The 71,593-nt window shown below is 41.6% G+C and overlaps 2 protein-coding genes and 1 long non-coding RNA gene across 3 annotated transcripts in view; 2 read left to right on the top strand and 1 right to left on the bottom strand.

Annotated features, from left to right (window-relative positions):
* Positions 1 to 39,844: 39,844 nt before the first annotated feature.
* On the top strand, positions 39,845 to 41,261 carry LOC108641556. The gene is made up of 3 exons (XR_001922083.1): positions 39,845 to 39,909; positions 40,407 to 40,456; positions 41,155 to 41,261. It is a non-coding gene; the product is annotated as an uncharacterized LOC108641556 (long non-coding RNA).
* Positions 41,262 to 65,683: 24,422 nt separating this feature from the next.
* RPL7L1 (ribosomal protein L7 like 1) lies at positions 65,684 to 69,473 on the top strand. Its single transcript, XM_018083902.2, has 6 exons — positions 65,684 to 65,813; positions 67,443 to 67,606; positions 67,733 to 67,870; positions 68,111 to 68,220; positions 68,395 to 68,607; positions 68,857 to 69,473. Exons 2-5 carry the CDS (start codon positions 67,536 to 67,538, stop codon positions 68,601 to 68,603), a joined length of 528 nt encoding a protein of 175 aa, XP_017939391.1. The 5' UTR covers positions 65,684 to 65,813; positions 67,443 to 67,535; the 3' UTR covers positions 68,604 to 68,607; positions 68,857 to 69,473.
* A 428-nt stretch (positions 69,474 to 69,901) lies between these two features.
* Positions 69,902 to 71,593, bottom strand: part of MAD2L1 (mitotic arrest deficient 2 like 1) — a 2,562-nt gene continuing 870 nt past the window's right edge. Inside the window, exons 4-5 of the mRNA XM_018083901.3 lie at positions 71,246 to 71,349; positions 69,902 to 70,705 (exon numbers count right to left, since the gene is read on the bottom strand). Coding sequence (XP_017939390.3) covers positions 70,533 to 70,705; positions 71,246 to 71,349 — 277 coding nt within the window. The 3' untranslated portion in view covers positions 69,902 to 70,532. The remainder of the gene's footprint in view (positions 70,706 to 71,245; positions 71,350 to 71,593) is intronic.

Raw genomic sequence — 71,593 nt, 5'->3', positions numbered from 1 at the left:
AAACTTATATTAAGTGTTCTAACTCAGTGTTTGTGTTTTGTGCCCGAGAAATATACTGACTGTATTGATAGCATGGTAACGTCCTGCAGCTCCTGCAGTCTGATGTGGGAGAGGGCTCAGGGAATATTTTTAACCTTCTATGGAAACTTAATTTTGTTTTCAAAATACCTGCAGCTCAGAATAGTCTGAGCCATTCTGAAGCAAAAAATTGAGGCCCTTCAAAGAAAGTTCACAGGAGTCCCACAGGGTAATCCTGTCTGGGAGAAAAAGATGGTAGTGCCCAGAGACAGGACTCCCTGGGAGGAATTCTATCCCTTTCCCTAACTTTCTAGTACTTTGGTAATGTAATTTTAAGGCAGAGATCTGGTGCACACCAAGGATACTCCTGTAGGGAGGTGGTTTCTTTCAACCAGAGAGCTGTCTTGGGTTAACTCCAGCTGTCTGCATAATCTCACTACTACCTAAGGCTTTATAGAATTGAATTTGATGGGTAAAGCAATGACTTTTCTTACTAATCTGGAAGCTCCTGCAATTTCGTACAATTTATGAAGTTGTGATCTCTTCCTGCAAGTCTGTATTTTTGGTAATCAAGCCAGAAGTTCTCACTTTGGGAAAAGTAAAGCAGATTTTAAATATGTGATTGAAAAGATAATTTGGTCTCGAGAAACCGAAATACTTAAATTTTTTTTTTTACTTTTTTATTCTCATTTCGTAATTTTGAACATTTCATGCTACAGTTCCCTCGTGTGTAAGTAAACTTTTATTAGTTAAGGATGGGCTGCAACTTCCAAATGCAATCTCCAACGAAAAAGGAAACTTAGTGAAGAACTGTTGGGGTTTTTTGAAGAATACATCTGAAAGGCTTGGATAAAAGATTTTAATTTCTTTCTAGAGTTTATCATCCCAATTATCAAAACAATTGGCCCTCCTGCCACAGAAGGCACAAGTCAGAAATTGCTTTGCTTGGCAGATCTTGTGTTTTTAATGAGCAGTGCTGTCACTGCGTGGCTTGGTTTTCCCCAGGAAAATCCCACATCTTTTGCAGAGCTGAAACAAAATGTTTTGTACTTATTAGCTGCCTTGAAAGAAATTAATCATAATGTTGGGAGAAAAAAGGTGGAATTGTGAAATACAGGTGTTTTATGGCAAGGAGTGGCTCCTTGTTTGATATTCCTGAGGTAAGGACAGGATAGGATGCAGTGATTCGTGCCCCTCAGAAACTTCACCAAGTAGGGAATGCAGGAGAAATATCCCAGGCTCAGGCTCAGGAATGGATGCAGGGATGCCTGGAGTCATCTTTGCTGTCCTCTTCACCATCTCATTCTAATCACTCATGGAAAACTAATTAAATTTAAGAAGTACAGTCACTCTTTATGCAGTGGGTCAAATTGTCCTCTTTACCCTGTACTGTATGTTTGGAGTGACTCAAAAGAGAAGCTTGTAGATGATGACATTTTGTCCTCTTTGGGAGTGGTGTTTCTCTCAGAACTTAAAGGAAGCAGCAAATCTGAATGATGGCAATGTGTAATTCCACCTTGGTAATTTTGCTTTAAAAGCTGTCACTCTTTTTCCTTACACCCCCAGGCTCAGCTTTTTCTAAAATAACATTTTTTCTGCTTGTGTCCCACTGTAGTTTACAGTAATGGTCTTGTCTCTGTCTCCAGTGCTCTCGTGGGAGTGCTTAGAAGTGTCCATCAGTCTGAATATCTCTGAGTGGATTCTATGGAGTATGAGCCAGACCAGCCCTGTGAACTTTGCTACCCCACAGGAAGTGCAGCAATGTCAGTGAGAGCCCAGTGTACATATGGGTTATCTGTGTGATCAAATGAAGTAGACAAATATCCTCTGGAATCAAGAGGATTTGTCCTGATGCCTGAAGAACCATATTCTCCACAAGTCTGTGAACTTAAATCTGATTTACATCGATAAGGAGAGGAGATTCAGGTCATTTTTTTTTATTTTTTTTTTGCTCAGAAATAACAGGTATAAAAAGGAAAACAACAAAGGGTCTTGACAATCATTTCTTGGCAATTCCCACTTCCCGTCAGAGGCAAACACAGATGCTTTTTGCAAAGTGACGCAGATGTCACCGCGCGTCCATGGCTTGGGAAGGCGCAGATGGACTCGTGTTTGGAGAAAAAACAACAGTTTGGAGAGGAAAAACAGCCTTTGATATTCTGTGGCTGTTCCTTTCTGATAGAGGCACCGCAGACACCGAGTAGCTCAGGCTCTCAGCTCTGAGAGCGGGCCTCCCAGCACGGTGATTCTCCCCTGGCACGAGCAAGGGTTTGGTTATGATTCCTTCTGACTTTCTGCCATTTTCGTCTAATTGGTTAATTTTACTGACATGATACGGAGTCAGAATTCCTTATTTCCATTTCTACTGACTGGCATTATTTTTGTTATAACTGTCTGTTAGTTATAACTAGTTACTAAGTTATTTCTAGACATAAATAAATAAAAAAAAACAGTTTCTGACCAAAGTAGTTCATAATTCAACATGAGCAATAATTTAAATTATTTAGTAATCTTTGTTTCAGGTTACTCCAGCTGCAAACCAGGTATAAAATATTTATTTTAATTTCCCAGGGCACTGCGAGCTTTCCTTCATTAACACTTACAGAAATGGTTACATATGAGAAATAAGAACTGCTGTATCATGTCAAAATATTACTGAGAAATATGTTGATTCACAATAAATATTCAGAATCCTGTATGGAGCAGTGCATTAAACTTGGGCTTGAAACATCAGCCTGCCAATGTGATCCAATTTGGCCAGAAGGTGCCCCATAAATACCTGGGGTCTGCTTTGTCTTAGGTTACATTTTGCTTGCCTTCTACACTACACTGATCTCTGCTTTCAAATTAGTATTTTTCCATGTATTTTCATTTGATATATGGAAGTGTGTCAGTGACTGGAAGTGGAGAAAGTTGCCAATTTGTCTTTTCTGAGAGATCATTGCGGGAATCAGTGTTAGTGTGATTTGGTTAAAAACCTGTCAGCCATAAAATACAATCAGCAAACTGTCAAACAAGGGTTTTTTCCTATTGCTGAAATAAGAAGGGTTGCACTGCCTGCTTTGCCATTCCCAGCAAGGACAATTAAAAGTCTGTCATCCACCTGTGGCTTGTACAGGAAAGAATTTTGTTTCCTTTACTAATTTAAGTGTAAAAGTGTATAAGGGGCATCAGAGAAAGAAGAAAGTGAGTTGATCTGTGTCAATTATAAACAGCAGGAGAAGAGAGGCTGTTATTTCATCCCCAGTGAGTAGATACTTCTGCATGTGATTTTTGAAAGACTCCTTCAGTCTTTTATCCAACCAGACTGAAGAAACTCATATCTGTATCTATGTCTGTATCTGTATCTCAGAAGTTTTCACACACTACCAAAAAGTACTAATTCCTTTTACCACTGCAAGAAGGAAGCTGTTACTTTGGAACTTGTCTTCTATGAAAAGGGAAAAAAGCTATAATTCTTTCCAGGAACTTGACCAGAAAAAGTTTTCAGAGAAAATTTTCTTTTTGGGAGCAAACACCCACCATAAAGCTCCACGTGGCACAGACTTGCAGGACTCGTTTCTGTCAGCCAGTCCTTTGTGAAGCTGCTGAGCTCAGGCTCCAGCTGTGGGGTTAATGCCCCCCCCCGTGCATTAGTTCAAGTTTCTCATCAAGACTTGCCCATCCTCCAGCAGAGGTTACTGATCTCTAAAGTTTGGTGATGAAACTGTTCATGAAATTCATGCTTAACTCCATTTATTCAGAGGGGGGAAAAAAGCAGCAAATCAAGCTACTCTTAATAATACTTGAAGTAACCTGGCTTATCTTGAAATATCTGTTATAAGGGCTTGCCTACCTGTGAATTATGCCAATATATATAAAGAGATGGCAATCTATAAGTATGATCATGACAGAAACCTTTTCATCCAGTTGATTTTCAGCCAAAAGTAGACCAGTGGCTTATCCCTATGTCTTATTTTCCAAGGCCTTCTGGTACTGTTTGTTTGGGAAGTATGGCCTTCTTGAAACCAAAGATAGCCGTAAAAAAAAACCCCGAACAATTTAATTCGCATTATAATTTGCAATTTAATTTAAGGCTGAGAAGGCATTCTGAGAAGCATGGCAGTAACACAACAGAGGGAGAGTGAGACAAATAAGCTTGCACTAATGTCAGCACTAATAAGGATCCTGTTTTCAGCAGCTGAGGTGGTGTGGTCAGGACTAGCTCAATTATGTCAGTGCTGTACTACAGCTGGTGGTGCAGATAAAACCAGACAAACATGGCAGTGTCTGTGCTGGGAGGCCTCCTCTGATGGCAGCAAAATATTGGAGGCTCTTCCACACGTGCTCATGGGGAATTTTCACAAATGCTTCTTTCCAACTTGCAAGGAGACACAAAGCTTTCTTTTAGTGACTCAGGAGAGAGTTTTAAACAATGGCACACAAGCACCTGAGTCTCACTTCAGAGCCTGCTACAGTTTTTTTTACAGTGATAATTTAGGAGTTGTCAATTCTGCCGTGTAATTTGCTGGATTGGAAGTCAACAGAGCTGTAACATTTCAGCTCTTGGAGCTTGTTTCTCCCCTTCCCTCTAGTCTGTTAGCAGCTAACAATCCAAATCTCCAAGGCAGCCTCATATTACAGATATTGCACAGTTCTAAGTACAGGGGAAACAGTCACTCAGGTTCTCAAGTGCTGTTGTAAGACATAAATAATATGAAATGTTACCTTGAGAGGTCATTTTCATTTTTGTGGTGAGAACGGAGATGCAGGTGTAGAACTCATCTGTGTGGGTGAAGACTCTGGGGGCTTTAGAAATGCTTTAAAGCTGTAACTTCATCTGTGAGCTTGCAGGCATTTCAAATAAAATGCTTTATTCTTTGAGGGGGCTTGTGCATGGACATAATTGGCCAAGTATGTACAAAACCTAACTACAGAACTTGCCTCTGTACATATTTAGGGAAACAGAGAGATTGTTTCCATAAATTATAGTAGACCATACAAATTATATAGCAAATCACAAACACTGTTAAAATGCTGTCTGAAAAGTTCAACCAAGCACTAGATACAAATTGACTTTGAATTCCAAGATTCCAAATAAACGTATTTTCGCCTCTCTAGATTTATATGAGCTGTTGTAGTTTTCCACTGATTTCCTCTTAGTTCTGGGAGGTGTGTTTATATTTCATTCATTTGGCCCTACTTGAGCATCCTTTTCTGCACTAGTCCCTAAGTTTGATTTTCCAGTCAAGTACTCTTCTGGGGACACGCAGCACATCAATCCCTCGGGGGCTAAATTTGGAAAGCGCAGCATCAACTGTTATCATTAACTGCCTTTAGAGTACATTGGAGTAGTGAGATAAATGATGGATTTCCCAAAGCTTCCCAAAGAACCATTTCCCACTTCAGACCAGGGCACATGCTCTGCTATCTGTTTAATCAAGTAACAGAAGGAACAGTCGTAGTCAAAAGCCAGAAGAGGAACAATTATCTAGTCAGATAACTTGAACATCTCTAAAAATTGACTCCACGGCGCTGTAAAGGATAATTTAATTTTCCTCCAGACATTAAAAATATTAATAAGGAGTCACTATAAATTATGAACAGTACAAAGTGTTCAAACCAACTCAGCTGTAAATTTCTTTTGGCCAAATTCCAGAGGTCTACTTTAGCCTTGCAGAGAAGATTTTTGGCCTGATACCGTGCTGCCTTTGCAGTTCCTTTGTTTCAGCACCAGCAAAGAGATGCAGAAGGCTGGACCAGCCATTCTTCTTCTGCAGAGGCTGAAAAGATCAAGAAGGACTCCTGATATTATCTTGAAAAAAGCAGACTACTGGCTAAGGTCAGGAGTAATGGGGAGGCGAATCATTTCATAATTAAGTTTAGAGAAAAATGATATAATTCTGAAGCGATAGCAGAGAGAGCACAAATAGCAAATTGTTCTAATGAAAGCTTTTGTAGGCAAAGCCTTTCATTATAGCTGTGCAAAATGTGCAAAAGGGCAAAGTAACAAGTGTAAATACATTTTGTTTTTTAATTAAGCAGTGCCCAGTGCCACTCGAGCTCCATTTGTTCAAGTAGGAATATGGTGATCCAAAGGCAGATGGTGTTTGCCGTTATTGGGTGACAGATGTCCCCTCATCCTTGAGATGATGCAGTTCAGTGTAATGCATTTAGAGCTGAGTTATGCAAAATATTGAGCCCCCTCAGCTCCCACTAATGGCTGGGGCAGCTGGAGGGGCTCAGGCCCTGCCAGGAGGTGATGCACGGCTCTGAGGAGGCAGTTTCTTTTTGCAACATCAAGTAGCATTTTTGAATTTATCAATATGGAGTCTGAGATGTGGCTGGCAAGTCTATAAAAGTCAGAGTCGGATTTAAGGAGCCACCGTAGGAGTATAAGGGGAATATCCTGTTAATGGGAATTTCGTTAAAACTCTTTAGGAGGAATTTCTCCATGGCCATCGCTTATCAGTTTAAAGCCAGTGAGGAAACAGCCTCTTTCTTAATTCAGGACTGATTGTATAGTCCAAAGTACAATCACCCATTCTTAACTTCTGGAGGTTGCTGCAGACTTTAGGTAGATATGGTTACAAAGCAATAATTTAGGAAAACATGCCCTGTGGATTAATTCATCCTTGCCTTAAAAGTTCCTGGATTCCTGCTGAACCTCAGCTTTGACCTTCCCTGAACAGAACCAGGAGACAGTGACTTCAGAGTTGATACATTTCCTGGGTAACAGGGTATGTGACCAAGTTTCTATTAGCACATATTAAAACAAATTTTCAGCAGTCGATTCCAGTAATATTTCATTTTATATTTTGGTGCTACAAATATGAGGATTCCTTTGTATAAAACTGTAGATTTTATTTCACAGGACGGTTCTCTGCATTTTGAACTGCAGATTTTTCTTCGTAGCCAATGAAATACCGTCATTTGAAAAAAAAAAATAATCTCCAAGGAATTTCTGGCTTTAAAAAAATGGGTATCTTATACTAACTCCCTCTGAATTCTCCTCTTTTTTAAACAATGCTGTATTTTTATGTAAGCAACATGCATGCCAGACTCTTGCATGAAAAATATGATTTGTGTAGTGCACTTGGTTTATTCCTCAACATAACAACATAAGTTGAAAAAACACAGCGGTTTGTAGGAATTAAGTTGTGACATGAAGCAGACTACTCGTGTCGAGAGGAGGAGACAATTTGCATTAAAAGCAGGGCGACACATGGTTCATGCAAATCTGCTGTGAGCTGTGTTAAAATGTGAAAGAGACTCCGTGCACCCATGTGACGAAGTGCAGGGCATCGTCACCCCAGGCTCACACTGGCAGGAGTTGTGTTTCACTGCAGAGGAACCCAAACACTACATCTAGGCAGGGCACAAACCCCCTTGCTTACGGAAATCCTGGATTTAAAATGCCTGCTCACCTCCTGTGACCCGGGAAAGGTCTAGGGCAGCAACTCGCTGGCAACACAGTTTCTTTCCCACTGTCTCCAAAGGGAGGAACTCGGTTGCTGCAGGACTTCAGCAGGCACTGGGAGGGGTTCCAGCATCGTGCTGAACAAAACATATTGTCTGCCTGAAATTGCTGCACGGTTTCAGGAGGAGCAGGCTGGCATCAGTCAGGTTCAGTCCACTTCAGGCAGTTTGCCCAAAATAATAGATGGTGGTTAAAAATGATATTCGGGTTCCAGATACCCATCCAAGTGCATTCCACTTGGCAGCTTGACAGAGCAGTCTTTTTTACAGTTTTATGCCATTAAAATCAGAGGTCACATAAAGTGTAACTATCCAAACATGAGACTTAATTATTGCTGCCCTGTGTCTGTAAAGGGCTTTGTTCCTTGTCAAGATGCCTGGACACTTTAGCATAAATTCTGTAACTCTGCTCCCCTACCATCCCTCTCTTCCTCCATCCCAACCCACACACAAAGTGGCATTTAAATGAGACTCTTCACACTGTGTCATAAATATTAATGACATGAAACTCAGAGCTTGGCATTTTTCATTACTGGCCCTCTTCACCACTGTTTCACACCTGGACTGCAGCCAGCCCCTATGCAATGGGCTGACATTATTTTTTCAAGCAGTGCTATTATCGAAGTGAAACAAAATACTGACACAATTTTGCACAAATTAAAATTGTTGGCAAGCCCTCTTTCCACATGGTGTGCTTGGGATGTCATTTGGCATGGCTCCTTGAACAGTGCCCGTGTTGGCTTGGCATAGTTTGTCTTATAATTGCAATTTATGCCTTTCACCTAATCCCTGTAATAACTACAAGTTAGCAGGGTGGACATTTGATGTAACACCTGGGCTGGTTTTGAAAAAATTAATGCATTTTTCCCTCCACTCCAGCTTCTCTAGTCATCCCCACAGAAATATTAATGCCTTGTTGGCATTTCTTAGTTCCTGTGGTTACTTGCATCATTTCTGTCCTTTCAGTTCGAGCTGTACCAGTTGTTTGAGATTGTAAATTAAACAACAAACAATGTTTTGGAGATATTTGTGTCAGTGTTCAAGATTTAGTTTTCTGTTTTCTCTCTGCCTGGATGATATACATACAGCTCAGTCTCTCTATCCAAGACAATGAGCCTTCTGAACAAGCTGCCAGGTACTGACACCCTTTTTTAAACAGCAAGTCTGTGTTTGGCTCTTCTTGACCTTCACTGTGTATCTGGGTAAGGACCACAATGTTCACATCTCATAGGCTTGAGCCTTCTAGTTTCATCTCTGAGAAGCTGATGTTTCATTAAAACAATTGGGTCAATTAGAACAATAATAGTTTGTGTTTTGCCTTCTTCAGAAACTGAAAGTAGAAGGTAGAGAAGCAGAAACATCCTCTGGGCTCACTGAAATAAAATGCATTTCACAGTGTGGTGTCAGGCCCTTCAGTGCTTTGAATTAACCAGGATCAAGAGCAAGCAGAAACTGTGGGATCATAGGGCTGGGAGGAATATGAAGTCACCTAACACAAGGCAAAAGCAACAACCTTTGGGTCCTTCCTGACAGGCCCTTGTCAACCTGCCTTGAAATCTTCACTAGGGATGCAAAAAATCTCAGTTAAACTCTTCTGCTGTTCATGGCCCTTTCATTATAAAATGTTTCTGATGATGTAACCTGAATCTTGCTTAAATCCTGTTACTTCTGTAGACATAAAATAGCCTTCTACATGTCTGAAAGACTGTTATCAAGCTTTCCCTCAGTCTTTTCGGCTAAATATCCCACTTTTCCAATATTGTACCATAATTAATATTTTATAGATCATTTATCATTTTTATTGCTGTCTTTGGGGCTGTCTTTGACGAGTTCACAGATTTCTTGAAGTGTGGTCCCTGAGCTAGACACAGTAATCCAGTTAAAGCCTTATCAGTGCTGGGTAGAGCAAAAGAGTTTTCCAAAAACTTGCATGTTATCCACATACCAGAATGACACAATGTCATGGAATCCTATTCTTGACCTCCAAAGTATTTGCAGTGTAACAGATTTCATTTGTTTCTAAATCTTAATGAGCCTATTCTGTGATCTGCTATTTGGATCAGTAGTGAAAATACTGAATAGCACAGGACAGACCCCAGTGGAACATCCATTTGATACATCCTGCCATTTGGATGAGGAACGTAACTATTCAGCTTTGCACTGACATTTGAGATCCTTTTTCCCTAACTGTCACATGAGACAGTATTAGAGATATAACACTGATGAATTCTAAAGATCTAAGATTCATAGTTTTACTTTCCTCTTTTTTTCCTCGGGAATACAATTGTGAAAAATTTGGCTTGATGTGCAAGCTGAGGAACCTTTGAAAGCACACATTAAAACTGACATATTTTGTATTGCTTTGTTTCTCCTTCAACATACAGAATTAAAATATCGATAAATACTCTTTTGATCTGAATGTTCTTGATGTGCCTGCTGCAAACCTGCACGTTTTAAAAGTCTGCATAATTTAATTGGTGTGTGTCAGATACAACATAAGTTGCCTCCACTGTACAAAGAGAAACTCATGTCATATTTCAAATTCAGATAAGCATTCGAGTTTTAGAAACTTTGGGCATTTGGGGACTGCATTTCATCTACTCTGAAGTCTCCAGCCATTCAGGAAACTGAAAAGGCTGTTTCATTGCTGACACCATTAGTGTTTTCTGTACAACAGTAGGTGAAGTGTGAAGTGTAAAACTCAGAGTGTTCTGTAGTTTGAAGGCAGAACCATTACTGCACTCAGTTGTTTTCCAAGCAGAGGGAGTGGAGAATTGCCTGGCTGAAATAAGAAATGCAAGGAAAAACCTGTGGTGTCCATTTTTAGGATATTATGGAATAAAAGTGAAACGAAGTTTGACTTCTAAGGAAATTGCCACTTTAGGGTGACAAAATATTCCATTATAAAGGGATCACAGCACCCTTCATTTCCATGGTGCTTATTTTCCTGAAACCCTAGACCCTTTCTAAGTGTTAACTAGTTCATGTTATATTGCTCCCTGCAGGGAAAATAGTAGTTTCAGACCTTTTTCAACAGATGTTGAAACTTTGCCTCTGGAGGATTAAGTTGCTTACCCCAATTCAAAGTAGGAATGGGGATTTGAGCTCCAGGTTGTGTCCTGTATGAATATCAGGTTTAATCCTACAAGTTGGCAAGCACTTAGGAGGGCCAAGAAGGGAAGGAGTCCCAGACTTTGTACAAACAGTCCTTGTCTTTCTGTCCTACAGAGAAATCTTGAAGTGATATTGGGTGATTTGAACAGCACCTGTTTAAATCTGGGCAGAACTTGATCCTCTTCTTCACAACATGTTTTCCCGGTGTTCCCCCAGGAAAATCCTTTTGCAAATGTATAGATTAAAAGTACTGTTCACACACAGACCTGTGACCCTAAAGCCACTGCTCTGGGGTCCACACAGCCCTGGGTTTAGAGGAAGGCGTGTGTGTGTCGGGAGTCAGGCCTTGGTGTCGTGCCAGAGTTACTTCCACAAGTAAAGATGAGATCTTCTTGTGTGGCTGGATAAAACACATATCCTGCCCTACAGCTGAGGGCATGTGCAAAGTCTTAGTCTCAAATCAAAGCTGTTTCTAAATAAGTGGATAAGTGTTGGCCAATTGTTTATTCCTTCTTTTACTGCTGGTGTGGTTTGCAGGAGACCGGATGGTCAGAGCAACGCAACAGCATTACAGGAAAATGTCCACCCTTTTTCCAGCAAATGCTTGCACTCATTTTTTATTTGCTTATTGTGACAGTATGCTTGCAGAAAGTGAATGTTGGGCTTGAAGCTGAGATTAATTTGACGATGAGATAGAGTTTATTTGAAGCAAATTCAGTCCGGAAGGCTATCCGGTCAGGAAGGGGAAACAATATCAAGGAACTGAGTTGAGCAAACAGCTCAGATACTGAATTGTGAATTTTAAGCACTCAGGAAAATTTTATATGGGTTGACATTGGTTATCTTGTTGAAAGAAATAGTAAACTTTCTGAATTAAAAAAGCTGGGTGGTACATTGCCCAGTAAATCCTCAATATGAAGTTCAGCTGACTGCACTGCCTCTCTGGTCCCACTCATGCTTATTAGTGCTATACTTCACAGAGTATTCCACTAAAAACAATTGTTTTTATAAAAAAGACTGCCTGGCTAAGTAAAGAATAAAGAACATGGTTTGACACTACTTTCATTCTAGCTCTAACCGTAGAAATGTCCTATTTTTTCATTTTTTTTTGTAAAGGAAACTCAAATAAACAGTCTGCAGGTTGCATATTCCCTTGCTCTGTCTTGCAGAAACCGTTAGGGGCTGACTTTTCCACAAAAAGGAATGCAGAATGCTGTCTGCTTGTAAGTTTGTGATTCATGCCTCCTGTCAAGGCTACCAAACCAGTAAAAACACTGGAATGTAAAAAAAATAAGCATGATTATGTATTTCAGGAAAACAATTTTCTCAAGAATGTTTCTGGAACAAATCTTCGGTGTTTAGCTATTTCTAGTTGATATTTCAGTGATGGAATGCCTACTGGCACCAATTTGTACTATGGAATTGTCCCACAGGACAATACTTTCCTTTAATGTGTGTTTAAGGTGTCTTTTTTCGGATTCTTGTAGCAGCAAATCCTTTAGCAGCTCATTACTTAATGGAAACTAAACAAAGCTTCTTCCAGGAAAAAAAAAAAAAAAGTTGATCTCTATCACCCCACAGTGAACCTCTCTTAAATACATAACACATGCTTTTGGAAAATATCTTCAGTTTAATCTGGACACTGTAAACTCCAAAGACAAGAGTATGTCCTCATTCATCCATCTTACACGACTCAAAAGTCCAGACTTTCTGGGCAAAAGAAAAGGAAATGCAGAAGATACTTCTCGTGTATACAAATCTACTTGTATGATAGGACTAGATTTTTGTCTCTCCTTCCCATTAAAAATAACCACCTACACAACTGAGAACTCAAGGGTAGGCTCTTACAAATAGGGCTTCTAAGGGCCCTGATGGATGCTTTGCTATCTTTGGGTGTTTTTCTATTTCTTATGGGAAGTCATTCTGGTTTTTTCTTGTTCAGAAATCTCCATGCTGGCTGCTCCCTCCCTACATGGTGACCTTATTGCTATGTCTGGTTCTGCCAGACTTGCTCTTCCACAGCTTTTCCATTCCACTGGAGCTGGACTGGAACACCAGCACTGATTGTGCCAGAAGTAGTACAGAGTGTAATTCAGATGCAAAAGTCTCTAGCAGCTGATAAGTTATTCACAGGTTTGGAAAAATATATAAAAACACTCCTGAGCTTTGACCATGAGTATCATGTACTTCATGTACAACCTCAATTCATCTGGAGCAGCACTGGGTCAGGAGGAAAGATGTGTATCAGGTTTTACAGCTGCTGTCATTTGCAGAGATGCAGTGCCCTGTTTTAATGGATCCATGCTGGAGAATCCATCCCACACTGCCTTTGGCTTATGTTTTTGCAGGAAAATGTTTCTGCCTGGAGTTGAGCAACCGTAAAACATAACACCCTGGCTCTCATGGCTAAAAGAAAATGGCAAGCTATTATTTTGCAGATGTATTTTGGAAACATGCTTTCAAAATATTTGTCCTTTCAAAGCATTCAATTGCGAGTCTTTTCTGTCTAGTCATTGCTGTTCTGACTTTACACTGTAGGAAGGTGTTTTGCTCCAGTTGTCCTCACTTGTGTCTGTGAGCTGTTCCCACTGGAGAAGTCTCAGCATGTGGAAAAGAAAGTATTCCTGAAATCAGTGAGCTCTATTTTAAACTGCCAAAGCAAGTTGCTCCTTTTTCTCCTCCAGCTTAACCCATAATTCCTGAAAGTATACAGTTCCCAGATGTAAATGTAGAAAACCTAAAATTAAAACCAGATCACTTGCCTTTTCTTTGGAGGATTGTGAACTTGCATACTTTGTGTTTATAGTACAGCTGCTATGAAAATGCAGAATAGAGAGCAAGATACTGCTCAGGCCTTATGCCACATTTATGTTTGGGCCTTTTTTTTCTTTAAAGCAATCACTTGTGATTTATAACAATATGATAATAAAATAGGACACAATATTGTCTTGTCTAAGGAACTGTGCTCTGAAATAGGTGAGTGAAGCAAGTTCACAGATTGATAATGCACAAGAAGTTTGCTATCCAAAGTTCTGTACTGGTTCTTGGGTTACATTCAGATAACTGAAGAACCATTTTCTCGGCACCTCAAGCATCTGCTTGTTTTTTTAGAAGAGACATTTTTCTTTTTTTTTAAGCATTACCACCATATAAACCTGGTTTTCTCTAGAGCTTGTGTAAATATTGGATGCTGGTTTTGATTACACTTCTTTCACTGGTGTAACATTGATAGGTTTTGACTTCATCAAATTTAAATATAACATGAAATTCGTGCTGTGATTATTTGTAACTCATGAGATGTGCAGAAAATAAATTAGTCCTCATTTTGGTTATATGGAATTACAAGGTTTCATGAACATAGGAAAGTCATGGGGACATGAATAGGAAGACAAGCACTCAGCACACAAAGTCATAAAACACCCCCCCCCCCAAAACTCAGAGGATCTGATCCCTTTTCCATAATTTGTCTGCAACATCATTCATGAAGGTCTTATTGCTGCCTATGCCATGTTATCATTGGAAAAATCCTATGGGTAAAGAGCCAGGAATAAACTGTTTTAGTTGAGTAGCTCTACTTTATAATTAAAGCATAGCTGTTTTCTTTTGAATTCCTATTCCTTCCTTGTTTTCTCCCCTGGTTTTCTCACCCCTCACGTTGCTCCTTTGGCCCTCTTGCCCCTTTACTACACCCAAACAAACCTCTCGGTGTAAGGTCTCAGCACCATTGCGAGATCACTCCCACTGCCTTCTTTTTTAAAGGAAAACTTTTTCCCTGGGGCATATTTTCACTAAACAGCAAAGACAGCCCTCGCAGAATAGCTGGAAATTCCAAATAAAAAAGAATACTATGGGGAAAATGGTGGCTTGTCTGGCAATGTCAAGGTTGTAGCCATCCGCTAAGAGTATGAGCACTGAGAGTCCAGTTTGCATATTTAATCTGCCAGAACATAACTTAATAGTAACTTCTTGCTTTTTTCATAGCTTTCAGTAATAGAAGGTGTTGAAAACTATGCTAAATTGGGTTCATTTCACATAGATTTCCTGCCTGGTCCTGTCCACCGACATGACCTGGATTCACTATTTCATACTCACTCTTATGGCCTTGGGCACAGATTTAATGCCACAGTCATGTGGACTAATGAGGCATGAAGACATGGGAAAATACCATGAAAAATTAACCAAATAGTCGATTCTGTTTTATAAATTTTTTAGCTGTTTGCATTCTATTCTATTTCTTGGCAGAAATCTTCCATAATCGGGATCATTCCATAATTTCTGATAGAGGATTATTACGTTGGGGTTATAGATTTTTCAGTATTATGGTGAATTATTTAGGATTTGTTATAAAAGGCACTTTGAATGATGGTCAGGCACAGGAGGCAGCCCCAACAGAATAACAACTGTTCAAAGCATCCCAAGGGAAAGGCATTTTTCATGAATATTTCAATATTTTTTCTAGACCTCTATGACAATAGTACATTTTAATAAAGTAAGGGCATAGACTGGTTTTTTGCTATCCCAAACAGCTTTTTTTAATTGTGAGGCTGCTTTGTTGAATGCTCCCTGATAGCTGGTGATGAGGGACAAACTGGCAGGAATGTGAGCTTAGAAGATCCCTTATCAAATCTAGGGCTAATTAGTTAGTTGGTGGCCTAAAATATTAGCTTGTGGCCTAAAATATAAAGAAAAGTAACACAGCACACGAAGACACTACGATAGATTAATAAATCAAGAAAGAAATAATTATTACTTTCCTGTTAAGGGTGAATGCCTTTTGTTTTTGCCACCTCCATCCTTCCACAGTGGATATTTTTCAGAACCCTCTGAAGATGGGTACAGAAGCAATGCCATTCAGGCACCATTAAAGGAAAGGCAGAAGCTGTAAGGCTGATTAGAGCTTTTAGCTAAATGATCCCATTACCCAACAGGCATCACATTGGAAAAAAGGTCAGACTAATCCAAGGGAAATAATGTGAGGGGAACACTGTAGGTGTTCAGTGCTGTGGGGGTGAGGATGCACACCCATCCTTGTGTCCTCTGGCTCTCTGAAGGACTTTCCAGCGTGTGCCATAACACATTGCTGTGCCTGCACAAGCTGCACAAGCTGCACAGACCCCAGTGACCCCTCTCTCTTCCATCGCACTTCCCGGCAACGGCCGAAATTGGAGAACTTTAATTAAATCTCTGCAATGTCAGGTGGAAGTTAATAAGAACCACATGGCAGCTTACTCTTCTTTTACACTGTTTATCTTTTTCAGGTCTTTGCCAGATCTCAAAACTTGTGATCACTCAGGCCCATCAGCAGCAAAGCCGGAGAAGCTCCAGGGTAGGAGCACAGGGTTTGCTTAGGAAAGCCAGGAGAACAGGGAGCTCTTCAGTCACTAGGGGGGCACCAGCCACCTGCCCTAAGGACTAGTCCCCCTTTTTGAAAACAGCAATAAATACAGAAGAAAAGTCTTAGGATTCGAGCCCCAGCTTATCCTTTTTCCCTTCTTATATCTTGATCAAAAGAAGGAAGGAAGCGAAAAGGGGGAGGAAAAAGCAGCACAGCTGTGGGAGTTAGAGAGCAAAGGGACTGATGCAAAAGCTCTTTCTCTTTAAGAACTTGCTAGGCTCAGGCCTTGGTCCCAAAAGTATCTTCAACAGCCCCTGATTCATAAAAATCCTGGTAGGGTTAGTGGTGGATATTTGTGTTCTCACATTCCCTGATTTTCAGGGTTTATGGCTTCTGAAGGGCACTGTAATGTATCAAAGTCCAGCTCTACAGAAATAGTTCGTGTATGTGGCGGTGTCCAGATTTTGTGGAAAAGCAGGCAAGAAACCTAAGGATCCAGGTCACTTGTCTCACCGTGTTTAGCCATGTCAGTCATCCACTTCAACACTAAGTGCATTTAGGGTGGAACTGACACTGCGTTAGTAGCAAAAATATTGATTCCAATTATGAGTGATTTTCTATTTGCTGCAAAAGTAAGCCTTCTCTAGTAGACAATCAAGGTAGTACCTAATCCTTTAGCCAAATTTGATTTTATTATAGAACTCTGTAGGTTTGGACTAGTTTAAATATTAAATTTCCAGCTCAAAGGCTTCTTTACCCAGGCTGGGCCAGACGTGCATCTGGTATAAATTAGCATTGCTCTGGTGGTGCTGTGAGAGACAGGAAGATTTCTATCAAGCAGTGGTCAGTTCCTGTATGATTAAACATATATTATGTCAGTCATTTGGGTATAAAATGCTTTTGAATCAGGGTTGCCTTCCTTTCTTTGCCCTGTATGTAGTGATGGTTATAGCAGGGGTAAAACACTGACTTGGTCTGTATGATCTTAGTGATACTCAGCTGGAATGAAGCTTTAAATCTTCTCTTACTGATGCTGTTGAAGCACCTAAATTAAGTGAAACTAAACAGTTTGTTCAAAAAGAGGGAAAATTGAGAAATAACCCGTGTTGTTTTCTCCCCTCTTCTGTAGCACTTTTAAAACATACATTTATTGCAAGTGTTTAGCATATGGCAAACTGAGGAGAAAGAAAAATCTAATATGTCAGGCTACAAACTGAAATCAGAGTTAAACAGTAAAGTCACAGCCTTACCTATGATAAATTTCTGTCAGTTAATTCATGTATATTAATATGAGCTTGCTACTCTGACCTATCATAAAGTTCATCCCTATGGAAGTTATGACATTATGTTCTTCCTAAGTATCTGATGCAAAGAAGAAAAAGGTCAAATAATTCTTATTATTGTCTTAAGATAAGTAGTCTTTCCAGTGTTATTATTTCCCATTTTTATTAGTTTCTCTTTCTAATTTAGGCCTTTTAATACATTACTGTCACCACCTGTAATATTCCAAACTGTCAGAAGAAGAAGCTAAAGCTGTGAATGCAATAATTGCCCTTTAGATCTGAGGTCTGTGCATAGAAATGTTACTCTGGAATTAATAACAGATAAGTTAATTTGCAGTTTTGTGTTCTCTGGCTAACCTGCTATTGACGTTGCTTGGCTTAAAGAGTAAATAATAATTTTCACTTTTTTTTTTTTTAGTGCTTCATTGTAGGATCCCTTGACAGATAAGCTCCTGTGAAGTACACAAAGTGTAGAGAAACACATCCCAATCACCAAATACTTTTATAGAGACTTCACACACTTTCAGACTTTACAGTTAACAATTTGTAGACTCTCTAGTGAGTTTGGGAATTCTTAAACCATGACTTAAAATGCAGATCTGGGGTTTTAGAGCAATCAGAAGTATATGTTTGGAAATATTTTCAAATATATGCACCAAAAAAGTGCAGGGCAGTGAAACTATTAAATAACCCAAGGCTGTTTATTCAAATAGTTTTCACCCAGGAAAGTAGATTTCACCGAGACTGGTCAAAATGTTTTGTTCCAATATTTACAAACTGCAATTTTTAATTGCAAAGTATGCTTGAGATGAAGTTTAGCTATATTCACTTTATGCTTCAGTATCACTGAGTGACATAAAATGTAATCAGTTGGCCAAAAATTCAATTAATTACACAGTTGTACTCAAGTTGTTAAAAAAAAAATGTTTACTTGGATACTAATTTCTCCATCTTTTATAGGTCATCTGCTCAGTGGAGATAAATGGGCATTTCTCAGCTGAGATCCTGAGCCCACAAGTTTTGGTTCTTATGTAGAGCAGGGATTTCAATCCACAGCAAAAAGACAAAGTCTTTGTTTAGGGTTCAGTTCACGGGGATTTCATATTACCCTGGGGCTGGAGAAGAGCACTGGAAAACATGGCACAGCTGGGCATATGAGACGGACAGATTTCTTGAGATCCCATTTCTGACTAATCTTGAAGTGAAGGAAATTTCACCTGATCTCTGGATATCTAAGAAAATGTTGAGGAATTCCTCAGTCCACACCCCTCCACTGATTTGACATCAGACTTCTGAGGCCTTTCAGAGCATCAGTAGTCCTTTTATTTGAGCAATCTCTGGCGATAGTTCAGCGCTGAACTTTTCCTCTGAAATGACTAAATATAATTTTATAAATACACGTCATAAATAAACGTTATACTACTCTTATAAAATAGCTTTTAAAAATGTTGTCTCTCTCCCTCTTTTGGTCTTATAGACCTTGATTTAATCTTCTTCTCCTGTTTTTCGTTAAACAATACTTACTTCTGCTTCATTCCTTGTTTTCCCAAACGTGCCTGGTGCCATAGCACATCAAGGGTTCCCCTGGCAACACAAAAACACACTTTTTCCTCAGAGCTGCATCTCCGTGGTCTAGAGCACTTAAATTATGACCTTTTAGCCACAGCTTGTTCTAGGTTTAATTAAGAGCATTTAAAAATAATAGTGACAAAGTTCAGCGCAACCTTTGATCCGCAGCAGACTGAGCTGAGGGGGGCAGATCTTCAGCTTTCTGTGCCTAGATAAGAGTTTATATAAAGTACATTAAAATGGAATTAGATCCTTGGTTTGGACTTTACATTTAGTTTAGTTAAGTGCTGTCTTTACTGTGGCTGACACTGTGTGGATGCACGAAAGCTTTAGCTGAGGGCTCCCAATTGCAATGAGATCTGTTTCTCCCATTTTGTATTTATTCCCTGTCAACTCTCCCGGAGTCATTACACTCTCCACAAACAGAAGGATGTGTGTATGCACACACTTCAATTTGCTCAAGTTTCCCCAAGCCTGACTGCAAGGAAACATAAAGAGAATGAATTGACATTTAAGATCTGTTTCTTTTGCTACCAGCCCTTTCCAACAACTTTAATGCCTGCACTAAATCCTCCTCAGGACGTTCATCTCTTTCCCCCTTAATGGAAAAAATTTCCCAAGAAAAATATCTCATCAGAATCATTTGCCTTAAAATATTAAAACCACAATGAGAGGCTGCAAACAGAGAAATGCAGTTTTTCTTCAGCATGATAAATTCCCAAGAAGTACCTTCTCAAAACATTTTCAGCACAGATTAAAGCTCACGGCTTTGCTTCTTGCAGCTTTGCTCGAGTTCATAGTGGGAGAACTTCGGTGTGCTTGTGCCAACCTGTGATGGGACTCTCTAAACCCTAGGAGAACACTTGTCTTTCATTACTTCCCTTCGTCCTTCTTCCTGGCACGTCATGCTATTTATATACAATAACCTGGGCATATCCTACCATTAAAACTTAAGCACCAGATTTGGTAAATGTCTCCAAGCCGAATTTCAAAGCACTGGTTTCAGACAGAGGCCTCAAACCCATAAAATAACAGGCAACAGTTGTTTGTCAAACTTTCCAGGATGGGGAAAGGGCACCGACTATCAGATAGCTCTGAACCACTTTCTCCCTTTTTTATCTCCTTAGCCTTGTCCGGTATTACCAGGCAGTAAAAATTCAAAGCTCTGGATTATAAATAGTCTCTGATTTCCTCCCAAAGCAAGGCAGATAGATTTGTGGTGATCTCATTGTTTGAGGTGGGTAAGTGTAGCTGAAAGATAAGTTTTCCTACACAAAAAATGTAAAACTTCCCAGTATGGTCAACTTTTATCTTTGGTCCCTCTCTACAGGCAAGCCCAGTTCATTCAAGGCCACCTGACAAAAGAGGCTCCTATAATCTTACACATTTGGGAGCTTTTTTGAATTTGGGAGAGGTATGTTTATCTGAGTGCCTGGTAGCATTTAGCTTGTAAATACCCCTTGTGTTTCTGATGGATATGAGTTAATTTTAGAATAATCAATTGCAAAAACAGAGAACATTTTCTTTAAAAAGTTAGGTAACATTTGTTTTCGTTTTGCCTTTCTGTAACAGGTTTTTCTATGTAAAGTTTTTAAACATAACTGACTGAATTTCAAGAAAATTCATTCCTTTTGGAATAAATCTCTTTGAGAACTCTGTCTGGAACGTAGGTTTAGTATCAGAGGAGTCAGTAGAAATAACTGGATGTACTTACTCATCTCTGACAAATATGACAAATATTACTTTTAAATCCTCCATCCATTTCTGTTTACCATTCTTCAGACTCCCCAGTAAATGTTTTTGCGATGTTCTGTTGCAATTTGGTTAAAAGAGGATGAATGAGTACATTAGAATAACTTCAGAGAAGAGTAAACTAAACTTTTTTATTGTATTAAAAATAGACAACAAGTTACCATGGCGTGGAGAGAGAAAAAATAAATGAAGGTTTCTAGTATTAATTCACCAAGTCTGTTCTGCAGGCAAACAGCATTCCCAGTTTGGTTCAATTTGTTATGGATATTTCCCTGAACACTCTTTCATTATGATGCTGAGTCTTTCAGAGATGAAAGGAGCAATGACAAGCACTCATCATTCTCACCCCTGTCAGTGTTGGGTTTGTAGGTGTGGAGCTGATTATGTGATGCTGATTCTTTCCTTCAGCCTGCACTCATCGAAAAATCAGTCCTACTTCTGCTCTTGTACATTTAATTCTTCAGTGAAACCTCAATTAAATTGCTCCACAAGTACCAAAGCAGGCCATTCCACCTCTGAAAGGATAAACTGAGGTGGAACACAAGTCAGGAAAGTTTCCAGGAGAGGAAGCAAAAAGCTGGCTGTTTATTCCCAGCCAGAGGTCCTTGTCTCTCTCCCTGCCTGTTTGCATTAGTCCTGGCTCAGCTCGCTCCTTGTTTGTGCTTTGCAAGTATGAATGGATATTTTGACATGCTCTCTCCTGGTGGTTCCATGGAAATAATTGTGAGGAAAGGAGAGGTAGATGGAGTTACATGCCCAGTTTGGATTTTAGCAGATATTCTGTAATTTTCTACCCGGGCAAAATGTGGCACACTGCTTAATCCTGTCACTCCCTTCATTTATTCTCCTAAATTTCTGCTGTGTATAATGGGATTGCAGCAAGGAGTTCCCAGCTGGAAATGAGAGATTATATCCTGGTGGGCAGTATGAATGTTTGGTAACTGTTTAGTAAAACCAGAAGATGCAATTCCAGTTGCTCAGTGCAAAAGGAAGGAATGAAAGGCTACGATCAGGAAAAGGACAAGTTATGCAGAAGCTCATAGTTAGACAATCAATATTTTAATGAATCAGTAGAGAATGTCAAGCTTTTAATTAGGAGCTCTGCAAGGTACCTGAGAGATAAATGACAAAGAGCAGTGAACTTTAGACACCAACAGGCTCTTTACCTTCCTGTAATATCCTGGAGTAGAAGCAGCTCCAATCGAAAGTGAAATGCCAGTTATGCAATTATGGCCACATCACATGCCAAGGACTTCCAGTGGGAACTAAGGGACAATAACCCCTGCACACACCTGGTGAATTTGCAGAGGCAGCCCCTACACACCCCTTTCTTCAAAACCTGGGGAGTATTTGAATTCATGCTTCTCACACCTCTGGGTTGTAAAGAAACACCTTTTTCATATAAGAAATGCAAGTACAGCTTGCAGAGTACTCCTCCAGAGTTAGTGGAGGAGTTCAGCCTAATCAGAAGAGAGCAAGGCCCATGAATGTTCAGGAACTTTGCAAACTGATAGCAAGTAGCAATCCTCATGGGCTGATCTGGGAACAGGATGCTGCTTTGGTACTGCGCGGTGTCTTACTCACAATGAATTTCCACCAACACAAAATGAGCCTCAGGCGGTGATTGGGGAAAAAAATGGCTCCTTTTTTCAACAGATTTCAAAACTGATTATGTTTATGTTTGACTGAATTATTTATCCACCTCTGGAAACTCAGGGATGACTGAAAAATAGCTCAGTAGGTAGCGGGACTGAAACAATTCAGTGAGATTTCATCGAAGTCGGGGACATTTGGGTCATGTTCTCAGAATCCAGTTTCTTCCAAAACTGCTTCTGGGACCTAATGTCCCTGAAACTGAAATGGTTGAATGACAGGAAAATGAGTTAAAATGTCTTAGCAGATCTCAGACTTTCCCCTGACAGTATTGGCAGGGAGTGGACCAGCTGTAAATCAAGGTTGGATTTGAAGTCAGGGGAATAAAGAACTATTTGCCCTTCCCTCGGAGTGGCCCTGCCTCCCCTGGGTGCCATCTCTTCAGCCAGTGTGAGTGAGTGAAGTAATGATATTGGAAGAGTCTTGGCTGATTTCACAAGGTAACAATATAGTCCACAATTGCCTCAAATCTTATTATTTGACACAGGAACCGTGTACTTCACATCTGATGAGCTATAAAATGGTTCTCCCGAGGAGAATCAGAGCACAATTTTACCCAGTTGGAATGATAATAATTAAAAATGTCACACACTGATTGCATTGCAGCAACATGGAAAACATGTTATATTAGAGGGGGCAGCTGTGCATGTTACTGTGAGTATTTTGCACTTCCAGTACAGGGTAGCTGGATAACGTTAAATAGAATGTATTTTGATGCAAACCTGTGCTCATTTTACCTCGTAACTGATTCATCAGGTAAAATAATTTAAAACCCGTGTTAATTTTTAAAGCTTGCTTATACAACTCAAGTGTATTTGAACAACTCTGAGATAAAACATCTCTGTACACAAAAGGAACAAAAGTATCCTTAGAGCACACCCAGACTTCATTTACTATGCCTGCAAACCAAACTTTTCCTCTCTGCAGAGCTGTGTAGCTCCACACGGCCACGCTAACAGTGTTATTAATCGTTCCTGCAGTAATCTCAGCCTCTCAGCTTTTAGGCATTCAGCACCTGGGGCAGATTTGACCTGACAAGTTTGTCCTTGAGCACTCTCATTTACAAAGTCCGAGTTAAAAAAACCCTGGTGTATTATCAGAACCGCTGCGTTTTATCAAATAACTGCCACCAGCTCCCCCCTGAAATAGCTCATTTACAAAGCTGTTGCCACCAAACTGTGGAAACCAACCATCAGTCAAAGGCTTGTTTTGGTCTTTTTTTTTTTTTTTTATATACTGATAGCAAATGAACTGCAGATGGAGCACTGTTTATACTTTCCCATCATGTCTGGGGTGCCGGGAACGGTCGCTGTGATGTCACTGCATTTGGGCAGGATATAGAGAAAGCAGCAGGACTGGAAAGGTTTGTTTAGTGGGTCAGGGCCAGTTTGATTTGTGCTATAGGAGTGACATCAAGGTGCTTGAAATGGAAGGGTGTGTGACCTCACTTTTCATGTAGACCTATAGGGGAAACACCACACGGGGAAAAAGTTTTATGCATCTACTGATCAATAAGAAAATAGGAAGGACTTGTTCTTAGATTTTATGTAGCTGAGAGAAGCAATGCCTTAAAACATGATACCTAAATCTGTCAGTGCCCCCCCAAGACAGGGATGGAGAGAGCAGATGTAGATTCAAACACGATCTTCTGTTATTCCTGCAATGTGTGACTGGATTACAACTGTCCAACAAACCACTGCGATTGGCCTGTGCAGGGGAGGAGGCAGGGAGGATAAAGCATAGCTAAACAGGCTGGTACAGCAACCAAACTGTCCAAGCAGCCAGAATGATGTAGCACCACTTCTCACCAGCACAGCCTCCCTGTTGGCCTCGAGGCAGGTGTAAAAGTCAGGCAGAAATCCACCTATTAGCACCTGCCCAGGGGTGAGCCGCAGCACCGCAAACCAGGACGGCAGAGGGGCTGGGATGGAACTGGCCATCCTGGATCTGCGTTGTTAGGGGACTCTTCCCCCTCTGGAGAGCTTGGAAGTAGTCATTTAAGCCAGCTGGAGTGTGTTGTGCATGAAGCAAAGCAGCATTAATTAGGAAAATTAACCATAGACTTTTCCTCTTCCTAAACTAGGCTTTATCCATTAGCCCGTGGTTGCAGCAGGAACGCTGTAAGTCACAGCAGTGACTGGGACAGCCATTGTAAAAGCCTGATAACAGAGAGCTGCAAAGCACACAGGCAGTGATAAAGAAAACAAATCAAAGTTATGATATCACAAAAGGAACTTTGCCTGCCTGGCCACAAAGCAGGGTTTCTTTCCAGTATTACTTCCTCATTGTCTAGCGAGTGTTTTGTACTAATAATTGTAAAAGCTGCAAACAAACCATGGCAGCCTGTTGCAATATCCTCTAGCAAACAAAGGCCTCTCTAGCAACTTTGAAGGAGCTTTATATGTAACTCTGCTTTCCTAAGCACAGAGTTCATCTCAGCTAAACCAGTGTCTAGCAGAAATGTGGGAATGAGTTCTTCATATGGCAACCTATGCAGGGAGAAAAAATGTCCTCTGTTTTTATTTTAATAATGAATTTTCAAGGCTTCTGTGCTAAATGATTTTGTTCTGACTGTAGTGTTTAGTGCTCAATTTCATTGCTGTCTGTAGGAAAGTGCATTATTATGTGTTTAATAGTCACTTAAGGCTCACTTAAAGTTTTTATTACACTATGCTTATTAATAGTGCACAGCTTATTTCTGGAGAGGCTCCATTCTTCTATTTATGTTTAACTAATGTTTAAAAAAAATGTGAAATTTTAAAGATGTTGGTAGTATCTCTGAGTATTTATGTTGGAAGGGATTTCAGGAAGTGATTTAGTCCCATTCCTCTGCTCATGTCGACATTAGAACAGGATGCTCGTGGCGATTTGCAGTTCATATTCTTGGTGTCTGGGACTTGAGGTGTCCCAGCCTGTTCAGTGCCTCTCAGCAGGAGCCACAGGGAAATGTGCTCAGTGCAGCCACTCAGTTCAGCCCCCAGGCAGCCTTGGAAAAAGCTTGTGCTGTGCCAGTGTGTGTCTGAAAACCTTTCTCAGCGTTCTCAAGCTTTCCTGAACTGAGCTTGTGCTCCGAGGCAGAGGAAAGTAAATGTTCAGTTTAGTTCCATAGGGGGAAAAAAATTTGGGATATAATTTACTAAAGGTCAGAAAGGGGAGATATGGGAAGATATTTTGGCAGCCAGAACCAATAATGGGCTTGCTTTCTGTTCACTTGATCTAGGCTTTTCCCAGCTCCTACTTCATCACCCTTTCTGTCCCTAATACAGTGTCTCCTTCCCTGAATAGTTAGACTTCTATTAATCCCTCTGTTTGGCAGGAGAATCCTGTTTTTAAAGAACACCAAAGTATATACAACTTGTGTTTTCATCTCTCATATTTTTTTACTTCACAACTACCCACTGACTTTGAAGACTTGGAGAAAATGTAGGTTATCCTGCCCAATTGGTTTCTGCCGAGCTGGAGATGGTAAATAATCAGAAGACAGTGCAGATAGATGGGAACATATGAGAAATGTGGGAGAAAAGTTCCCTTCATTGAGCAATGTCCCAGGATAACTCTGACCCTGAGAATCTCTCCTATGCTGTGGCCAGAAGGAAACAATGCAATACTCCAAGTCGCAGGAATGGGTGACAGGAGGAGAACAGCCACAAACCTGCACAGGGAAGGACTAGCCTGGGGGATTTAAAAGATGTTTTTACCCCTGGGCTGCATTCTAATTTTGGTTATGATGGGGTAAATCAGGCCTAACTTTACTGACATCAAAGGCCCTGCTCAGTATGATCTAGCTTCATCTCTTAAAACCGAGGTCAAACCCACGAACTTTTGTAGGCGAGTTCTACCCGAAATGAATGGGTGGGGCAAGGCCAAGCCTGTGATTTTGTTATTTTCAGCTGGGCACTTGCACAGTTTGGTATTCACATCTGGCTTTGTCTTTTAAAGGGCCTATTTTTTGTTTGGCGTCTGAACTGGAAATTGCCTGGCCACAACTATTCAGCTGCCCAATTTGGGCGGGATGGGCTAGGGGTAGGCCAGCTTGAGAAATCCAGATGCAGAGGGGTGGGTGGTAATTTTTATGATCCTGTAAGAAAGCTGCATTGGATTCTCGGGGTCGAGGTTCAGGCTGTTATTAAAACAGAGCTTGTTTTTAGCCTGTACCAACGTTATTCCCACACTTTAAGTTAGTGAGCTGTACGCAGAGCAGAGATGGAAGTCTCAAAGCAAACACCTGTGACCTTATTTTGAATAATCTCTAACATTTTTCTGTACAATAAGACATAGGCATCGTGCAAATGCTGGGGTGCAGATCCCAGTTCAGGTGGTTGTGCTTAGCTACATATCATTCTTCAGCTGGAAGCTGAAGGATGCCTTTTCTCAAATTAACACTCACTCTTTCAACTAACAGTATTTCTGGTCATAACTGTATCGCATCTTGTAGTCAGAGGAGAAAAACTAAGTGTTTTGCCTCGAGGCAAAACCAGTATCAGTGCAAGTACCAACTTTATGTGTGCTTCAATCCTTTTGTACCACACGTCTTTCTTGTGTGTCTCAAAGCCCCGCCTGCCTGCTGTGAGGAGCTGTGATTCAGGCATTCCCTTGGAGGAGTAATGCCCTCTGACGTGTCTTATTTATGAGTGATTTCATGTTGCTGTGATTCCACATTGCTTTAGAACCAGGGACTTGCTTTGGGTGCATGCTACATTAGACTTTTCTAGAAAATAGAAATTTAGCTGCAGTAGAAGCTGCTGGTGTGGGTGTTCACCGCATTCCCGTGCAATTCCATGGTAAGGGGCTGGTCTAAAAGAGTGAGTAAATTAAAAATACACCCTCCTGGAACTATTTACATCCCACGACTAGAGGTGGGATGCATTAAATATTCTTAGCCGCCAGGTGGCAATAAGCTGTGGGACCGTAGCTGGGGACAGGGGAGAGCCATGGGCTGTAATATCGGGAACTGGATGCGAGAAGCCGTATCCCTATGGAGCACGTGCCTTAGGGCTTCTGACGGATCCCAGCTTGCAGACAGCGGCTGCGCTTTCATTTAAGACCCGCTTGGTACGAATCGTTTTTCATTGCCCTGGTTGCCTTTTGTCATTTGCCACTTAGCAATGTCGCCTGCAGTGCTCGAGCATTCTCTGTGTCCCTTGGCAAGCGCCCGTGGTCTGTTATTTCAGCTGTGAGCCTGCTAGTCTATTGAAGTGATGATGGCTTTTTTAAGGAAGAGGGCAATTATCCTGTGCAGTTATGCTGAGCCTGAAATCTGCTCCATCAGTGTATCCTGTTTTCAGCAATCGGAGCATGTGGGGCTCTGCGCTTACCTAGCAAAGAGCTCCTGATAATTTAAGTTCTGAGAGAAATGTTTGCTTCTGGCCTATCATGTGGCCTTAACTTTTACAGAGAAAAGGGGCAAATTTATCATGATTTTTTGCTACTGAGGCAAGAAGATAACCCTTAAGGACACCAGCAAAGCTCAGAAGCACTTTTCCCAAGTTGCAGGAAATCTTCATTTTAAGGGATGCTCTGGGAACCCTTTCTCTGTTTGCACCAAGGCATTTCTCTGTGGGTGTCACACTTCAACTGGAGCAGATTCCTTAGCAGTATAACACTACTTCAACAGCAATAAGGGCTCCACGGGCATTTCCTTAACATCCAAGAAGGAGCAGCTTCTGAAGCAGCCCCATGTCGAGTGCTTCTCTCTCAGTTCCTGACGGGGCAATCTGAGCCCACAGAAGTGACAAACGCGTTCTGCAGGAGGTCTGGTGTTTGGTGGTGTGTGCTGCAAACGCCTCTTACAAAAATTAGACCGAAGAGGAAGTTGCTGTAGCAAAGCCAAACACCGCAGACACGAAGCAGCGGTGTTGTAGACACTCATGAAGATTTAATATCTTCTGTGTGTATTATGGTATCACTCTTTAGTTACATGGCAGCACTACAGCTTTCTCCCGTTTTCTGCTCATTTCTTTGTGCAGGAAGCAAAATTATATCCAGCTAAAGCTCTGACTAAAACACTTTATGACATAATTCCTTGTGTGCTCAAATTCAGCTCCGACCATCATTTTGTAAGTACATACAATAACAATATACTGCCTTTGGTAAAGCAGTGTGATCTAACCAGGTAAAGATAAGAAAACCCCATATAAAGTTCAAAAAGGGCAGGGAATTAGAAGCCAGAGAGAGCCGTGGTAACAGTGGGAAGATTGAATTTCATGTAACACTCAGCAGTCTCAGTGTGCAAGTTGCCTGGCCAAGGTAAACCACACAGTAAGTTACTGTATAAACAGGGAATCACAAAGTGTGTGATCCTTTAATCCTGAAGTAGCATCAGTGCAGTTCTGTTCTAATTACCTTATTATGGATAGGAGAAGCTAATGTGCTTTCAGCTCTTGAAGAGGCATGGGAGCTCCTAATCATTGGAAAATAGAGACATTTCTATGGTTTCACATGCATGCTTGAAATCCAGCTGTCAGGCATATTTCTGTTTAGCTATGGTTTGGGAGGTGTTTGAGGGGAACAGCAGTTTAATGGAGCATCTGGATCTCATTGGAGACCTGTTCTTTGTTTTTGTGTTTCTTAATTTATTATTACACTTTCCAGCTGGGCTGATAGAGGCACAAAGAGGACAAGACATGGCTCAAAGTCACAAGGCAGATTTGTATTTCAGCTTAAATTCAAAAGTTTTCTTTTGCCTTTTGCTTTAAACGTTAAATGTAAGAGCTTGTAATACTATGTGATGATATTTTTGCTTGTCACTTGAAGTGTAACTTGTGAAATGTAATAGCATTCCTTGTTTTGAAAACAAAAAAAGATATCATGGAGAGCTTTATTTTTTTTCACCTTTGTTTTTGGTCCACTGATGTTGTTTTGTAGAAACAGTTTCTATCCATTTTCTTACCCAAGAGCATATGGGGGGTGTGTCTGTGATTTGATAAGACTCCTGGCTGTCTGCAGGACACCTCTCTGTGTGTCAAGCATGTCAGCACTTGCCCCACTTTGTTGCAGATGTCCTTGTGCTGGAAACAAAAAAATAACCCCCCAAAGCTGGAGCTACACTGTAAAACGTGCTGTATGTTGTGGGTAATCAATACGTGATTCTTAATATGGATAAAGAAATCATAGAACGTGACAGCTGTTGACTGTATTGTATTGTTTATCCTAGTCATGAATCCTCCTGCTGGCTCTTCATCCTCTCAGTATCCATTTTCCAATTATTCCTGACAAGCTTTCAAAACAAAGCAAAGAGCTGCGGTGACATCCATGTTCTGATGGTTGCCTGCTGCATTCCTCCCTCACAGGACACAAGTTTGTTGTCCTCCCACCCCATTAAACTGTGCCAAAATGCAGAATTGTAATTGAGAAATAATGCATTCGTCCTCTGGTAAGGAAACAAGGAAATCCAAAAGGAAATTCCACTTGTAAGTCTCTTCGATTCTGTTAAGGCAAACTGTATTTTTGGGTGGCTGCTTGGAGGGGAAAACCCAAGCCCAGACATTAAGCTGAAGGTGTCAGTAACCTTGGCTGGCTGTTTACCACTTAGGGAAGTTCATGCTGTGTCTCATATTTGTAGACCACGTCCTTGATGTGTAACCCAGCCAAGTCCTTTCCGTGGGCGTGAAGTGGAAAGACAAGGAATTTATCCCAGAGTTTAATCTGAATGTGATACATAATTTTACAGGAGATTGAAGAGGGCTCTTGAGACAATGAATAGAAATACATCAAGAAGCAGCCATTTGGGTGTCAGATCTTTGGATTTATGTTCATGCCCACAGATCTAATTACTGCTAGTGAACTGGAAATATCCATATTGACTCTGCTCTTCCTGCTGCTGATCGCAGCTGGATAAGCCAGCAAGTGAAAAACCAGAAAGTGCTTGGCAAACTTCAAATACTGGTCCAGTTTCTTTTTGCTTGTGATCCATGCAGAGAAAAGCATGGGTGATTCCATTTACTTTTTATCACATCAGCGAAACCAGATCATCTCTCTGACTTCTGTGGAACAAGACATCACCTAATTCAAATTACAGCAGCCACGTGGGTGTTTTATGAGAGGAGCTGTTCTTCTAGCTGGGGCCACTGGAATTGTCTCTGCACCCTTTCCTCCTGCCTTGCCTTTGAACTGCTCCTGTGCTCAAGTGATGTGGAGGTAAAGCCACAAACCTACTGGAGCACAGAGGAGACTTGTGAGGGCTGTGGATTTTATCCACTGTATTGCTGACAAATCCTGAAAGATGGATAGTGCCTCATTGTAAAAGTGATCCATAACCTGTGGTACTCTACAGGCAGCTGCAAGTGATGGTTCCTCCTCAAATCCCTGCATTTATTACTGCAGCTCTAAACATTACAATATAATCCCTTTTCCCTGTATGTCTTTGCTGTGTTGACTAAAATTCTCATGCCCTAACCACGGACTCACATGTTTCTCACTCACCTGGCAATACTGACAGCACTGCCAGGATTTGAAACTCTCCAAATCATTGGACAGCCTCGAGTAAATGCACAAGTTCTTGCTTTGGAGAACTCCTTGAACACTTTTGGGATGGATGTCAGCGATTCTGTCTCTGTCAGCCAAAAGGGCAGCAGACAAATACAGAGAGAAGAGCAGGATGACTAGTGTTGGAAAGCAGTGGGCTGGCAAATGAGAGCATGCAGAGCTTTAAAAAGGGGTGGAATTTGTTACATTCTTCTAATTTCCTGTGTTTTGAGGGTTTTTCTGGAGCTGTGATGGTACTGGAGACAGTAGCGATGAGGAGCTGGAGGGAAACACGAGCTTGCGTGCGCTCCTCAGTCACAGAAAATTTTGAAACCTGAATCATTTTCTTCTGGGAAAACTTTTAGTGCCAGTTATGTTCCAAAAGAATTTCCGGGGCAGCCTGCCCATCCAGTTTCTCTCTTTCCAAGCTTATAAAACAGCAAGCTGATAGCCTGAATCTGTCCTTTTGACCCTGAGGAGGATAAGGCAATTGAGAAGTCATGGGGCTGCCCCTGGAAGCTGGGTTATGGATTCTGGCCAGAAGCATGGAAGCTGTAATTGGTGTGGAAGATTTTTCTTCTCTTAATCATGCCTTCATATTTGATCTCTTTCCAGTGTTCCCAAAGAACAAGTCATTAGGCACTCCTTTGGAAGCAGAAAGGCTTGAGGCAGCATAGTTTGAGATTTGTTTGACCTTTCAGCTCTGCTTTCCTTTGAGCCCAGGATTACCTCTGCTGTATGCAATTCGGATTATGTAGGGATTCCAAACATCTGAGAGAGTGAGGGAAATCGTAATTTTAGGGTCAGGTTTTCAAAGGAGCCTGGCCCCAGTGACTGAGACAAGGAATGAGAATTTTGGGGAGCTCCCGTGTCTTGGCTGGTGTGTTTTTTCGAGAAGTTTGGTAAAGTGTTATCAGGGTAGATGCTAAAGCTGCTTGCATGGAAATCTGAGGGGCTTGAGTGGCAGCTGAAAGTCTGAAAATTCCAGCTGCTAAGAACAGGTCTTACCCTGTGTTGCATGTTGAAGGCCTGCTGACATTGGAAAATATATGAGAAAAAAAACAGTGTGGAAAAGGAAAGAGTTAAATGATCAAAAAACCTCAAGAAATGGGTTATGGTTATCTGCCTTGACTGTCCAACAGGCCCAAAAAGGGTTTGCAGGACTGACCTTTGAGAGAAAAGCTGGCCCAACATGTCTGGAAAGAAAAGATTCCTGAAGGAGCTGCCTCTGCCAGCAGAGCTGCTGCAGAGATGTTTCCTCTTAGATAAACCATACCAAGGAAATCCATTTAAATAGAACCCCTTCTAGCCATACTGTAGAATGGTTAACAGTTTGAATATTCAACCCATTTGTAAACTATTATTAACAGAGCTAATCCGTGTTTTATATAAACATGCTGCGTCAATTAGCATGTTTGTATTTATTAAATAGTGGAAATAACTGTTGTGCTTCTCGTTGAAGACTTGGGGGCATTTCTGTTTTGCTCACAACTCCTTTTGTCCTCAGTAACATCTCCCGTAGGATTTAAAATCTGACTCAAATCCCTAAGGGTATGGAAAATATTCCCAGACCTGCGCTATGCTGTTCTGCATGCAGCTGCTTCAGAATATCCCAGAGACCAGATGCACATCAGGAGCAAACTTAAAGCCAATGATACCAATTCAGTAGGTGTATAATATCTTCCAGTGTGTGGAAGGAAACTCAGGACAGCTGATTTGTTCCACAGAAAATACTGAATTTGGTTAGTGCCCTTCAGTAATTGTAACCCTGGGTTACTATGATTCCCACTCTCCCCCCGGGCAGGGGAATTTGGGTTTGATCTTGAGTAACTGAGACAGACATCCCAAAGAACAGTAAATCCAACATAATACTTCCTTACCCCAAAATACACATTCCGAGACACTGGAAGAACACAGCTTTTTTTTTTTTTTTTTTCCTGAATTATTTACTCAGGAAAACAGATAAAATATAATACAGTTCAGGAAGCTCGTGAGCGATTAAATGAGTGTACTGTGCATACATCTTAATATGCAACATACATTTAGTTCCAACTGTATTAGTGCATGGAGTCAGAGGAGAGGAGATTTCTAAAGGCAAAGCAGGGGTTGCTCCAGCAGCCTAGGAATCAAGAGGAAGATAGTCTAAAAAGTAACTTAGCTTGGATTTTATTTCTACTTTGCATACAAGGCATCTGTGTAACTGTTGGGGTGCGTTTATTGAATTCCCTGTCTTCAGCTGACATTATCAGGTTCCTTTTCTTCCAGAGGCCTGTATGAGAGAACGTGCCTCTGCCCAGGGCCAATTATGAGGGCAAAGAAAGGCCTTTTTGTTTGGGTTTGCCTTTGATGTGTGTGGAGGGGAAGCACAAAACCTCACTGCTGGTTCATCTGACCCCTCTGCGGTGAGTTCCAATTGCATTTAGTCTCCAAATGACTATAAAAAGGGAAGGCTTTTCAAAGCTGTAATTCCAAATTATTCCCAGCACAACCCCCAAGCAGCTGCACTTTGTGCTGGGAAATGCCCTGAAGGCTGAAGGGGGAAGCTTCTTTCCAGGCCATGGAGATGTTTTACAGCTGTGAGTGAAAGTAACTTCCTTGGAGATCCCCTCCACAGGCAGGCTGGCCAAGCAGTTCTGTGGTTGTGAGGCATGACCTGGAGCTGTTCTCCCCAGCGCTGGGGGAAGAATGTGATGACTGGGGGTCTGCACATCCTCACCTCCTGAGGCCCCGCTTTCAACACTTTCCCCTCTCTTTGCACACACTCCCTGCATTTTGGAGCCCCACTAGCTTGTCTGGCCAGGTTTGGCTAAGCCAAAGGGAGCTGCCTGTGTCTGGGAAGCAGTTCCTGCCTGGCTGTGAGGTGCTGAACGCTCTTATTAATTGCATGAGGAAGCAGAGGAGTCCTGGGCTGGAAACGGTGCTGACACTGGGGCCATGTTTTGGTAATTCCAGTAGTGTTTGTTTTATGTACCCAAAACTTTCTCCAGCGGCTCTGAAAGCCCTAACTCCTAGGCCTGCCTTACAATTATCTGACAGCTAATTTAATCAAAACCCTGCAATTAACAAGCTCATGTTCTTCAGGGCCTCGTCTGAAGGCTTTGCAATTACTGACGGGCAGAACTCTGCAGACGCTGCACTGATCCACTAAGCTCGGCTCTAATGTTGTTTTAAAGTAATTACCCTCACTCACCGCCTTGTTTCTGCTTTGCTGTCCCTAAACTATGCAAATTCAGGAAGCTGCCTCTTGCACATGATTATAAATTGCTGGTTGGGGTAAGGTATCTTAACAGGCAGCTAAAATAGAATAAAATATTTAATGCATTTTCACATTGTGCACGTTCTGTTTGCGTGTTATTCACCAGGGACTCTGCATTTGGTTCACAACAATAAACATGAAGGGGAAAAGCTCTTTTCTCAGTAATGAGCAGATACAGCAGAAGGGTTTTGGCCTACAGTTCTTCCCTTGAGGAGCTTTGCCTGAAAAGGGTATGAAGAAAAACTCCATAACATATTAAGATTCGACCTGTTGCTGATTATATGAGAAATGCACAGGAGAAGGTCATGGCAGAGATTTAATAGGAGGGAGAAGGAAAGTAAGGTGCAAAATGTATCTTTAAAAATTAAAATTTTCCAATTTGTTATTAAAAAGAACAGCAGGTTTTATTAGTGGCTTATAAACATTGAAACCTGGAAGTGACAATTAACAGCAGCCCACGGCTTGTTAAGTCCATGATGGAAGGTTATAACTCATATGCCATCTGGATGTGGAAATTTTGTTGAAAGCAGCTTTTATAATGAGCTCATCATGCGGTGCAGAAAATTCTCCTGCAGGAACATGTCTCAAAGAACAGCAAGAGAAATGGGGGGGACACAACAGTTTTCAGAGACAGAATGACTAAATTCTGTGGGGGAAGGAGATGACTTTATTTTCACCTTTGAATTATCACTGTTATTCTGAATTCAAGAGGTGCAATCAGATCCTGAAGTCTGAGTTTCGTGTTTCTTTCTGAGTGGGACTGGTGATCTAGTTAGACTGTGCCATGTACCACAGAGAAAAAATCCCTGCCACAGACTTTCCTACAAAACTTACTCTGAACACCTGGCAGGGAACTGAAAATGGGAGAGGAACATAAACATAAATTATTAAAGATGGCTTGGCCCGATCCATCAGCTGACCTGACACATGCAAAAAAGATGGGGAAACTTGTTATGTTTAGGCTGGCAAAGTAGAAGACAGGTAATGCGTCATACATATTACATGACAGAAGGTAAATGCTAGTTAGAAGAGGTTATTTAAGTGATAACATTGACACACCAACAGATTCATGGTGACTTAAAGCCATTTTAGACTGGAAGAGGCTCTTCATTTTTAAAGCCCCGGGAATTGCCTGAAGCGAATCAGTTTTATTTAGCATTTAACACAGAGGAAATGCATATACAAGCAGCAGCAGTAATTAAACTTTCAAGAGTAGTTACAAGTAAAACTGAAATCACAGATGATAAGCTCAGTTTGTTAAACACAGCTCATCACTTAAAGAAATATTAAGATGCATGTCATGGACCCAGAGTAATCCGATGTAGATGTTAGTTGTTTGAGCAGTTCCATAATTAAAACCAGACTTTTCTGATAGCTGTGGCTGTGTCCACACTCCTTTGAAGTGCTTGGCCTTGAAAAATATTTGCTGCACTAAATGGCCACGCCCACAGTCACCCATGGCATGTTTTGGAGCTGTGGCAAGAGGAGCTCACCGAGGGCACACAGCAGCCCACAGCCTGAGCCAGGGGCAGCGACTGCTCTGAGCCCAGACAACCAGTTTGATTTTTGGATGTGCTGAACACGCTCTCTGCTTGCATTTACATTCAGAGACGCTTCTGACAAAGTAAATCATCAGTTTTCCTGCTCTCACCAGTCATTTTTACAGTGGCACTTCGCAAAGATGTGTTCTCAGCTGAGATTTCACACCATTAGTCATGTTGTTGATTCAGCCACTCATCCCGAAGCCTGGGCTATGTCTCCTATCAGCTTCTGCCTTGCATATCCTTTGCTTTGAATTATTGCTGGTAGCACTGTGTTGAAATAAGCCTGTGCATATAGAATGTGTTTTATACTAACATACATATTTGCTTATTTTGCTAAAGACCTTCAGGAATAATGTTTAGTTTAAGAAAATACTGTATTAAAGTGGTACTTGCCACTGAAAACACTGGGACTTTCCCGACAGACCATTCAGCTGTATGAGACTAAGGTACTATGGGATCCTTCTCTTAGCATGGGAAAGATGTAAAAGAAGCAGTTTAAGCCCAGTTCAAAATGAGACTCACTACTACACCACATCCATAGTGTTGTTTATAGAATAAAAAAAAAACTATTAAAATCAGAACTATAAGGGCTCAAAGTCAGTGAAACCACTCTTGAATCATTGCATATATTTGGAACACTGACATTGTTAGACTTATGAACATCTATTGTTAGAATCACAGCTTCAGTCATACCTAAACTGAAACCTTATAGAAATACTCTTTAAAATCTTAAAGTCATGTAGCAAATGGATTTGAAATTGGGAAGGTATAATTCTGTTTGGGATAATTTTTTTTTTTTAAAGAAAGTCTCAAAAACAAGTTTTCTTCTTAAATTTGACAAGAAAATGGCAAAGTGTGTTAAAAATATTATTCTGGTTAGTACTTTGTTCCACTTTATTTTCTGTTTTATATGGTACATGATAAAGCACAGTCTGCACAAAGAAACTCAGTTGCAGGGACCTTGATTTTAAGTGGGAAGCTGAGGCTTTCTGAGAAGCTGCAAAGAGTGACCTCTGGTATCTTCTCCTGAATGAAAAAGAACATATCTCTTTTGACATGTGTTCTTGCTATCTGCTGACCTCAGCATTTGAGAATGTTTCAGAATGGGACAGGACTGAATTAAGAGAACTTGGATGAGTAAATCCTCCTGTGGCTCTTTAGGAAGTCATAATCTGCAGAAGGACTTTTAGTTGCAAGGAGTCTCTTCTACTTAGAAGACAAAAAGGGGAAATTAAAAGCCCCTATCACACGCAGCTCACTGTCTGATTTTTCCCCTCATGTGCAGCCAGGTTTCTCTGAGGAAAAAATCTTTAGTGATAATTGCTATTTTCCATAACAGTGCAGGAATTTTGGGAACAGATGCTGACTGATTCCTCTCTGTGCAGTTGGACTGCCAAGTTATGAAATGTTTGATGTACAAGCGGAGTGTGAATAAAGGTTTTATTACTTTGAACAAGACATCTCGGCTCAAAATTCCCTTGCTTACATTTGCGTGGATATTAACGACCTGTTAGTTAAATGTGGATATAAAAATGTCAGATGGACTCAAATGGATCAAATTATATCCCTTCTCAGCTTTGCCCTTTAAATGTTTTATGGTTCCTATCCCTGGGCTTCCCTCCTCTTCTCCTCTTGTGTTTACTGGTTGTTACATGGTCACCTTTTTAGATACAAATAAACCCACAAATCAGCAGCTGCTTTTATTGTCATTTACATCAGCAGGGTCGTTGTCTGTGCTTTCATAGATGAAGGAATAGTTTCTAAATGGGATGTGTGCGGAACTCCTTATGTTCCTCTTTAAGATGATATCTCTGAAAAATATCAAATTTTCAGATATGCTAGGAGAAATTTGAATTAATCCTCTTTAGGTCTGTCTCAAGTCTTAAAATACTACTGTTGTTAGTCAGTCTTTCATTTTTGTAATGAAAGCTTTATCACTTAATCTGACAACGGTTAAAAAAATGAGTGATATGACCAGTTTTTAAATTTCCTTACATTCTTTTTCTCTTCTCTCATGGCTTTGTAAGTGAGGACAAACAGGAAAGGCGAGTATGAAGAACTGTGCGTTTCAGGAATGGAACCGATGTGTTCAAATACATTGAAAGAGAAGATGAATTTCAGCGTTTAATGTCACACCACTGTACAGTTTCCAACAGGATCTGTCTATTAATCCTGGTATTAAGTAGCTGTGTAGCATTTCAGAAATGATAACTGATGCTAGCAATGAAGCAGTGAGCTCCCAGCTTGCTGCCTCTCTGGTGCTGCAGTGCGAGTGTGATCTGGCCGAGGCCCAAGGCAGTGCTGCTGAGCAAGTGAAGTTACAACAGCACTGGCTTTTGTTCTTCTTGTCACTGCAGCTTCCAAAGGCTGTAAAGTTCTCCTGTGGTGCTGATCCTTCTCCTAATATTGTTGTGTGATACTGTAGTTGTGCAGGAGTTGTGTCAGCACCCTCCAAGCCAACATCTGGAAACTGTTGATTCTTGGCAGAGCGCGGGATGGCACAGACACAGCTGGTGCATCTTGCAGCGGTATCTTAAATCCTCGTGAGAGGATTTGTGCAAGACCAGTTGTGTCTGGTTAGTACATGTTTTCCACAGAAATTAGGAAAGCTCACTTGAAAAGTCAAGGTGAACTGTAGCTTTTCATTACTGCTTTTTTATCTGGACTCTTTGTTTTAATAATATCAATACTGGCAACACTCATCAAGCTCCTTTGATTCTCATGGGTCCACTAAGAGCTGGGACTGTTCAGCATGGAGGGAAGTGCAGAAGACAAAAGCAGAAGTGATCTTGCCTTTTAATTTATTTTTTTCCCCCAGAATGCCTTGCAGCTATGATTTTCCACTCAGTAAAGATTTCTGACCTAAAGGAACAAAGAGTAGGCAGATGCTCAGAGAACAAGAGATAGGGATCTAGGAAGATTTTAAGACCTGAAGCTCAAGGCAAACTAAAAATCCATCACAAACAGATTAACAATTAGCTGCTTAGCTGTGTTCTGACGAGATTTCCGAGGGCTCAGAGAATTCTTGGTGGTTCAGAAAGAGAACTTAACCTTCTCCTAACATGCCTCATGTTCTGTCAGCTGTGCAGAGGCAATGGAAAACTCTGTCGAAACAGATGGCAGGGTTAGCCCCCCGCCACTGAATAAAAATGGGAACTTCAAGGTCCAGTTAATGGCTGGAGAGCCAAGAAACATTTGGAAACTTAGTTTAATATTGAATACACCCCAAAGAATACACTGTTACAATTCCAGGACTTCTTGGCTATGGCCAAACTCTGGATGCTGCAAGAACAGTCATTTCCCAGCTCACGCTTCCAGCCAGAGCGAGGAACTGCTGAGGTGCACAAAAAATAAGATGTAGCACTTAACATGGGTTTAGGGCTTTTGAAAAAAGACATGTTCAACAGCTGGGTCAGTCCAGCAGAATATGTTTTTGCCCAGTGCTTCCTGATAATCTACTACGCCGTTCAATACTAACTTTTCATATACTAAAACAAATATTATGTTAAAAGCAATCACGTGCATAAAGTATACCAAGAAACGACATGCAAAAATATCTGGTTTTTCTATTAAAAACATGCTGGCATGTCACGCTGACAAAAGTTTCACAGAACAGTTTGGTAAAATGTGGAAACTGTGATCTGTGTAGCTGAAAGGGTTTCAGATGCTGGTGGCATGACTACTAAAAGCTAAACAAAGTCACAGAGATGTTGCTTTACGTGCATCCAATGAAACAGATAGTGGGTGCCAGTTAATGCTGATCAATAACATTGCGCTGATTAATAATGAAAAACAGTCTTGCTATGATCTAAAGAATGCACTGTTAAATAAGCAGATCTTACTTGCCTGAGTTTGGAATAAGAACATAAAGAAAGCTCCTACAAAGTGTTTTCAGTAGTGATCAGTGCCTTATATCAACCCCAATCAAGATCCTAGTTGTTTAATCATAACTGTAAAGGTCTGCAAAGGTGTTTTTTTCCTATGGAATGGGTCCAATGGAAGGGCAGTGCTCCTCCCTGCAATGCAGTAGGTGCAATCTTACACTGCTCCATGTCTGTCTCTACCTTTGCACCTTTTGCCTGTACATTAGGAATCAAGCATGGAAGACCAGAAGTGTAGTGCTGTTGGAAACATAACTGACCTCTTAGTCTTGCACACAAGTGCCTGTAATCAGGTTCAGAACGTCACTTCCCAGTCATGTCCTGCTGCACTCCCCTCTTCCTTCTGCAGGGAATGCACAGCCTCCACTTAAAATCAAGGGCAAGGGCTGAAAGATAACTGTGATGCCTGATAATTGTCAGACTACCCCTATTTGTTGTCCTCAGCTTAACATAAATGACTTCCTAAGGATTAGTGAAGGCCACCAGACCTACTCTACTTTTTTTTTTTCCTTCTAGAATTTCCTGAACCTACTGGATGGATGTGAGGAGCTAAAGCCAGGTTGCTGTTAAACTATATCTTAAGGTAAGCTGTTAAACACCCGGTGTTATTGCTTGTTTTGTTTGTTTGGGGTTTTGAAGAAGCATTCACATGTCCAAGGAAGCTGTGGGAGCTAATCATTAGATTCTAAGGATCTTGAGGATCTTCTTGACAGATCCCAGCTTGCTGTGGTGGCTCTCTTGGGGCAGCTGCTGTTACTTGGGAGCAACACATTTCGGTGCCTCTTTTCTTGACAGTACTTGGGATTAATTTAATCTGCTGTTACCTGAATATCTCTGTAGACAAGAATCTATCTTGAAGGAAATGGCTGCAGAGATCCAAACTGAATTATGGTTGCCACATTTGTTTACAGAGATGGGATGTTTTTATAGCTGAGATTTTCACTCAGTGTTAGTTTTGATAAATTGACACAAGCAAAAGTCATTCCTTAACTGAAGTATTTGGAAACAGTATAAGGGAATAAAAACAGATGTTCAAAACTAGAAAACAACTCTTTTAAACATATCTATCATTTAAAACAGGAAACATCTCTAAGTGAATTGCGTTTTCTGAAGTCTGACTAAGGACAAAGGTATCTCTTCTTGTTTTTGTGAATGTGTTCAGTACTGTACAAACAAAAGAAATGCCCTTTTCCCTTAATACCTCCACGAACAGACATTCTGCCGCTTTAATCTTACACTGACAATAATGCAACAGTTTATTTCCTGATTTGTTGTGGCTATTCAACCTATGAGCTCAGATCATTTTGTTAAAACACAATTAAAATTTAGCATCTTGCCTAGTTTACCCTCCTAGTCAAATTTGTCCTCATTTGGCAGGGCTCCTTTCTAATTTTGACTTATTAAATTCTGTGAGAAAGATCAAAGGTGCCCTCCTGTTTCTCATTACACAGGATCAACGGATCAGATAATTCAAGGTCTGATAAAATGGCACAGGGAATTCAGCTGTGTGCAGCATTACTGTTATCAGGCCATTTTTAAGTAAGAGTTAAATTCCCAATTCTTTCGTAAGCAGCATCAATAAGCTGTGCTTAGCAAGTACCTCTTTCCTGTAGAACAGGGTTTTATTTTTGTTTGGAGTTTTAAAATGTTCCATGTCATCTTAGGTTGGTAAGTGGTGTGATTTACTGACTGTGCTCGATGGATTGTATTGGCATCCTGGGACGACTGCACTGGAGCGTTCCTCCCTAAAATACAGCCAGTTCTGAGAAAACAGCACTATTCTCGTGAAAACAGCGTTTATATATTTCTCTTGCATGTTTATCCTCAGCATCATCTTACTGGGAACTTGTTTAACCTGCCAAAAACCCTTCTGCACTCTGACTGCAAACCGTTCTGCAGCCTAGACTTGTCATGCAAACGCCGCACGACTTCAGGCAGGTAGAGAACTTCAGTCCTCTGAGCACTGAGCACTGAGTTATCCCCCCCTTACGACTGCTGCACACTCAAAGCACTGCTCCCTCACTGGCCCTGTCGTCTGTCAGGCTGCACAACTTTGATCTAGGCAGTTGGCTTCCGGTCTTACCTCGGCGTTCACAACCTCATCTCGCTGAGAAGTCTTACCCAGGCGCCTTATCCTGAAAACTGAGGGCTTTCTATTTGTTTGGTTAACTCCCAGGGCTTGCCAGCGATCCAGCTCCTGCTCAGTCGGTGCTCAGAAGGCTGGTGCATGCCTCTGCACTGCTTGGGTTTTCCTTAATCAACATATGGACTATAATACATTGTTTGTTTGGAATCTGATGTCATGGGAAAAAGTGTTGCTTCGGTCAGTATGGAAACTTGCCCAGATACGTTCAAGTTGTTTCTTCCTTGCCTGTAGTGTCTGCTTGAAACCTTTCACTTGCCTTCTGACGGTTATTCCTGCTCATCCACAGGCTGTTTCCAGTCCAAATATAGTGCTGCTTGATTGAAAAAGTCCAAGAGGCAGTTCTCTTTCTGGCACATGTTTAACAATCCCGACTAAATCCCTTCTGAAATTCCATGGTCCGGTTTGTCACAGCAGGTCACAGGCTTGCTAAGGCTGTCCCTCCGGACATTTCAGCGACTCCTGCGTCTGCACAGCTACAAAAACTCTGCTGAAATCTGGAATGTTTTTCAAACCCTTTTCTCCCCTCCCTCTGAGGTCGCTGTGAGGAAGCAGTGACCGAGGGTATCCTTGTGAAACTCCTGTTGACCCGCGATCTGGAATGTGCAGCCGGTTCAGGGCTGTGCCCTGCATTGGGGTCTTGTGTTTGGGGTTTGTTTTTTGTACCGAAGAAGCCTTTCAGTTGATATTTGAGAATGACTTCAAAAGCACGGCTAATAAAGTGATTTTGTTTGCTTGGCTGCTTAACTAAAGACTATTAGTCAGGGCAAACTAATGTAACTCCACTGATATTAATGGAGCTCAGATACAATAATTGGAGAACAAGCCCTTAAATTCTAGGGAAATTATTACACAGGCTGAGTTTAAAAGGCTCTAATGGTGTCTAATAACGTTATGAGCCTTTAATACCCCCTAATTTCTAATTAGCTTTTCCTTTCTTGTCAGCTTTTTCTTTTATACCTTTCTTGTTGATGTCATAGTTGTGCTGTGAGAAAACAGGAACTCTGTTCGAGATAAACCTGCCCTGAGCTGTGCCTTCAGATGTGTGGTACCCGCTCAGGACAAGAGGCTCAGCAGCCCTCAGAAAATCAACATGGAACCCTTTCTGTCTTTTGACCCTAACCCTAACCCAGCTGATCAGGAAGGGATTTTCCTGGGGACAAAGATACCATTCGGACTTGAGGGTTGTCCCGCTGCCAGATTTCAAGCTCCTCTTACAAATTGTTACGGCTCCTCAGAAAAGAGATAAAAAATATGAATTTTGGCAAAACCATCCTTCACTAAGCTTGTTCCAAAGGTGGCTGAACTATAAAGTTTCTATAAAACTTTAAAAATAAATAAATAAAAACCAAAGAAACCTGTGCAGACTAAGATATCCCAGCTTCTCTCAGGCAATACTCACCAGAGAGGAGATGTGTCATTTCACTAAAGAATTAAAACCACGCTTATATATTATTGAAATAAAGCATACTGTAGTATATAAAGCACTTTGAATTTGAACTCTGTAGGGAACTAGGTCATAAAACAAACATAGAGACCTTGTGGAAGTCAGTCTGTTCTGGACACCCTTAAGTTGCAATGAAGAAGATGGCAAAATGTAATTAATCTACAAATGGACTCTAAATAAACAACTACTTGAACACAATCTTCCTTTTATTTGGGAGCTAGGACAGTGCTTTTTGCTACCTTGCCTAATCTCTTGCGTTTCCAGGCCATCTATCAACACAGTCTCTGTTTTCCCCTTAACTGCTCCTATGGATAATATGATGGTGGAGAAACCAGGAGGCAGGAGGAGAATATACGGACTATTGGGACACCTTTGTGGCATTCCGTGGGTTTAGCTCAGAAACAAGTACCTGGCCCTTGGGAGGAACAGCTGGCAGTGACAAATGTGCACGAAGTCTGATACATTGTGTCCTGAGATTTCTTCTTAGTTACTGTTCTCTATGACCAGTGTTTTTAAAACAGTGGAGATGATATCCAGGATATTTTCGCTATTTATAATTCCCATTGTTGCAGCTCTCTGGGGATGATTAGATCGGATGACTTCAGTGGTGTGATAGCTATTGATATAAATAACTTTCCAGAAGATTTCCTTATGACTTTAGAACAAATTCACCGGCAACAAAAACATTTCTGAAGGAGCTTAGTTACCTGGCTGTTTTCTGAAAACCACACCAGGCACTGATCTGCATAAAGAGGAGATAAAAGCCTTTAAAAGCTAATATTTGAGTGCCTCAGGTTTTCATTTCAAAAAATCAATTCTCAAACACCTAGGTCCCATTTTCAGGAGTGTCAGGATCCTCAGCTTCTCAAGCACTTCTGAATATTGTGCTTTCTGAGAAGTTTAGAGAAAAAGGAATAAATGCTCACCTACATCAAAGCAAAAATAAGCTGTAGGTATTCAGCAGTGATCAGAAACAGTGGAGTTCAATGGTTGCTGGGGAAATCTGGCCAAGGGACAGATAATTACCCAAAACTCTCCACTTATTCGAAGCATGGTTGAAGGTTTGCTGATGGAAAAGGTCTTTCCTGTGAGACTTCCAGCATTTCCTGGTTTCAGCCAAGAAAGGTATAGTGGAAGAAGTGCCTCTCACTCTATTTTGATACTTCTGATCCCTGAAGAAGGGATTCAGGGGCATGATGTGTGTTGAAAGTAAACTAAGAAAATTCTAATTGCTCTTTCATGTGGGTCCATTTGATTCCCTGTTCTGGCTGCAATTTTTAATCATGTTTTTGTGGACTAATGCTGGGGAATCGTTTCACTCTTCCCCAGGAGGACCAAAGATTTCAGGTCTAAATAACCAAAGATAAACCTGTTTATCATTCTTTCCCTCTTCTGAGTTCATGCACCCAAATGCTCGATCTTTGTGTACAAGTACAATTTGGATAACCTCCTTAGATTACCTGTGAAAACTGGAATTCTTAGGCCTGATTATTATTTGGCTGAGAGACCTCGGATGTCATAAGAATCTGCCCTTCCAATTCAATTCTTTAATCAGGAGAGACTTCCTTTAGTTAGCAACAGAAAATGCTGAAGTTTTTGAGGTGTTCTCCCACTTCACAATTATGTGATTTGCCATGGGAAGCTGCTTGCAGCCCATGACAGGTGTGCAGAGGGCATCCTATAAAGATCTGCTTGACTTATTGGACAGACAGATACTACACAGCAGCAAAGCAGGTGCTCTTTGAGGTAGCTTTGCTTTGGCAGAATGAAGCTGGCTGAAGTTCATTCCAAAGCAATGCTCTCCCCACCCTGGCATGTCGTGTGCCACGTGGGGTCACAGGTGCTGCTCGGCCCAGCAGTGCTCCGTGCACCTTGAAACTTCCCTCTCGGAGCGGCAAGCCCTGCTTTTCTTGGGCAATGTTTCAGAAGTGTTTCAGAGCCATCTAAAATTGGAAACCTCCAGAGAATGAGCTAATCCCTTGGTCGAGGAAATAGGAATATATTTGAAATTTAGTAAAACCTGGGAGACTTTGCTGAAGTCACCTCATGCTAATCAGTCAGCAAGACTTCAGGGCGGGAACCAGGCTGGCACCAGGCACTCCCTGGTGAGAAGGGAGTGCAGTCCTTGCCTGCCATGGTAAAATTAGTGTTGCTTAAGGTAAATGAACTGCAATAAACCTTTCTGGAAAAAAAAAAGTTATTTTTAACTCACTTGCATAATGAAAATGTACAGGATTGCTTATTATGTCTGCCATGAAATAAGTGTATTTTTGTCCTGAATTAGACCAGTCCAATGTACTGGTGGTGACCAGTGACAAATGCCTCTGAAAAGTGTAGGAAATGCAACTTGCAGGATCACAGGCAATAATCTACCCACAAGGGAATGTTTCCCTTCATTAGAGGCTGTTTATAATTTGCAATTATAGACTTGCATCTTTTCAAGCCTGTTTTTTTATCTCCTCTTAGAGGACGTTGCTAGCCTTGATGTAAACACTGGGGGATGCAAACATACCTGGGGGGAAGGGGGAAGCCTCACTTTGTGAGACGTTATACCTGCCAAAAGATAATCCTTAGGCAAACTGATTATAATACAGGCAGCTGACAAAAGTAAAAGATGTGCTATGTAGTGTTCCAAAAGGAGCAATTTGATCAAATCTGTTCCTGCACCTACTGCAGACTGAAAAGCTTCTTGAGTTCTGGCCTAGTTTCCTAACCAAAAGTTCCTTGATGTTTTTTTTGGGACCCAGATAAAGAAGAATGTGCCTGAAAAAAAGAGTATATCAGTATTCATTTTCAGTTCTACTCATTCCCCCAATTAAATGTGCAAGTGCGGTGCTGTTCCCTCCATTCTTCCAGCCTTCAACTGTCTGCAAGTTTTGGATGACTTGGAGTGTACCTTGTCCATACAAAACACAGAGCCAAGGCTATTTCAAAATGTGGTTGATGTAACCAGCATCTCCACCCCTCTGTAGCATGTATTGATGTGGGTGTCCTTTCCACAGGAGATGCTTCTTATGGGAATACACGATAAACAAACCTGTCTCTCCCTTTCCCTTTTATCACCAAAACCTGAGGAAGCTGCCACCTGGCAGAGTGGAGTGTTCCTGCCTCCTTTTCCTGTGCTGCTGCTGCTCCCTGGTGTGAGGGAGAGGTCATGGTAGAAATCCATAATTCATTGGCCACGTAAGGTTTTCTCGTACTCATGTTTGCTCTGCACTGACTGTGATAATGGCAGAGAAAATTAATACTGACTCGCTCTCATCTCTCTCCTTGGAACTGTGAGAATTTTTTAGCCCTCTATATGGAGTTTTGTACAGACTTAAGAGACTTGTTCTGTGAAACCATCTCTGTTACTAAAAAAAAAAAAAATAATCCTACTCTTCAGAGATCAAATCGAAAGTTAAACCATCTCTGCTGTCCTGCTTGGTTTGAATTTAGTGCTTCCAAAAGATAAACACTTCTACAATCTATATGACTCTACGTGGGGTGATTCCCTGGATCAGGAAGGTGATGTATTTCTTCAAATTAAGTTAATTTTCAACACTAAAAGCTAATCAGAAGTAATAATAGTAGAAGAAAGAGCTAAAAAACTGACACTTTCCACTCTAGCTCCAAAAAAGTCTTTCTGATTTTCAGGTCCTGACTTCTGACACATTATCAGATTCAGTAAATTAAGTTGATTATATTGAGTCTGAGCTTCAGGGGAAAGGATTTTTGTTTGCTGGTTTCGATCAGAGATAGCTTTCAAATTAAAGAAAATTAAAAATAATAATAAAAAAAGAAAGAGCAAATAAATCCTTCGTGGTCAACTTCTAGGAAAAAAAACAACAACAAAGCTTTGCAAATAGCTGCCTTTGCTGATGCATTCGAGGTGCTGCCAGACTTGAACTGCCACTGTTTGAAGGCTGATGGGGTTACAGATGGTGAGCAGGACAAGGCAGGTCTGACTTTCCAGGGATCTCTCCTCTGCACTGCCTTGGGAACGTGGCACGCTGCGTCTGTCCGAGTAATCTGGCTGTCGTGGTGTGTCCTCTCCTTGCTTCCAGTAAAGCAGTGTTATTGTGAATTACCAAGCAAATTAATTGATGCTGAAGTGCCTTCTCGTGTCTTTTCTGTGAGCCCTTTGTGTTGTGGGGTGTGGGATTGATTTTCAGGCTTTCTCGAGGAGACCCTACTAAAGCATTGATGAGATATCACAAACTCTGCAACGGCTTCTGGGCTTTGATATTTGTATTGGCTCCTGACACACTGCAGATAATGAGGGTTCTCTGCATCAGTTTACATTATAAAGTGTCAGGTCATTCAGTCAACAAAGAAAGGGAACATATAAAAGCTCTTGGGCTCCCATGATGGACTAAAATAGAAATTTAGCGGCTCTGTGGAACTGTGCCACCCTGGAGGGGCTGTGGGGATGGAGGGAGAAATGAGGACAGGGGGGATTTCCACATGCAAACCACATCACCCCTGTGGAGAAATGCAGACTTGGGGCACTTCCTCTCCTGTTCTCACTCCAGTCTTCCCTTGCTGGAAGGAGCTGGTGTGTCATTGCATTTTTTGCCAATAAATCAGAAAATCAGGATGAAACACAGAAACCCAGGCAGCTGACACGTTTTAGAAGCAGCTGAAAATGAAATGAAAAACCCTTCAAACTTGTTGTTCTCCTCAAACAGCTTGTGTTGAATCTGTTCCTTACAAACACAATAGGCATTAAACTTTCCTTGTGTTACTGTAGGACAAACACTGCTCTGTGGAGGTGGATAGTTTACACTGGGGAACGCTCCACATGTGCATATTTGAAATATTGTTCTTTAGACTCCCGTGCTAATAATAAACTGCTTTTGCACTGTATTCTACAGTGCACTGTATTCTAACTACAATTTAACACCTTTTCAAACTCATTTGTGAATGAATTTTGTACTTTCTTGGACATTTTTTCCCTCCTTTCCTTTTAAGAGTATATGAATTTATAATATCTAAACTATGGAGCTTACAAAAGCTCTCCAAATAATTAGAAAAGGTTTGAAAAAGAAATGGATGCAACAAAGTCAGTTATCCAGCACTCCAATGTGTGCAAGTGCCTTGGGCTCTAGTGAGGTAAATGGATCATCTGCAGCTCTTTATGCAAAGTTTTAGTGTACCTTTTCATTCCAAGCTTACAAAAAGTGGCCTTGGAACACTGTGATACAACTTTATCTGCTGCCCTACTTTGATTCCCATGGTGCTATCTTTCAGGAGTTCTCTTGCTTGAAAAAGTAAAAAAGGCTTTGATACATGACCAGATGCCTTCAGGCACAGAGGCAGGGAGCCCCTGTCCTTGCATAAATAAGGAATGACAGCAGGAGACAGGAGGAGAAAGCTTCAGGATGAGCTGTGGGAAATCTCCAGATGCATCATCCTTCTTTTCACAAGTGGTTAGTGAATCCATGGGACCAGAATTCAAGGGGGCTCCTTCTTCAGGCTGATTCTAATAGTTAGTAACGATGGTGCTGACGTGAACCACATAAAATGCTTTGGTTTAGGTGCTTTAATGAAAGTTCTTGATTATGAGGCTCTTCTCAAAATGGGGCCCAAAGTCCCCGTATTTCTGAAACAAAATTGAATTAGTTGGGTTCATTTTGGTAAGAAAATGCCACTGCATATATGTAAGCAATCTGAATAAATATGGATCCTCCAGCATAAATACAATAACAAGTTGGTAGATTTTGGCAGAGGGTGGAGACCTGGGACAACCCCTGTGACCTCTCTGGAAATTTGAAAGCAGGTAGAGAGCGGTCCCTGTAAAAGCTTTTATGCTCAAGCTCAGCCACAGCACTCACTGCCTTTATCTTAACGTTCCAAGTATATAAATATGAGAGAAAACAACTAGAGTTCCACTCCTGATAAATTAGCACTGTGACCTTGGTCATCCCCTGAAGCGTCAGCTTCCTGTGAGAGCAGCTAAGGCTGTGTGTCGTGGGCTGTCATTTGTGCAGCTGCCAGATGCTCACAAATCTGTTGGCTGTGAAATTTGACCATAAAAGCATTGTGGGAGCCTGACAACAAGTCTTGGTTGGTTTGTTGACCTTGGTCCTAACAAACATAACCTTAACTGGTTTTATACCCGGCTATTTTGAAGCTACTGAGGAGGACGCCCGAAAGTAATTATTGCAGTGGCCAAGCCATCCCAAAATGCCGTGTAAAAACCTGAAGGACAAAGTCAAGTTTCCAAATGCAAGCAGAGCGTGCAAGGATTAACTATTATTTTTGTTGGGAAACCATTGTAGACTGATATTCACTTTTGTAGGTGCCCTTTTAATAATTTCACTGCACCAGTAACCTAATGCTTGGAAGAAAATACTATCTCAGCAGTACCTCCATAATTAAGATTTCACCTCCCAGTGTCAGGCTGCCTGCAGGGTGTGTGCTGCCATGAGTCTGGACACGTTCTTGTGAGACCTGATATTGTTGTTTCAATGCAATAGGGAACTTCACGTTCAGCTGGAGCGGGGAAAATGATAATATTATGGCCTGACAATGTTATTCTTTTAATGGATGGTTTGTACCTCTAACAAGGAAAGTTTTATGAGATTTGTATTGGCTTGGTTTACAGAAAGTGTACCCATTTAGTGGTTCACCTTGACATAACTTTTCTACTTTATATTACTGCTCGGTGCATAGGAACAGAACTGCTTTAAATTTTTTTCTTTATTTTTCTTGCCTTTGTCTTTAAAATGCTCCAAAGGGTCTCTGTGTACAGTGTGGTTTCAAACAGAAAAATATATTAATTTTGAACAGGCATTTTGTTTTAATAAGTATCCCTTTCAGGACTCTTGTGTCTTTATTGGTACGAATGGCACGGCTTCAAAGGATGGAGATAAATACTTCATTCTTAGCATTGAAAACAACCTCCTGTCAGCAGAAAAGCTGCTTTTTGAACTGGTTGGAGCCTAGATCTGAGAAGTTATTAATTTCTGACATCTCTTAGGCTGTCTCTTTTCTTTTTAACTTCCTTTGCAGCCAAAATAAATGGCTCAGTCTTGTCCTGAGTGGGAGGCTCGGGGCAGTGGGTGCAGGTCTGTGCCAGGTCCCAGCCTCGTGCAGAGCCACACTCGGGCACCCAAAGCAGCACCTGCCTTTCAGTGAGGTCAGTACCTTCTCTTTGTGGTTGCTTGTAAATCCTTGAAATCTGCTATGGGAGCCTGACATCTAATTTAGGAGCTTAGGAACTTAGGTCTGAACATTTTGACTTAACCTCTTTCGATAGTGGGAGCGCACACAAAGGTTGAAAGAGCAGTCTTTTGTTCTGAACAATCTTTTTCTGCAAGTAAGATTCAGGTAGGAGATGCCACCTATTTCATTAAAATGCTTTTTAGTTGTTGTTTCTTAAAACCTTTCCATTTTATCAGGCTTAGGCTAGGATGCAAAAATCAATCTGTGCTGTCTGCCTTTCACACCCTCCCCAGAGAAGGAACATTTGGTGTGGGGCAGACAAGGGATTTAAGCTTGTGGAAGTTGTGCAGTCCCAGCAGGTGACATTGGAACTTCCCAGCTGAAGCAATAGGAGTGGTGGGTGTGTAGAGGTAACATTAAAAAGTCCTTGTGTGGTGTAAATTGGCCCTTGAGGGGAGGGGAATTAGAAAGCACGGCATTTTGTTTGGCTGCTGGTTTCCTCTCTCCTTTCCACTGGCTCCATGCCCCTACCTGAGGGCAAGGAGGGACTGCCCAGCACTGCGTGAACTCAGCTTGGCTGGGAAGCATCAACAAGGGCTGTGTGGATCAGTGTTTGAAAACAGGCTACAAAAATAATATTTACATATTGGGAAAGGTTTTAGAGATTTTCTTTCTGTCCAGCTCAAATTTCAGCTCTTTGAGCAGGATCCACAAAAGACTGTTCTTGAAATCAAGCTCCTACACCAGATTTGACATCAAGAAGACACAATGACAATTTGTCCAAACTAATGGACTTGAAATCTGTTTTTTCTCTGGGAAATGTTTAATACTATTCCTTATGTTCAAATGAGTTGACAGATCAGAGAAGTGAGTAACACTTTCTCTAATGTTATGTTCTCTGTTTCTGAGGAAATAGCAAAGACAAAATGTTCACTGTGTTTATCCTTAGAATCCCTACTGGACTGCAAGGACTTCTGCAGATGAGGGGATAGGAAAAACAGCCATGGAAATTTAGAGTTCAGGCTCCTCAAGAAGAAAAAGCAGGAGACTTCAGTTCACTACTTTGCAGATTCTCAATCCTTAACAGTAATCTTTTTTAATATTTCAAAATAACTTTCCTCATAATGTAGTAGCCCATTTGGAGACCTTACAAATCTGAAATGTAATAAATTTTTTATTTTACTTTATTTTACTTGAACTAAAACACTGACCAAAATAAGCAGTCTCATACTGCTGGTTTTAACAGCGAATGCCTAAACAGACTCCTTGAAAAATGTTTTAGAAAGCCAAATTTCTTCCATAGGTGAAACAGAAGTGAAAAAATATTTAGCATGAAACATATTTTTGTACCCCCACTGAACTTTCATTTTTTATATTTTTGGTGCTGGTTTGAACCCCAATCCCTTGTATTTCTTTCCTATGTGGAACATTTTCAGCAACTCAGAAGACAACAGGCTGAAGTCTCACCCCAAAACCTCAAAGGCTGCATTTCCTGCAAGTCGGTTCTTTCTCTCCTAGCCCGGCTTTTCTTTGAATCTCAAATAATTTTCAGTTTCATTGCCAAGAATTAAATTAACCCTTGTGAAATGGAGCTTGAAACGTGTATTGATTTCAGGTTTCATTTCTTCCTTGAAGAAAGAAAAGAGGTGCTTGTGAAGTATCCTTGAATTATTCATCAACCAAATTATTTTTCAATGAACAATTTAATAAATGGCATTTTTCTTTGCATTTTTCTTTATTAAGGTATTTTATTTGTAGGTATATACACAGTAGAGACAAAGAGAATTTTTAGTGACTTCCTGGGTATTTTGTCTGTAACATATCTGAGTACTAACCTCAAGAAAAGGTCAGTTAAAAAAATCATGGTCTTACACAACAAAATATTTAATTGGAAGGATCTAGGACAGAGTCCTTGGTCATATCCAAGCTGAGAGAGTAATAAAAAATGTCTTCAGCTAGAAAACAGATGTTTCAACACAATTCTGTTTCATAGAAATGTTTGAAAGGGTTTGTTTTAATTCCTGGTGGAAACAAAAGCAGATTTTGAAACCTTGAGTGCAATCACAAGATGGATTTGCTCCTTGGCCAGCTCTGCTCTTCAGCCTGACTCCAGGCGTTCCTGCTGCCCCCAGATCAGCTTTCCCTGCCCCATCCTGTGGCACTGGTTTATACTGGGAAGCAGTGCTTTCCAGTAGGAAAGCAGGAGCTTTCCTTGTGCTTCTACTAGAAATTGAGGAGCAACTCTCCTTAACACCTTTAACTCTTGAGTTTTTCAGGCTGTGAAAGAGGGATGGTAGGGAAAAGGAAAGCACAGGAAAGGTATCCAACAAAGAAATGGAAAGATAAGTGGAAAACAGGGGAACCAAGGACGGATAAATTGGGAGTAGCAGCGCAAATTAGCAGTTCTAATGTCTGTAGAAGGGTAAGACTATCATCCACAATGGAAATAACCTGTAAAACACAGTCCCCAGGTACAAATTGCTGTGTGTCACCTCCCGGCTGAGACCCTGTCCCAACCCTTTTGCCCTTCTCTTATTTATTCTCTCTTAATTCATCCATCCACTCTATTCTCCTTTTTTCCCTTTTTCTTCCACATCTCTCACTCTTTCTTCTCCTGTGTTTTCCATGTCCTTTCTTCCCTGCTCCTTTTATTATTTTGTCCCTGCATTCTTCCCTCCAGCCACGACGGCTTTTAGTCGCGATGAGAAATGACATATTGTGAAGGTGCTCTATTTTCCAACCTCTTCCCCTACTGACTCCGACTTGGGAGCAAAATGTTCCTGGTGTGCTGCCAGCTGAACCTCTTGCAGTGCTCCAAAGCTGGCTGTCTCCCATGTGTGTACTCCAGGGATGCACTCCCACAGCATGGGCTCTTTGTCGGCTGTTTCCTACGTGGCTGGGCCTTCTCTTCCTTTCCGGCACAGGACCGAGCAATTATAAATCAAACTATTTACAAAAACTGCCCTCAAAGACCAGAGGGAGCAAATCTGTTTATCCAAACCTGCATCTTTCTGGAGAAAATGGCAAAAAACTTTGTTACATCAGAACATACGAGTTATTGGCTTATGTTTACCGTGGAAGTTAGACCTGTCTGAGACAGCAGCATGATTCTGTATTCACTCTTTTGGAGGGGATTTCACTTTATTTGCATGTCCTTTCAACTTGAGGATTATATGGGGTTCTAACTGTCATCTCCTCACATTAACTAGGCAAAGCCAGACTCTCTTCCTTACCATATATTAAGAAAAGATTCTATTCCACTGTATTCTGGCCTCTTTGTTTAGCAGCTGTTCACATCTTTTAGAACCACAGGCTTGTTACTTGACATTTATTTGCAAAGAACAGCAGATGCCATCTATTACTATGACTATCATAAAAATTACTTAAGCCTTTTAGTGTTTTTCTCCAATTAATGCATTTGAAAAGTGTATTTTTTTTCTCTCTTAAGTGCATTCTAAAATTGTGGAACTGCTCCTACTTTCAGCATTAGTCTACAAACAGAAAAAAAAAAAGCATGTTACTTGGGAGGGAAGAAGTATGATAGGAACAGCAAACAGAACACGATGCAAACTCTTTGCTCATATGAATGATAATTTGGCCCAGTTTCTGCTTTTAAAATTAGATTCCCTTTAATATAAAGAGGCAGCAAGATAAAACATTCCGTGGTGTTTGCCGGCGCAGGGGAAGGCACGAAGCTCGAGGAGAGGTGTTATGTAACATGTCCTATAAACACTCCTGTATTTATAGTGCTTTATTAGGATGTCTTCCTCCTTTTGCTGAGATTGCAGGCCTGGAGATCTATTCCTTATATAGAAGGGAAGCAGTGCTTTACCTCTGCTGCACTGTCAGGGCTTAGGCTCTCTCAGAGTGTCCTGCTCTTGCTATGAGCACAGAGGAGAGAGTTCAGTGTCCAGAAGAGTCGAGTCCCACACCTTTACTGCACTTCCTGTCACAAAAGCATCTTTGTCTTTGGCGTTCAGACACTTTGGGAAGAGTTTAACCATTTGTCTCGGAGTAAAAGGACATGTCAACAGTAAACACCTTATCTCTGGTTTTTTATTGGGTTTATTTCTTAAGGTGTGTTGTTTCCAGATGCATGATAAGATGAAAGAAAATGCAAGCTGGTGAGAAGGAGCATTAATCTTCTCTTCCAGGCCTGGCTGTGAACAGCCCTGGTGTGTCTGGGCAGGACATTCCTCTCCCAGGACTCCACTCCTGTGCTCGGGGTGCAGTGACACAGCAGGCACTTACGTCACACACCAGGGCTGTGGTAAGGCAGCAACACTGCTCTAACAAGGCCATCCTTCCAGCTCCCACAGGACCCTAAAAGCTGAGCTGGCAGGGGCTCCTGGCAGTGCTGCCCACAGATAAACAGCTCATCACTCCCTGCCACAGCGTCAGAGCCAGACTCATGCCGTTGTCAATGTGCCAGGGAGAAAAACTGGGCTGCACACAGTGGTGGCTGAGGCAGAGGAACAACTCCTGATCTGTCCCCAGCCACTCACAGCTGGATTTGCACAAATGTTTTGGGCAGATGAAGCAAAATCCTCTAGGACTCACTGAGTGACGCTCATGTCTTACACATAGTTACTCTTTCATTTCGGATTTATTCCTTTGGATTCCACACTGCCTTGTGCTGTACTAGAAATCTCTGCATCCTCTGTGCTGCCCTTGGCCAGATCCACACTGTGAGCATGTGGTTCTCCCTGTTAATCCGTTCAATTACCCCTTTCCAAGCTCCTGGATGCCTGGTTGGGCTCTGCCTTCTCACAGCCCTGTGTCAGCTCTAGCACAGCTGCTTCCAGTTGCTGGGGAACTCTGCACGAGAAACAGTCTAGTTTTAATTGTCCATTTGCTCTCAGGAAATTCAAACCAGAGGATGCAAACATATAAAGCAAGAGGGTTTTAATTTGTTCACATTTCCAATATGACTGTAATTAATTTGCTCATAAACAGAGGCAACAGTCCACAGGAGTGTGCTCAGACTTGAAATTTGGTTAGTGGGAAGAGATGGAGGAAGGAGCTGGAGCTGAGTCCTGCTCTTATCATCTTTAACTCCAGGCAGACTGGGCATGTTCTGGCCTCCCCCTCTGCTTCAAGTCTTCCACGTGGGACATCTGTCTATCCAACATTTTGTTCTGCATTTTAGTTTCAGTTCTTACAAATTGTGATTGTTACAAGCCAAGAGTAGTGACCAGAGGAACTGCCCTTCAGTAAAATGCGTGGTGCTGGTAGCAGGACTGAGCTCCACATCTGCAGGGAAGCTGTTGGAACAGAGACAAATATATATATTATAGTAGCTGTGAGGTTGTTAAGCAGTCATCCACCCCAAACAATAGTAATTCTAATTAAATTTAGGCACGTACCAAGTTAGCATGTTAAGTAACAGGAGGAATAGATGCATTTAGAAACTGCTGAGTTATTCTTAAAGCAGCCTGTGCTTGTATTTGCAACAGCAAGAAGCACAAGGACTGCCCAGGTTACTCCTCTATGAAAAGCACATGAGGTGAAATAGGTCTCTCTGTGGCAGCCCCAAGGGATTTTGGTTATATCATAGTGGGTGAATGACCATGGGTATCTTGTTTGTCAGGCACAATCTTCCAGCATTGCCCATGGGTGACATCCACAGCACCATCCCACCCCACCAAGGGGCATGGCTTGAAGCTGGAGCATCGACCTCAAGTGCCTGATGATAAAACAAAGCCCTGGATAACTAGGAAGGAATTCCTCCTTTGTTCTGTTAGCTCCTTGGGCCAAAGGCCCCATAGAAATATCAATTGTTCAGTATTTTTCTGGGCAGGAGATGTGGGCAAAATCCTCTCAAACTGGAAGTTCTTTTATGGCTATCTTCTGAGCAATTCTAATCACATTACATGTTCTGTCTCTTCGAAGATCGCAGACATCTCTCACCTCACTTTTAATGTCTGGATGTGTTTGTTATGTGGATGGTAATTTACTTGCAAAGCATAATTATGGGAAATTCCCAACAACCTGTGACAAAGGGCACAGAACTGGTCAACAAAGCAGGTTTTTCCTCTGTTTCAAGTGATCCCTGAGTCACCCAGAGGAGCTGAGACCTTTTCTGGGGAAGCAGAGCTCTTTGCCAGTGCTTATTTTGTTGCAAAGATTTTTGTTGCAGCAACATCTGGGAAGTGAAGATCCATTTCTAGGGCTGCTTCTTCCACACTTCCCTGGTCCCTTTTCAATTTTTAAGCTGTCACATGCAGCTTACTTTTAACTGGCAGGCAGAACAATAACTCCCAGCTATTTTTCTGAAACCAACTGTGTGGTGGCTCTGAAAATATGGAAGAGTTGTATGAGAGTTGGGGAGATTTAAAGCATGTTCCAGTTTACAGTCCTGCCTGTTTGTCATAGACATACATTGTCCCACTATGGAAGCCAAGGATCACTTTTATCAGCTCAGGTTCTGGCTCTGCATCCTTGCCAGGCTTCTGTGGTCATTTTTCACTTGTCTTGTTCTCCCTCCGTAAGAATTCAGGGTCATTTAATCTATATTAGTGTGAAAGTGTTTCAAAACCTACAAAGTGTTTTATAGGCAAAGTGGAGACAGTAAGAGCAGTATTAAACCCTAATCCAGTTGTAATGAGATTGTGGAAAAAATAATAGAGGGCAAAACATGAGACTGGCACAACAAATATTTACCTACTGCGTGCAATAAATTCGCTCATTACAGGCTGGGATTCCACTGCTCACCAGTGGAGATGGGATCTTTGTATCCAACAGTCATGTTGATCATGAGATCACCTGTTAAATTCTCTCCCAAGAGACTGCTTAACTCAGATTTCAGTCAAGACACTAAATTTCTGAAAAGTAGCATGTTTAAAACAACCAAAATGAAAAAAAAAATCACAGAGAAATAAGACTATCCTGATAAATAATAGTTTTTAAGGGTGAATAATTTCCATGGCATGTTTAATTGCAGTAATAGAACTGTGGGAATATTTTCCTTAAAGATTTAAGCGTAAACTTCTCTCTTTTTTTCTCAGTCTTAATAAAAATGCTGCTAATAAATAAGTGTAACTTAGAAAGTTCATCCTTACAGAATTAGCATGGGCCTCCTGTTATATTGGAAAGAGCAGCTGAAATTAAGTTTTGGGCTATAGGGCACATTTCTATTTTAGCTGTCCTTTAATGCCTCCCTATTAAATTAGTGTTATATAAACTAAGCTTTAGCATAGTTCTATTTTTTACCCCTTTTTACAGTCAGAATAATAAAGGTACAGCACTTGAGGAGCGTCTTCCACTACAGACACCACATTTAATTTCTGCCTGACACCTGCAGGAAAACTGCAGGCATGAAACGGGTGGCTGCCAAAGCAACACTCCCTGAGTTTCTCTACCTGTACCCCGTGTTCTCCAGCAAGTGAATTGGCACTGGCACATGCTTTGCATTTCAGAAACCCAGTAATTCCCATTTAAACTGTTAGATTTGCACCAGTGGCAATTATTTTTGTTAATATATTCCGGGCATGTGTCTTCCAAAGGGTATGCTAAAGCAAGGAAGGAGATTTAGGAGATGAATCATAAATTATAGAAACCAAACAAGCATCTAAAACTTATTAAAATGGGTTAAGCTCAGGGGAACTTGAGCACTAGATTTTAAAATAATTTGGAAGTGATGGAAGGGAATACTTAACACCTTACAAGCAGCAGCCCTAGAACCTGTCAAGCATACAAACAACAAAATAGATATTTCTATTCAAAACCAAGTTAAAAAAAGAACAGGAAGGATGTTTCCTGCTGAATGTATTTTTGTGAAAGACTCGTGATGACCACTTCGGAAGCAGCGAGAAGAAAAGTTTTGCTGGCAGGTAGTGCAGCTTCCCAAAGGACTGTGTGGTGTGTCAGGGGTTATTAATGCCACTGCTGCAGTGAGGATATATTTGGAAAAGAATGGTAAAGATGCACAGCTCTCGGTCACACTGCTTGTGTATAATAAGCCTTCTGACAATAAAAGAGGGGCTGCAAGAAAGGGCTGAGGAATTACACTCCATCCGAAGGAGCTGATGAGAAAAGCACAGGTTTTGTGTATTTGGATTGAATTTTGGGAGAATGGGTCAGTGTGTGTGCATTTGCAAGCCATGCAGCGAGGAAGGGACACTCTACTTACAGCAGGGAAGAGTGACAGCAGTGTGTGTCTCTGTCCTGTGCCAGGTTTCTCACCAGACCCACACCACAACACACAGGTCATGCCTTTGCTATTCCCCAAACCAAGAATGGATATGGTCTGTCCTGCTGGAGGTCTTTGCAGAGCTCGGATGTACATCCTGTGCTCGGCCAGAAGGGCCTTTTGACTGCAGCCAGACACAGCATGTTGAGTGATGTTGTATTCCCTGTGCCTGCAGGCATCCCTTCGGCTCTGTCTCCCAGCTCATCCCACTGCTTTGCTCCTGCTGCCCGGAGGGCACAGGCTGCTGCAGTGAGATCAGGGGCTGATGGCAGCTGGATGCTGGTTGGCAGGCAGGTTTTGTACCTTTCCAGAGTGAACTTTAAATTTCTGTTCACTGCAACTGGGTGTACAAGAAAATACCTGTGCCAGCACCGTGCAGGGGGAGCGTGGCCGACAGCGGGGTGAATCCAGGTTATAAAGGCAGGATGACCCCAGTGGTGGTTACCAGCTGTGCTGACTGTGAGGAGAGACTGTGCATGAGGTGAAAATAGACAACAGACAGCAAATACCTCATAGTTAAAAAGCAGGGTGAGACTGAGAAACAAGTTAATAACAACAAGAAGTGAGGCTAAAGCCTCGCTGTCTCCGTTGCAGGGTTGCTGTAACCCATATGGGCTTTTCTCAGGAACAGGCCGTGATCACACGTACCATATGTGCAGCAGCATCTCAGCTTGGGGAGCTGGTAGTCTGAACTACTAATTTCCGTAGTTAGTGGCGTTAGTTTGAGCCAGAGTGATATTAATTTTAATTAGGGCTGAAGGAAGAAAAAGAAATATTTCCATTTGTTCCACTAACAACCCCCCCAGATTTCCCTTTTGGCTCCATATGGAAAACCTTGCATTAATTTTCCAGTGAATTTCTGTTTGTAGAAAGAGTAAGCAGTGGCAATGCCCATGTGTGCTGGCAGAAGCGTTCACACTCCACAGGTAGATGTGGTTATTCAGAAAGCAGCTTGTAGATTCAGTGATTTGTGAACTGGAGAAGAGAATTAGCAACAGAAAGACATGCCCGAGGGACCACTTCCACAATGCAAATTCAGAAAAGCAAACCTTTAAAGTGATGTGAAGAATTCCTGTGCTATTCATCATCTGAAGTATTTTTATTTGAACCATCTGGTGGGTGATCCGTAGTAATAATAATAAAACATCACTAAATCCAGGTGTCTTCAGATCATCACAAACAGATAACAGGGTTGCATTCCAGCAGCGCCTTCCAGGTTTTGAAGTATCCATGAAAAAGTGAGCTCTTCAAATTAAATCCTTATCTGGATCAAAATGAATTATAGGGGCTACGGCACAGCTGCAATGTAGTCTGCAGTTCTTTGGACTCACTAGGATGAGGCAGGAATGTTTCCTGACTCTTTCCTGACCTGCACGTGCACTTTCTTCGCATAGAAATCGAGGTACAAAGGGAAGGAGAGGAGGGCACCAGGGCTTGCCCTGGCAGGAGTTGGAAACAGCTGTGGTGTATCCCTGGAGCTGAGGGGTTCCTTCGGGCAGCCCCAGCCTTGGAATGGGCACCTCCTCACTGAGCCACGTTCCCTCAGACACAAGAAGTAAGGTCACGTTCCAGCAGCGCATTTTGACAATCCATTCCATTCCACCTTGTTATCTCTGGGCTGAATCCTGCAGATAACGTGTTTTCATTCAAGCTTATCTTCCAAAAACCTTGCCAATCTGGAGTTGAAGAGAATGAGAGGTGGAGAAGCCACCATTCCCCATTCTTTTTTCCTATTAAAATGCTGCTGAATAGAGATTTTAAGATTTCGGAGAGGAGTGAGTTTGATGGTATTTATTTCCATTTTCAGTCTGAAAAGGCTGTGAAAGTTATTTTTCCTTTGGGGGGGAGATACTGAAACCTGAGTTAAAGCACTTAATCAGTATGAAAACACACAAAGCCTCTCTACGTTGGCTGCATAGGGAATTTGGCTGCTGGCTTTAGGAGGACCATGAAAACACCTAAAATGAGAGCACCAGAAAATACACAAAGTAGGTCAGGCTCTCTCTCTCTGTTGCAAATTTAAGAGCCTTCTCTTCCTTGACAAAATCTACCTCGCTAATTAGCTCTGCCTTGTCACATGGCACCAACTCTTACAGTAGACAGTGACTTGACAAAACTGGTTTTATAAAAAGTGTGTGTTTGTCGGTGAGTGTGTTTTTCTGCTACAACTGCAGTGTGTCAGACACCGAGGAGGAAGGCAGTGTTTTGAGAATTTACATTTGTTTGAAGCACACCTGCACCTGAGTGATTTCTTTCACTAGTGAGGTTGTGTACTGACAGGAAGCAGCTTATTCTTACTATTAAAAAAATGGGGAAAAAATGATGATGAATCTTTTCCTTTGTCTATACAACATATCAAAAAATAGTTTACTGTGTGATTAGCATGTGTGGAGAAAATTGAAACTATCAAGACACTCTGTTATCCTGCCGACATGGCTGGGATGTGTAGCTCCTCTGACTGGAAAAAACAGTTTATGGAGGCAGAGGGTACCAACGCTGAGGCTGCACATATACAAACACTGATGTCCTTTTTATGTCCTAAATCAATGTCCAGTAGCAGCACAGTTAAAAGAAAATTTGAATTTTTGAAACAACACCTCAGCCTACAACTGTATTTCTTTTCTCATCTCCACCCGGATATTTAAAATAGTGGAGGAGAATGCAGGGTCATTTGTTCCCTCTGTGACAACACTGATTTCATTCGGTTTGGTTTCCTTTTTTTTTGTTATAGACTTGTACATTGTTGGAGAACAGGGTTTGGAGGATAGCACTGACATTTGCTTATTTTGGGTTCATCCTCAGGGCTTTAAATTATTCATTTTTCAGCAACCATCTAATCTGTGTTGGGATCAGTGTGTGAAAGGTTTAGGGGAAAAATGGGCTGAGCATTGTGAAAGAAACATCTGCACCCTCTGTAGGAAAAAATGGAATGCATTTATTATGAGGAATGGAAGAATAGCTTGGAGTCTTGCTGCCTGCAGAGGTACAATATGGTCAAGAAGTTACTCTCCCAATTTTTGATTCACCCAACCTTTCTCAGAATTTGGTGGCTAAAACGTCTGTGCCTTAAATACAAGTTCATGTGCTGCAAAAGCCACATTATTTGTTGTGAACCTGCCTCCTTCTACCTTCATCTGAGGTTCCCTACTTCTCATGCTGGAAGAGAGAGGGGAGCAACTGTCCCACCATTTATCCATTATGGGTTATTTTGTCTTCCCTCAGACACCTTTCTCCCAGCCTGAGGGTCCAGCCTATTTAACTGCTCCACAGATGGAAACTATTCCCTATCTTTGATCTTCTTTCTTTGAACCTTTTCCAAATCTGTCTTGGGGAAAGGTGGGTGGAAGTATGGGATGGACAGATGGAAGAAAGGCGACAGACCAAAGCTGGAGCATCCAAAATGTGGGTGTAAGAGGCTACAGTGTGGAATGATGGTCTCTGCTTTGTTCTTTAACCCTTCCCTGATAATTTTCAATTACTATTCTGTCGTCCTAAGCGTGGAGCTGATATTTTTATTTCTCTAAAATCATTCCAAAATTCTACTCCCAAGCTTATTAATTAATCTGTATCCCATAATTTCATATAGAAATCAGTGAATCCCTGCTGCACTTTTATTTACCGATTTTTTCTGCCATCCTCCTGCCTTAGCACTCAGCCTTATAAGGTCTTCTGCTGTGCCATGAGGAGAATCTTGTAAATACCTCCTCCTTTCCTTTGTTTCTGCTGCGTGTAGGCAGCTTGGAGCAGCTGGAGTACAGCCTCTTTCTTGGGATAAAGCTATGGACAACCACTTACACCCTTCAGGCTCTGTTTCCCTGCCTGATAAGTCCTGGTCAGACATGGATGCTCTGTAGCTTTATCTTGACTAGGCAGTTGTCACAAATAATTGCAGGCAGAACAAAACGTTCCAATGAGAACTTCCTGTGCATAAATTAACAGGGAAAAGAAGTGAGAGGGCCCTTATAGCCCCATGGCCATGCACTGTTACAGCACTCAGAGCCACAGCTTTGCTTAGGGTTTGATCTTACAGCCAAACTGCTCTGCTGGGATTTTACATAAATTACTGCAGACTAATTCTCACTTGGGATGTTTTAAGCCTCTTCTGATCGTTGTTTCTGCTTGAAACAGTGGCTCCAAAACTGAACGTGCTAAAGGATTTTACACAGTTGGGGTAGCAACCAGAGCCATGAAGTAAAAATAATTAAATGGTGGGGTTTTTTTATTTTTTAAGGTAAAACTCGTCGTCTACCACCCGTCCCCATTGTATCAGAATCACTGACATTTAGGCCAGAGAGCACATCTGGCTGTACAAAGCACTTCTTATGAAGCTCTCTACGTTGACATGATAAACTCCCTAATTGGGTTGTTCCATTCCACCTGTTTTTATGGCTCCCAGTCTGAAGTATTTTTATGAATAGTTTATGCCGTGCCGTACTTATTAATAAGCTCCCTCCACCTAAATGGCATCATTATCTGGAAGGTTCAATTAAAAGGTAATCTAGTAGGAGGTAGGATTCCCAATTACTGAGTGTGGGAAAGACACCTATTCTGCTCCCACTGCCTTTCATCTCAGACATAATTGAATCGGTCTTTCTCCCAAATAAAATGTATCTTTTCATCCCTGTGGGGGAAGGAGAGAGGTCATGGAGACCTGTGGAGACCATATATAATGATGTCTATTTTTACCTCCACTTTTCTTTCAAGGTACAATTAAATCTGTAGTACACTCAAATAGCAGACACTCTGTGCACTCCCTCGTAGGCAAGACAGAAAAATAAATTCTTTTCATGGCTATTGATTGTAATTGAAAAGCAATTTTTTTTATTTCAGGTTCATTAACCAGGCCTTTACAAGTGCATTAGAAGTAAAAAAAAAAAAAAATTAATTTACATTTTATTTCTTACAAGTGTTTCACGTTGTAAATGGGTACCACCACCCTTTTAGAAAATGTCAGAACAATGTAAATCTGTAATTTAATATTCATAACTTAAAGCTCCAGATATAATTTCCAGGGACAACGATTGTGAATAGTGCCCGGGGTTTATTAGCAGTCTGCTTTTCTTCCAGGGAATAATAGTAACTGTAAAATCAAGCTTTTGAAACCAGAATATTTTCCATTAATGCTGGTAAATGAGTGGCACTAAAGAATGAATTGGTTTTTCCCACTTATTTTTTTTCAGAAGACACAAAGCCAAAAAACTTTATCTTTTTGAGCCTTTTCAGTTTGACATATTAAGTGGCCACTACCTGAGGGTACACACCTGTGTTACTCTCATCACATCTCTTCATTATACCCAGATTGCTCCTTTGGAGATGGATTTGCAGGGTTTCTGACAAAAATGCCCATGTTAAGGAACCTTATTCTGAAAAGAATAAAAACATCCACCTATCCACAGTGTTTTTCAAAAATATTTTTATGAAATATTAGTCTATCTCCATGTGATTGTTAATTTCACAGAAGAAAGTCTTGGACCACCCACCTTTTGTCTCTGTTAATTATTGGTTTGAGTGTGTGTATGGAGTAGTTCCTGGGCTTCTCTCCAAACCATATAAACTTTTTCCTTAAAGGATCTGAAAATGGGCATAATTTAAGATCACAAGGTGTTTTCTCCATTAAAATACTCTCAAGATTAGATCACAGTTTGGCAAAACAAACCAATTTTAATTTTTTTTGCTCGTTTTATAGGGAGCTTACAGGCAGATTTCAGATTGGGGCACGATTCACTGGTGAGAGGGATGGACTTCAAGGCTCTTTTGCTGTTTTGAGACTGCACACAGTGTCAATAAAGATTTTATGAGATTTTAAATAAATTTAATGGTGTTTTATACCCTTAAAGTGAGAGAATAAGGCAAGAAGTTTCACGGTCAAGATGCTTCTCATATCTCATCTCCTGGCTTGGCTTTTGGAATTGGAGCCCTGAAATAGTAGCTGGATTGTGAAGTCATTGAATGTCAGTGGCTGAAAGGAGCATGACTAGATATCCAGGGTTTTAAAAGAGTATTTTACCCGTCATTCTGAAAGGAGATAAATTAAGAGGAGTCAGTTAATCCATCACTGGTGGATGGTGACTATAGTAAGCTCACAGTCACTGAATTCGTCTGTAACAGCTCATGGAAATATCAGAAAATGCAAGGTCTTGTCAAGAAAAAAGGAGAGGAGTTCAGAGTGCTGAAGGCCAGTTTACAATAGCTTGGTGTCTAGGAAAGTGGGAATACTTTCTTGAGTAACCTTGCAAACAAAGGCATTTGAACAGCCATTCATTAATACAGTAGAACTACTAGTTAAAGTTTAACCAGTCAGCCTAAGAAAGCTGTGCAATATTTCATAGCAACAGTGCTTGAAATATTTACTTACTTATTGTTTCCTTACCATTAATAATGAAATACCCAAGAGGCTGTTTGCATTTCTCTCCTGTTAAACAAAGCGCACTAATTTGTAGATTTTAAAAGGGTCATTTTTTCTGTCCAGAGCTACCAGACATTTCAGGGTTTTTCATATGGAGCAGCTTACCCCAATGTCAGGGTGAAATGAATATAGTTATGGGTGTGTTTCGGTGCAAGTTTCAGATTATTTATTTTATAAGCTTGTTGCTTTCTGCCTCATAAATCCAAAAGTTCATGGGTAGCTAGGTTTCCTCACTGAGGGCTGTGCTCTTTGCAGAGCACACATCTGGGCAGGTGGGATTGAGTTTCTAAATACGGGTATTGAAGTATTAGGTGTCAAAACAGAAGCGGCCTGATTTTTTAGTGTTTACAAAGGTTTGTAGCACCACCGAGGCGGGCAGGGAAACCGGGGACCACCGAGCCTTCCAGTGCCAGGCTGGAGCTCCCAGCCGGCAAGGGAACTCTGCGGTCGGTGTAAACCGAGCTGACTGCAGACGCAGTGATGGTTAATAGTGTAAAGGTGATGGTTAACAGTGTAAAGGCACACATCCCTCCTCTACCCTGCATGGCAAAGAGGGAGCAGACCGCGAACACAACCCCATCGGAGTGAACGGCATCCCTTAGCGTGAGGCTCTGGCACCACCTGCGGGCGACCCGGCTGTCCACAACGCGTGTGTCCCAGCGCCCCTTCCCTCCGAGGCCCCCGGCGTGCGGACCGACATAGCACAGCGCCACGCCGGACCAGCCAGCGCGCGCCCCCCAGCCCGGTACATGCCGCCCTCCACGCGCTCCCGGCGACCCCAGACGGAGGGAGGGGCAGCTGAGGGGAGCGGGCCATGTCGCGCCCGCCCCGCGCATGGCGCGGCGCCACCGCCGGGAAGATGCGGAGGCCGAGGGGAGTGCGGCGGGAGGGAGGAAGGGAGGGAGGAAGGGATGGCTGGAAGGACCGCCGCCATCCGCGGGCAACACCGCGGCAACTGGGGCTGGGGGCGGCGGCGGGGCAGCCAGGGGGGGCCGGATGGAGGATGTGGGGCCGGGATGTGACCGGCATGTCCCTCCCGCAGGCCGAGGCGGCGGATCCCGCTGGTGCCGGAGAACTTGCTGAAGAAGAGGAAGGCGTACCTGGCCATCAAGGCCACCCAGGCCAAGCAGGCGCTGCTTAACAAGCGCAAGGTACGGCGGGTCGCGGGGGTCGTGCTGGCCCTGCTTGTCCTCCGAAGGAGGGAATCGCGGTTCCCTGCGATCGTACGGAAGTGATCCCAGGGATCGGCCCCCTCAGCCAGGGGTTACCTCCGAAGGGAGCTCTTCGTTCCCTGGGCATCTTCTCCCCGTGTCTCTGAGCCCCGTAAAAAGGACAAGGCTTTCTGGCTGGTGGCAGTGGAACAGAAATGTATTGAAGAGTGTGAGTCGTTCCTCTTGGAACCTGGTGGGTTGTGCCTTGGCCTGGTGGGGTGTGTTTACAGCCACACGTGGGCAACTGCAGCGCTGCTGAGTTGTCTGTGCTCTCTGAAACCAGTTCGCCTTTGTAACCCTTCATGGAAACAATGCTTTTCTGAGGGTGCAGTTAGAGTTAACTTATTTATCTGTTGGAGCAGAGACAGGTCATCGTGAAGCCTTTTTCTGCGTGTGGGGTGGCACATGTTGCTAATACAGGCACTCCCGGTGCACAGGGTGTCATTTCCAGACTGGCAGAGCGCAGCAAACCTTTCTAATTCCGAATTTGAGTCCTGTTCTGCTGTGCCTCAGCTAATACAGTACGTACCTGTCTTAGAAGTGTTTTAAAGCTTTCCCAGTGAAGCCCATTTCTGTGGGATTGTGTACAAAACTCCTGCCATTTTTGCTGGATGCTGTGTTTAATGTTTTTAAACACATCAGTGGCTTGCTGTATTTTCAAGGTGGAGGTGGAAGCATGAGCAATAATGTTAAATAGCCACTCCTTAAGACTTTCATTAGAAAAATGACCTTAGTGATGAGGTTTTGATTAGGTCTGCCTGCTTTGAAAATTCAAACCAATTTCATGGGTGATTTACAAGGTAAAATAGAAGATACATAACATTAGATTCTATAATTTAAAATGACTTAATAATTTAACTAGTAGTGTTATCTTAAGTATTACTGTGTAACTGCCATGCATATTCAAGTCCTGTTTGTATGAGAAAGCACTATGTTTAGTGGATATACTCCCTCCTAAGCTAAGGACAAGCAATTAAACACCTTTTAATTTAAAAAATGCTTTAAATTTTTCCATAATTCTGACATTTTTTTTTCCAAGTGAGCTGGATGTTCTTTGTATAAATTAGCAATAATTATTTTTTTTTGTATGTGCGCCTTTGTAGAAAAGGACTTTAAAAACAGTTATTTTCTGTTGGATGGTAGTTTTGAGTCACACTGCGGTATTGCTGTAGTATCTTTTTTGCCCAGATACAGGTGTTGTTTCTGGCTTTCCCAGCGATTGCTGAGCTGGGTGTGTAGCTGTGATCATCTGTGGCTGCAGATACTTCCATTTAACATCTCCTGTGTCTAGAAGTATCCTGGGTGTTGCTGTTTTCCCTAATTTATATTTTTCGTGGGGAAAAACTCTTTAGTTTACTATTCATAAATTATATCTACCTGCCTCTAAATTCGTGTGTTGTCCCTCAGTTGTGTTTCCCTTGGGCTTAAATAATAAAATTTACTTTCTTCTTACTGCTTCCAAAGCCGAAGGAACGTTGTTCCTCAAGTCCTGCCTTTCATTTGGCCTGTCAGATGCAAACCTCTGAGACCGCTGGGGCGGGTGATACTTTCTTTTCCTTTTCACTGTAGCAGCAGAAGGGGAAACAAATCCAGTTCAGACGCCTTGAGACTTTTGTTCGGGATTCGTGGCGCAAACGCCGCGATGACAGCCGGCTGAGGCGCATGGAGCAGAGACCCGGGCAGGCGGCGGCACCTCGGGAGCACAAACTGGCCTTCGTTGTGCGGATTGTGGAGTAAGAAACTCCTCCTACTCCTTACCTTCATTATTGCTGCCTTTTGTTGTGTTATTTCTGTGCAAATGAAGTGTGATCATCGCACTAATCTGAGGCCTTTTGTTGCTGCTGTTTTTACTGACTCAGTATTAAGGGAGTGACCAGGAGGGTAAAAAGAGCGATGGAGTTGCTGCGGCTGAGAAAGAATTTCACCGGGATATTTGTTAAACTGACCCCGTTAACCCTGAAGTTGCTGCGGGTCGTGGACCCTTACGTGGCATGGGGGTAAGTACCACTCCTGTGGCTTGGCAGTGGTTTGTATGGGAATGTTGCTGCCTTTTGGTTCTCCATTTGGTATCACAGATCCATAGCTGGCCAAAGCTTAACCAAATTTATATCTAAAACTTGTTATTGTCTCTCTTCTTCTTGTCCTCAACATAACTTGGTTGCTTTCCCAAGAAGGAAGGGGCTTTCCCACTGCATTGTGTCTCTCCACTACAGAACCTGATTTTTGTTTTTGTGCAGACACCCAAACCTGAAATCTGTACGAGAGCTCATCCTGAAACGGGGCCAGGCCAAGATCAAGAAGAAGAGGATGCCTCTGACAGACAATATGCTGATAGAGGAACATTTAGGTGAGGAAAAGGCTGAGAAAGCTGAGGAAGAAGTTGAGAGTTTCCAGTCTGACCTGAGAGTGTGGGGAGGGAGAAAAATCTTACCAGACTGGAGGGCTGGCGATCTGGAGCAGCGTGAGGAGAGATAATACAGTCAGCCATTGCTTTTTTCTTTAAATTTTTATTTTTCTGCAGGGGGCTGTGGTATTATTTGCCTGGAAGACCTTATTCATGAAATCTACTCAACTGGGAGGTATTTCAGTAAAGTCACAAAGTTTCTGTGGCCATTCCACCTGTCGGTGGCTCGCCACGCGTCACGTAACAGAGTGGGTTTCCTCAAGGAGATGGGAAAGCCTGGCTACAGAGGGGAAGCCATCAACCAGCTCATACGTCAGCTCAACTAGTCAGGTGAGCCCTGCCTGTTGGGTGAATTCCAAACCTTACCCTTTACTCCCTTTCCTAATGGTTATACTGCCATTGGACACGAGGGGTGTCCCTTGTTTTTGATTTGTCACTCTGAAAAAGTGACCCTCGGAGTAGGGGAAACCGATGAGCAGTGTTGGTCCCATGAGGAGTCAGCACATCCTGCTGGACACCTACATGAAGTTTTGTGTTAATATGACTGACTGTTTTTTTATTTTCTCTCCTGTTCTGCAGGGTCTTTGTGAAAACTTCAGGATTTACAACCTGTTCCTTTTCACATGTACCTCTAATGGACATTATCTGTATGCAAGGATCTCTCTTGACTGTTGGTGCCTCTATAAAAAGAAGAAACACAGAGATGATGATGGAGATGGACTTTGGGCTGGTCCTTCTTACAAGAAGATATATACTATCCGATACAAGAATGAGCTTCCTTGAGAAATTTGACTTTTGCATCTCTGTTAAACAAGGTTTTTTATGCTCACTACTGCAGACTTCACTCCTTGAAGTGCATCTGCTTCTGGGTGTGAAGGGGTAGTGCAGTCACCTGCTTAAGAATAGGCAGCACAGGCAGAAGAAAACATCAGGTTTCTCTGTTACTGCAGTTCCAGCCCTTATAGTGAATAATGTAATTTTTTAATTACCTAGATTGTATTTATTTGAAAAAAAGAAAAGACATGGTTTTGTGCTACCGATTTACAGAATCACTTTTCACTTCTGCTAGATTGGGACTGCTGGAGAGAATTATTTCCTGGTAGGAAAGCCCAGAAGGTTTGTAATACAGTGGTGTGGGGTACATGGAGTCAATGTTTTTTAAATAAACTTCTGGAATTATATTATTATAACAGAAAGAGTCCTGCATCACTGTAAAAGAGTGGAAAAAGTCCAGTACTCTGGCTGAAAGGAATTTGGTGAAGGAACAGACAAAAACGTGGAAGAGTCCAAAAGTTCCATTAACAGAGTTTTAAATCCCTGGTTTCTTCCACTGCAAAAGTGGATAAGAACACATGAAGCATCCTGTGATGTCTAACAAATATGGAAGGTACTGTGCTTAATCATTAGGCCACTGTGACTATTTACACTGTTACTTGAAAACTTAAATGGGGGCAAACTATTAGTCCATAAATAGATTTCATATTGACTGCACAAGACTTGTTTAGAGACTCATAGGAAACAAGTAGGATGCCTTCAGGGTGTTCATTGTATTACAGACTAAGATTCAGCATTCATAAAACCATCTGAAATACAAAAGTACTGCAGACTCTGAATTAGAGAATACTATAAAATTTGAAGCTTTATTCTATAAAACAAGAATACAAACATAGAAAATGCTTGACAGACACTACAGACAGACAGAACAACACCGTCCCCAGAACTAGAGCCCAGCTGTCATTAAATACAAGGCTTCATGTATTTAAAAGTTTCCTGATAAACAGCTGCTTTCACTGTACAAAAGGTACAAGAATTGTGTGGTTGATTCTTTTTAGGGTTATTTCTGGTAATAAAACAGCCCAAGCTTTTAACATGAAAACTGGCACCTCAGGAGTGAGATTTGTTTTTTTTAGTTGCCAGAGAGAACTCAAGCCTGCTAAAAGCATACAGTTTAATATAATCTTAAAATGCAAAATTATAGGAACTGGGCACAATTCCAGCAGCTAATCCTAGATTTCGGCAGTTTTTCTAATGAAGGCAGTGGTTTAACACACCATTAGTTTACCTTCTGTAGTAAAGTAAGAATTGAACTATTACCATGATGCCAGCCTAGTCTAGTGTTCTATCACATTATCACAAGCACGTTGAATTTTTTTGTGTCATACTTCAGCAAGAGCAGCGGTAATGGTGTGGTCATGGCTCAGAAACTGTACAAGGTTACAGGATATGTACACACACACAAGCCCCATCCCTGTATCCTAGGGAACAGAATCCCTTTTGTAAGCCACCATGGTGTTCACTTTGTGGATCGTGGTGGTGAAGGAACGCAGCCGAACCTCTTCGGAGTTGGTAATGAACTGTGGGCCTGACTCTTCCCACTTTTCTGGCACTGCCAGATCTTTATCCGTATAGATCAGCAAGTCAAAGGCGCCTGGAACCAAATGGCAACAAAGTAATTAATAGTAATACACACATAAGGAGATGGCAGGTTTGAAGTGCATCTTCTAGAACTTAAAACGTACCAATGTTCTAAGAATACACTGATACTTGTTATATGAAGAAAGAGAGTATTTAAAACATGAAAACAGGTTATATTCATCTGAGGACACTTTAGTTTTCTCAACTGTCGTGAATTTTTTAAACACCTTAAAATGCTGTGGAGCTGAGCTCTGTGCAACACTTCATATGAACTCAGTGTTACACAAGCCAGTCCACAGCGAGTCACAAATCATATTAATGAAGACTTATATTCCTCAGAGCACAAATACTAGTTTCTTTAAGTTAGTTAAGCAACCCCAAATTCTGTCCTGCTCTCAGTCTAACAAAGTGCTGTCTCAGAAACGTGATGGTACATGACATATAATAATCAAAAAGCCTCAGAAAATCAGCAGAAAAATATTTTCTAAAATGGAAAAGCTGTTGAGGCTTTCCAAAAGTGTTTGTTTTCTTTAGTGAAGTTCAGAACACTCACAGGCAGATTCCAGCAGTGGCAGGAAAGTTACTGTGGCAGTTATTTGTCTGATGACAGAGCGAATTTCATCCTGAATTGCTTTCTGAGACTTTTCTCGGGGACCACTGGAAAAACAAGAAAACTCTGGTAAGAAAGAAAACTTCCTACTGTGGTGACAGTTTCCTCTAAATACAGTTCTCTCTATTAAGCTCTGTTGGTCTGTTTGCTACAGTATGTTTATGGTAGTGCCACTTTTAAACCCTAGGTAGATAGACTTTTCTAAGTCTATAGCTGGTCTCCCTTTATTGTTGTTTATGAAGCTTCCTAGTATTTTTAAGGAATGTTAAATTTATTCTCAGTCTGAAACGG

This window comes from Manacus vitellinus, unplaced genomic scaffold (genome assembly GCF_001715985.3).
Source record: "Manacus vitellinus isolate BGI_N305 unplaced genomic scaffold, ASM171598v3 scaffold_69_pilon, whole genome shotgun sequence".
Classification (NCBI taxonomy): domain Eukaryota; kingdom Metazoa; phylum Chordata; class Aves; order Passeriformes; family Pipridae; genus Manacus; species Manacus vitellinus.
This window is presented reverse-complemented; position numbering and strand designations above follow the sequence as displayed.

Bases quoted from the DNA above. Each gene is read 5' to 3' on its own strand.
- RPL7L1 (XM_018083902.2), top strand. From the start codon at position 67,536: ATGGAGCAGAGACCCGGGCAGGCGGCGGCACCTCGGGAGCACAAACTG. The intron at 67,607-67,732 runs GTAAGAAACTCC...TTACTGACTCAG, and splicing joins TTCGTTGTGCGGATTGTGGA to TATTAAGGGAGTGACCAGGA. The intron at 67,871-68,110 runs GTAAGTACCACT...GTTTTTGTGCAG, and splicing joins GACCCTTACGTGGCATGGGG to ACACCCAAACCTGAAATCTG.